Genomic DNA, 70502 nt, shown 5'->3' on the forward strand with positions numbered 1-70502 from the left:
TGCTTTCTACTTGTACTTATTTTTTATTTTATTGTCTACTCACTTTTACTTTTTATCGGTTACATTTTTAGTTGCTTTTTTTCTCATTCTATTTGTCCTCTTTAGGGTTTTGTTTTGTTTGTTAGAAGCATTATATACATTAAGCAGTTAGGCTAAATTTATGAACATGCATATTCAACAAAGTCTAAAGTTTATATCTGAGAAACCTTAGATGCTCCACCCTTTGCTATCAAGCCCTTTCACCATAGATATTTTCTCCTAGTCTTAGAATATTATACATATTTTGTCCTCAAATTAGGCTATAGCACATTTTTTTAATTGAATTAATGTTTGTTCACATGTATTTGCATATTTGTCGGCATCCTTCCTTTGTTTCACATTTTTTCTTGAATCTCAGACCTTCACACAGGTCATTTTCTTTCTGCTGACAGTTTGTTCTTTAGCATATATTTTCTCCTCTGAGGTTCCCTGAGAGACTTAAACTGTAATGCCCTAAGGCATCCATGGTCTGAATGAATTAATTTTCTTAATATGCATCTGTAATATTCAGTAAGAAACTAATCACTAAAAACATTTTCAGTAAGGTGTTGTCTTATGGAACCCCAGTTAAGAAAGGCTACCTCAGAATTCCCTTTAGCACATGGATCTTCTGATGATATAAAATCTTTTTGCACATGTTTGTCTGCAAGTTCTATATTTTGTTTTGCTTTGGTTTTTTTCTTTTTTTTTTTTTTTTTTTTTTTTACTTGCTTTGGTTTTTTTCTTGAAGGACAATGTTGCTGGGTAAAGAGTTCTAAGCTGTAAGCACTTCTCTCTAAGCTCCCAGAAAACATTACATCTGGATAGTATTGTTGCATTCATATTTGTATTCACAAAAAATGACATAGGTATGGAGCTAAGGTATAATAACAGAAGAAGAGGTATAAATCCGTCCTACACACACACACACACACACACACACATCCCAGAAATTTGCCAATCAACATCTACAGTATATTCTCTGGCATACAGAGAGCAGTAATTCTTATTCTCTCTTAAGCCAGAGACTCTTTTCTTCCTCCCAACTGAGTATGAAGAGTCAGATATAAAATTTGTTATTATTTTATTCATATCTCCCTAAAGGCACATTTGATTAGAGAATACAGATATGCTAAAGATTAGGCACTTAACTAGGTAAATCAGCCATTAAAGCTTTTGAAGACTTTTTAAAACCTAAAAATAGGCATCATATTAGATATACTATAATATTCATAACAATTTCTTCGTTGATTTTTTAGGTTATTTTTACATTTATGTTATTGTAGGCAACACTGATATTCTCGACATAAATCTGCCTACTTAAAAAAAAATGCTTGTAGATGAACTCTAACAATCCAAGGAATGTGTTATGACACAGTCTCACAGTACGGGTTCATCTGTAGTTTGGATGTATGAACCACACTTCCTTTTCTCAAACAGGATGATCTAAGGAGAAAAGAAAAGTTGACAGTAAGAAGGAGGGTAAGCCTACTCAGGACAGGATGAGAAGGACACTAGGTTGCATTCTGGGGATGAAGGCAGATCTCAATGTTTATGAAACATGAAAGCAGGGGTAGGGGTGACTTACCTCATTGTCTTCTGGATGAAGCCAAGCACCAGGAAGGTAAAGTGTTCCCTGAGGTCCCATAATTGAATACCGCCCAAGGTTATGTCCATTGATAAACGCAAATCCAGAATTCCAGGTCTGGAAGCAATGAAGTCTTGAGATATAGTAACAGACTCACACTGGCGATGTCTAATCTAAGGCACTTTGGGGAGTGACTGTAAGACTCAATGCTTTGTGGCACTGAAAGCAGCAGAGTTTAGGACGGGATATGTTCTAGAAACTCAGCCAAGCTGGTCTAGGGATGACAGAGAAAAACATGAACCAAACCTTTAATGCTAATGCTACTGTTGTTCCTGCCCCATGATATGTAATGCTGTGGCTTTTTAAAAAGCAGTTGTTCTACTTCCAGAGAGAAGTACCATGTAATAAAGATGAATGCTAATGCTAAGAACAGTTATAAAAGTTACACATTTTTAAAACTCTGCTCACAATACAATGATGAGTGATAGATAGGACCAAGATCTAGGCAAAGAAAACTGAGAGGTAAGAAGACATTGAGACAGTTTTTCCCCTAGAGGCATCTGCTTATTCAGGAAGAGGTGGCTGAGAAGCTTAGCAGAACCTTTTATAGCCTCACAAGTTTAGGGAACACAAATTGGATACCAAGGAAACTTATTAAATAATTTACACCCTGGGCTGTGATCCTGAGGGCCTATACCCAAAGAGAAGAGTAAACTAGAAACAGCTCCGCCATTGGATGAAGCCTGAATCAAATAATTTCCATCCTCATAATTATAGTAAGAGGATTACTAGTGTACCTAAGCCACTCCAGAGGTTGATGTACATTCTCTGACATCATCTTAGGCTTTAAGTTATCTCTAGCGGGGATCCCTGGGTGGCCCAGCGGTTTGGCACCTGCTTCAGCCCAGGGCCTGGTCTTGGAGACCTGGGATCGAGTCCCGCATCGGGCTCCCTGTGTGGAGCCTGTGTCTCTGCCTCTCTCTGTCTCTCTTTGTGTCTCTCATGAATAAATAAACAAAATATTTTTTTAAAAAAGGGCGATCCCTGGGTGGCTCAGCGGTTTGGCGCCTGCTTTCAGACCAGGGTATGATCCTGGGGTCCCGGGATTGAGTCCCACATCGGGCTTCCTGGATGGAGCCTGCTTCTCCTCTGTGTCTCTGCCTCTCTCTCTCTCTCTCTCTCTCTCTCATGAATAAATAAATAAAAATATTTTTAAAAAATTATCTCTAGCATTTTTTATATATAATTTCTGGAACTCAAAAAAATCAAGCAGATGGGGATGGGGAAAACAATATAATAAAAAAAAGTACAAGGAACAATAGACAATAAAAATAGATGCACAGGTGATGCAGATAATGAATTTATAAGTCCCAGGCTTTAAAAGAATTATGCCTATTAAATTAGTATTTAATAGGTATCAAAGACAAGAGCTAGAATTTTGACAGAGAAATGGAAATTATTAATAAGGTTAAAGTTATAGAATGAAAATTCTAAAATGAAAAAACATAGTAGTTTTTTAAAAGATTTTATTTATTTATTGGGAGAGACAGAGAGTAACAGAGGCAGAGACATAGGCAGAGGGAGCAGATCCATGCAGGGAGCCCAATGTGGGACTCGATCCCGGGTCTCCAGGATCACACCCTGGGCTGAAGGCAGCACTAAACTCCTGAGCCACCCAGGCTGCCCGAAAAAATGTAATAATTAAAATTAAGAATTTAACAGATGTTTTGAGTAGCAGATTAGATATAGCTAACTAGAGAATATAGCTAAATATAAACTGACTAATAGGAAATAATAGGATTAATTTAATAGGATTAAATAGGATTAATAAACTGAATAATAGGAAATAAAGTTTTCAAAATTAAGCTCCATGGAAAGAAGAATGAGAAACACACAAGACAGGAAGACACAAAAAGAGATATAACAAAATGATTCTAACATATAAAATTGGAACCTCTGAAATGCTCCAATTAAAAAAATAAAGAGGGATCCCTGGGTGGCGCAGCGGTTTGGCGCCTGCCTTTGGCCCGGGGCGTGATCCTGGAGACCCAGGATCGAATCCCACGTCGGGCTCCCGGTGCATGGAGCCGGCTTCTCCCTCTGCCTGTGTCTCTGTCTCTGTCTCTCTCTCTGTATGTGACTAACATAAATAAATTTTAAAAAATTTAAAAAAATAAAGATTGCTGGAATGCATATTAAATAGAGCATTGAGGGCAGCCCCGGTGGCGCAGTGGTTTAGCGCCGCCTGCAGCCCAGGGCGTGATCCTGGAGACCCTGGATTGAGTCCCACATTGGGCTCCCTGCATGATGGGCTCCCTCTGTATGATGCCTGCTTCTCTCTCTGCCTGTGTCTCTGCCTCTCTCTCTCTCTGTCTCTATGAATAAATAAATAAAATCTTAAAAATAAATACATAAATAAATAAAGCATTGATGTTTATAAGAAAACCATCTAAAATATAAAGGAATTAAAAAAATAAAAGAATAACAGAAAAAATAAAATAGATAAACCTTAAGCAAAAAGAATTTGCTATAGCTCTATTAATATCAGAAAAATTTGACATTAAGAAGCACTATGACAGATAGAAACATCTCCTGATGATAATTTTCTTAATCAACTCTGAGTGATAATGACATATAGAGAAGCTAAAAGTATAGATTCCGAATATATAAGCAAAATTGACAAAATAACAGGAGAAATAAAATTCACGATAATGGAAAATTTTCAAATGTTTCAACAGCTAATAGATAAAGCAAACAGGAATCAGTAAAGACATAAAACATTTAAAATAAGGTGATTAACGAAGTGTAACTAATTGACATATATAGAATATTGATCTGCTACATGCAGAACATACCTATTCTTTCAAGTATACATAATAATCTTTATAACTTTGACCTTATGTTGGACTAAGCAATGTTGTATTTTATTTTTTTTAAGATTTTATTTATCCATTAATGAGAGAGAGAGAGAGAGAGAGAGGCAGAGACACAGGCAAAGGGAGAAGCAGGCCCCATGCAAGAAGCTCGACGTGGGACCTGATCCCGGGTCTCCAGGATCAGGCCCTGGGCCGAAGGCAGCATTAAACTGCTGGGCCACACAGGCTGCCCAATATTTTAAAGTTCTCAGACCACAGTGCAACTAAACAAGAAATTGATAACAAAAAGATTACTATAAAGTATCCCAAAATTTGAAAATTAAACATGTACACTTCTAAATAATGCAGAGGCCAAAGCAAAAATCATGCAGAAAGTTAGAACATATTTGAGCTGATCGGTGATGAAAATAAAACATATAAAGACTTATGGAATATATATCCAGAGTAGGAAATTCCATAAACACAGGGAGAAAATTGTTTGTCAGGAGCGGAGGGGAAGGGAAATTGGGGAAGTAAGTGCTTAATGGGTACAGGGTTTCCTGTAAGAGTCCTAAAAGTGTTTTGGATCTACATAGAAGGAATAGTTGCATTCATTGTAAATGTCCCTAATGCCTCTGGATTGTTCACTTTAAAATGATTAATTTTATGTTAATGTAAATTTCACCTCAATAAATGTTTTAAACTTATGGGATACAACCAAATTCATACTTGAACAAAAAATTGCCTTAACTCATATGTTAAAGAAGAATAAAGCCTACAAGCTACATAAGCACTCATCTCAAGAAATTATAAAAAGAAAGAACATAACTTCTAAGGTTAAAAGTAGATAGACAAAACACGGTATACCTTCAGAATGGCTAGTATCAAAAGAATAAATAAATAAACAAGAAATAGCAAGTGTGGGCAAGGATGTGGATCAAAAGGTATCTGCACTGTTGGTGGGAATGCAAACTGGCACAGCCACTGTGGAAAACAGTATGGAAGTTCCTCAAAAAATTTAAAATAGGATTACCACATGATCCAGTAATTCCACTACTAGGTATTTACTCAAAAGAAAACAAAAACAATTCAAAAAGATATATGCACCTCTATATTTATTACAGTAATATTTTCATTAGCCAATATGGAAGAAACCCAAGTGTCCATGGAGAAGTAAATGGATAAAGATTATATATAATACATAGAATATTACTCAGCCACAAAGAAAAGAATGAAATCTTGCCATTTGCAGCAATATGGATGGAACTAGAGGGTATATTGCTAAGTGAAATAAGTCAGACAGAAAGACAAATACTATACAATTTCAGTCTTTGTGGAATTTAAGAAACAAATCAACAATTAAAAAAAGAGACAAGTGAAAAAACAGACTCTTACATACAGAGAAGAAGCTAGTGGTTGCCAGAGGGGAGTTGGGTGGAGGGATGGGTGAAATAGATAAAGGAGATTCCGAGTACTCTTATCTTTTTTTTTTTTTTTTTTTTTTACCGAGTACTCTTATCTTAATGAGCACTGAGAAATGGATACAATTGCTGAATCACTATATTGTATACCTAAAACTAATATAATACTGGATATTAATTATACTTGAATAAAAAATTTTAGAATGCAAAATAATAGGACTAGGTGATAGAGGAAATTATTAGTATTTAAGAGTTGTGGGGCACCTGGGTGGCTCAGTCGGTTAAGTATCTGCCTTTCGCCCAGGTCATGATCTTGGGATCCTGGGATGGAGCCCCACATCGGGCTCCCTGATCCACAGAGAGTCCGCTTGTCTCTCTCCTCTACCCCTCCACCTCACTTGTGTTTAATTTCTCTGTCTCTCAAATACATAAATAAAATCTTTTTTAAAAAGTTGAACAATTAAAATAATGTGTTAGAAAAATACTAAAATGTCTAATATATTTCATATTTTAAAATAGTTCCAGATCTATTAACAATTTGCAAAGATAGTGCAGGATTTCACAAAAGAACAAAATAAAAATGATAATAATAATAATAAAGAAAATGGGAGAAATGAAACAGAAGATAACTATAAAATATGCTAAAAATTACAGCCAACCATTGATTGTTTGAAAGATTCATACACTGGAAATGTACAAAACGTATCAGGAAAAAAAGAGACGTTATCACAGATGATCTAGACATTAAAAATAAACAATTTAAACATAAAACATTGAAAATTCAGAGGAAATGGGAAAATCTCCCAGAAAAGTAAATTTTATGAAAACTAACTTTTAAAGAAACAAAATCTGACAAGTACTTTAATCTTGAAGAAATTTAATCCACACCTACCAATTTTCCCACAGTGAAAATGTCAGCCCTACACAGCTCCAGAAATCTACCAAACATGTAAGAAGTAATACCAGGCTTACACAGGCTACTTCCCAAATCGTTTATGGGGGTCCTAAAACTTAGGACCAAAACAGGACCAAGATGTCTCAGTCACAAACATAAACACAAAAGAAGTCTTAATATCTATAATAGCCAAACACTGGAAATAATACAAATACCTATCAACAGTAGGCTGTTTAAATATAGTATGGTATTTTATAAAGTGGGACCCCATACAATAGTGAAAATGAATAAATCACAGCCTCACTTAATGGTTGAATCTTAGCAACAAAAGAAACCCCATGGAAAAAGAAGGCACGCTATGCAATTCAATTTACATGTAGTCAAAAGAGGAAGCACTGACTTGGAGCGTTAGAAGCCAAGATAGTGGTTCCCTTTTAGGGACAAGGAGGGACACAGATTGGGAGGGATACTGACAATATTTTATTTTTTTCATCTCAAAATAATTACATGGCATTCACTTGGCGATAATTTATTGCACTGTGCATTTATGTCACTATGTGTGTTCATTCGTACAGAGCTATATATACCAGGTATAGTATTTCTGAAAAAGCAAGTTGCAAAATATAATTTAGGGAGTGAACCCATTAGTGATAAAAGTAATTAGTGCATATGTTTAGGCAAAGTTATATATGAAATCCCACAAACTCTTGGTGTCACCAGTCTGACCCCCTGACCTCAGGAAATTTCTAGTAGAAGCCTCTGTCAATGTTATCCCGTAGGAGCGAAACCAGAGGCTTTTGCCAACTGTTAATTTTAGCTTTTAGAAAGAAACTAACGGATTGCTAGAATAGAAAAAAAAAAAAAAAAAAAAAAACATTTGAGGGCCACACCTGTGCAGATGAACCAGAAAATGTCAGAAGTGACTGTAGCCTCACGACGATTTTAAAATCCCCTTCTGAATATTCACCCCAAGCCCTAGTAAAAAGGTCTGCTTTCCCATTTTCAGGGAGACAGACCTTTGGAAATTATTCCCCACAATCTCCTGGTTTGTACAAATGAGGGAACTCCATTTGGTGTAGTCTGTCTACAATGCACCAAGAAGCGGCCCACTTTGGTCCAATGACACGGGCGGTGTTTAGTTCTGAAAAGTAGAAAGGAACCGGAATGCAGAGTGGGTTGGAAAGAGAAATTCCATCATTTGCTCTCTGTACCTTATTATTTCCGGTTTTCCATTGTGTTTTACTATTTTTAAAATAACGATCAATTAGGAAGATTGAGAAATGTTGGAAGACTTGTTATAAAGAGGATGAGAAAAACAGAGAAAATCAGAAGTATCCCTGCCAGGAACACCATGGGTTTGCTTCCAAACTCTTCTGAAAAGAAGCAGTGATTGGGACACCAGAACTGAGGGGGGCAGCTCACCTACCCGTAGCCTCAAGAAGGTGTCCTTGGGCGACGAGTCCACCTTTAAGGTACCGAGGTAGAAGGCGGGGCCCAAACAGACCTTTGGGACAGGCCTCCAGGTGGCAGAGCGGAGCCTGGAGGAAGAGCAGAGCCTTGAAGAGGAGGAAGACCCTTCCCCAGTCTGCTGCCAACACTGACCCTAGACTCCCCCACTCAGGAATTAAGATTCTGATCCAGGAAGACGTATTAGAGTAGAAGCATCAAAATCAAGAGTCAGGAGATTTGTTCTGGAGTTCTAGTCCTGACCCCAAAGCACTCTATAATCCTGGGTAAATCACTTCAGTTCTCGGAATATGAGCTCTTCATCTGCAAAGTGAAGAGCTTGACCATCTGCAAGCCCCCCGTCCCTCCGAGTGTCTCCCGGGTATAAGAAGGGACGTACCTTTCAAAGAAGCTCATTGTCATCTCCAGAGAATAGATAGCGAAACCCTGCAGGGGCGTGTTATTGATGGTAACTGACCCAGTTAGTCCTGCAGGGAAGGGGTAGGAGAAAGTACGGACAAGGATTGGACACTCTCCAGGGTCCCCTAAGATCATGCAGACTGTAGACGCCTGTGACAAGGAATCAGCCAGGACGGGAGATGCTGGTCTGACCTGCTAGGACCCAAAGTTTCCTACCGTGTGGCTCCATATTGCCAAGAAAGCATCCCACTTAGTATCAGAACTTTCTCTGAAATTCCCAGTGGGGGACTGGGCCCCGCTCCACAATAGGCCAGGGCCCAAACTAAATGTTCTGCTTTAACCTCGGTATCTCACTGCTCAAGGGGTTCATTTGTTCCTCCCAAATGCCACATTGCCCCAACCATAGGATCCAAGTAACCACAAAGAGGGATTACAGTCTGTTTCCCACCTTTCCGTTGGTCTTGAATTTTCCATGAAAAATTGACTCGTCCTTGATTCTCTACCAGGATCCTCAGAAGTTGACATCTCTAAGAACAAACAAACAAGCAAAAGAATTCGGCGTTCCTCCTCGGGATAGACCAGCTCGCAGAGACCACATGGTCTCACAGAGCTTTCACTCTAGAACTCATTCTTTTCTCCAAGTCCCAGATGGACAGACAAGCACAGGGGAGACAAGGGGGCCCCAGAGTCTAGCAGTCCTCCTCTCTCATGAGGACTCTGTGCTCCTGTTCTCAACTCACTCTTCCCTTCCACTTGCTGGTCTGCCTTAGAAAAGGCAGAGAGACTCCGCTGTGGGCCTCTGATCAGGGACCCAGCCAGGGGCTGATGACTGACTCAGGGCCTAACGGGGAGATCCCATTCACACCGAAGCATGTGAGCTACACTCCGCTGCACTGGGGCCTGGGAGATGCAGTTCCGCTTACAGACCTAAGCCCTTGCTGCTGGGACGCCGAGTGGGAAGCAATTAAGGGCAGTGGCAGAGAAAGGAGGTGGTCTACCTCAGAACTGGTCCACGCGTACGTTAGAGTCAGAGGTCTAAGGTAGCGCCCAGACTCTTGGATCACATACCGTCATCGTAGGAACAGTCAGCGTCTTCGCATGATCGTGCAGATGTCCTATATTTACCTCATTCAAAAACACCTGCAAACGAAGAGCCAGCATCAGACTGATCGGCCCACCCACCCGAAGAAAGGAGGCGAGAGGCTCTCACTGAGGAGCAGGTCACCATGACAGAAGAGACCACCCTTGGCGGTCACAGATGCTGGAAGCGGAACAGAGGCCTTCACAGACTTAAGCTGCGGTGAAGCGGAAAGCAAGTCTCTCTGGTTTGACTCTATATTCCCAACGCCTCCCAAATAGCAGGTGCTTGAAAAATGCCACCTAATAGTACAGCTGACCGGTGACTCCCCGCCCCCCGCCCCATAACAGAGTCAGGCTAAATGTTCTCTTACCTCCACAGTCAGCCTGCGGACACCTACCTGTGCTGTATCGTGAACGTCTGCACGCAGAGAACCTCCGGAGCAGATCAAAGTCTCATAAAGCACGAATCCATAGGACTGGCCGTTCCCACCGTTTATAGGGAGGTTCTCCATGTTGACTGGTGTGTTAGACATAACTGGCTATGAGAGACACGGCAGAGACAGGAGCCAGGGTGGCAAGAAGTTGGGATCCTTCTTCCTCAGGCCCTTGGCGTTTTTTGTTGACCCTCCTAAGGGTCCCCAACAGTTCTCTGGATAAGAAATACTAAAACCAGTGCTGTATGATGATGTGCATCATCCCCACATCTCTACTCTCCAGAAAGCTCCAGAGATGGTAGGAACATGGTAGAGAGAACAACTGCTGTTATCATGGGAATCAATGGAATGAACAAGTCTAATTTTAACGTAACTGAAGTTGAACAGGAATTATGCACTAAAGCAAACGTTTAGTTAGCATCTACAACATGCCAATCACTATATTTATCTAAAACAGTGATAGCAGGTGTGAACCTGATGTGAATTCAAGTTAACGTTTTTCCGAACAATTTTATCTCTTCTTCAAAATAAGACAGATAGTCTAATTTGAAAGGGACAGAATGGACCCATAAAAGTTTAGTGATTTGGCCTCTTTGATGGTGAAGAAGAGTCAGAAACTCAGTTTTACGGGTTCCCGATTCTCCGCCTTTTCAGTAGTCCCATCCAAGAGCAATGGTTCATCTGAGCTGAGAAACCAGATCCTCTAACATCCCCCTTCTCCCCCTACGCCGACTCATTCTTCAAGTTCAAACCCTCTTACAGTCTATCCAGAAAGAGTTTGTGGTTTTTGCCTAATCGTTCTAAATTTGGACAAAATCTAAAATATTTATTTTTACATTTCCCAATAAAAAGTCTTTGAAGGCATCTCTACTCTGTGGCCAAAAGCCCTCTCCCCCAGGCCCCCAGGAGCCAACCCCCCATTCCAGCGCCAGGGAGTACTCACTTCATTTAAGTACTGGAGGACATCCCACAGCGGCAAGTAGAGAGAGGGCTTCACAGAAGGATACTCAGCCTTGGGAGTGAGCTCGGGTAAAGGCGGCAGAGGTATTGCTGAAAGAGAACAGGCCATGGGGCAAGAAGTGTCCGAAAGAACTACTGCCCTCTCCCTACCTCCCCACCCCTCCCATGAACTCTCTTACACCAGAGCCAGCAACAGAAGTGGGTCCTATCCTCGCATATGGGTTTACTTCCCCAAGAGTAAGGAGAAACTGGAAATAATGGAGTTGGAACCAGTTTCTAGGCCTGGAGAGCTGACAGATGGAAACCTCTGCAGAGCAGGGCCGGCCATACAGACCCAGGGCTCCCGGGGGCAAGAACTCTGCCTTGGGCCCTCTGGCAACGCCAGCGCTCACCGTCTAGCACACAGTAGATGATTTACTTTATTTAAATAAATAAAACTAAATAGGGTGGCTTTTGCTCTTGGATGTGAGGGTACTACGCCTTCATACTAAGAGGTCTACAAATAGTAACTTATGCAAATCTTCCCAGTCATTACGGGACATGCAGATCACTGTCTTCATCTTTCAGTGAAGAAATGGGCCTCAAGGGCTTGAAATACTCGTGCAAAGCCACTCATCTTTTAAGTAGGAAAACCGAGATTTGAACTTAAGGTTACCCTTGCCATTAAGGCTCCAAGTTTCTGCCCAAAGGGGAACCTTCCCTTTCCTCATCCTTCCACTTTATGAGAAGAGCCATCCCTCAAATGGAAATGACTGCTGAGTACCTGAGACAGATCCAAAGAGTCTTCGAAGCTTGAAATATTTTTCTGTGTAATCCCCGGCCTCTGTGAGCACAGCATCATAGTCTGCAAGACACCAGGGTATTGTTGCCGGCCAGGCAGTCGTCCACAACAGACCTTGTTGCAGCACTGCTGACATGACACAGGCCAGGGCTACCAGAGGCAATGGGAAGACACATCTTCCCCACCCCTCTGACTAGGCCATCCAAGGCTGAGGGTGTGCATGTGTGCAGGGGGTCATGCCACCCTGGGAACACTCCCCACAACCCTTCCTAGGGGTCTGAGGCTGCCAAGATACTGGATTCATCCTCTGTCTTACTTTCTAATGGACTCCTCTTCTCCCCTGGATTGCCCGGATGTGTCAATCAAGCAATCACCATTGTGTATCTTAGAAAGTTCAAGTCAAGGGCTCAGTATATATGATGAATGAAGCAGGACTCTAGGTCTGAGGTGCCCCATCTGCTGCGATGGCAGCCTGTCTGGGGGCGTTAGGAACATCACAGAAGAAAGCAAAAATAGGTAGGAATACCCTGAAAGCTCAGCACACACTGTAGGTCAAGAATCCAGTGATGCTCAGAACATGCTTTTGGAGCCTCCTCTGTAAAGCTCCGTAGCACTTCTGCTGCGGGGTAACCGTACCAGCAAGTACTTGCCATAGCTAGTGACAACACCTTGGTGTATCCCAAAATCTGTGGCCCCATTCATGAAACCGAAGTTGGTTCCACCGTGGAACATATATACATTGAAGGAGATCTCAGATGCAATAAATTTGGTCACAGTCTCCTCAACATCTGTAGGTGAGGAAGACAAGAACACAGGGAAAATTAAAAAGACAGAAGTCTCTGGTGAAATCTTATTCTCAACCCCACCTGTGATCAACTTAACTGTTCTTTCAACCCCCACTACGATTCTAACCAGAAAATAGGTGAAATTGGCCACAACTCCTCCAGGAAACCAAGTCTTATCAATTCCAAGTGCCTGTTTAAAAATTGTTTTTCCTGGAGCATGGACGTAATTTGGCTCCATGTTATACCTATTAAATAATAGCCTAAGAACCCTTATGTCACTTAAATATCTAATGTTCATTGAATTTTTTTGAAATTGTACAAATAATTAGTATAATCTCATTACTCCCTTCTACGGTAAGATCTCTTTGGACACTAGTTTAAAACCACTGCAGTAGTCCACAGTAGCACAGTCCCAATCTTTAGCCACAGGAACTCTTATCTTATCACCATGATTTACCAGGTGTGAGCAACCTCCTCCTGGCATCATAGGGAGTTAGTTAAAAGGTAGTTACGTGTGGGAGTCCACCCTGGCTGTGCTCTTTACTACTTGCACTGACTTGGAGAGCCCATTTTTCTCTTAGAGCCTCTGCTTCTTTATCTGCTAAATGAAAGTCCTAACTCCTACTACCTCATTGGGTTGATGAGAGAACATATGTAAGAAACATGCCATCATTGTGCCCGACGTGAAGGCGATCAGAAAACTTGTTTGTTAGTAGTGGGTTTTGTTTTGTTTTGTTTCAGCTTGAGCAGACTTTCCTCAGTTACCTGGAATTTTTCATTGGTTTATTTCTGGTACAAGTAAGCTTGGTTTTGTTTTTTGTTTTTTTGTTTTTTAAGTGAGCTTGTTTTCATAATATCAATGGCAAAATATCTTTAGTAGCAAAATACTTCTATTAAGTCAACCTCTGTCAGGCACTGTTCTGAGTCGTTTATCACATTTAATCCTTACAACAACCCTACGAGGCAGGTTACATGATAATTCCTGTTTTAGGTGAGGACACAGGCTTAGCAAACAAGGAAAGCTAGTCCTTGGGCAGAGCTGAGATTGAAATCCTGATCTCTTCAGCACCAGGATCCACGCTGTCAACCATCATTGCATGTTGCCTCCTGATAACCACTACCACTTTGTTGACGTTGCTATAGCAATGGCCTGCACATTTAGCAGAGATTATTCAGACTTTTAGCAAATGCATTCCCTTCTTCAGAGATGTTGCCTTTCAAGACCCTTTCCATGACCACCTTGCCTTACCTCTGCAGGCCTGCCCCTGTCTCTTCTATCACTGCACCTGCTTCTTTGCTTCAAAGCACTTGTCAGATATGGAACCCTTGATTTAGTTAATTATCTGTCAATTCTACTAAGTAACAAGCTCTAGGAACCAAGTCGTTTTTATTCATCAGTGCACTCTCAAGCTTAGCCAAGTCCTTGCACATACAGGTGTAGAATGAATAGTTATGGTTGAGTGAGCTAATTAATTAGCAAAGAAATGTGTGAATGATCCATGACTCAGGCCCACCTCTATTTGGGGTCAAACACTGCAAAACACTTACCCTTAGGATTTTTAACCTTATGTTCACTTCCCCATGTGTCAAACCAGCCGACCCAGAATTCCATGACCATAATGGGCTTATTGCTCTAGAAACAAATCAAATCAAATACCAAGTCTGAGAAAATGTAAAAAGAAAATAAAAAAAAACTAAGCACAACTGATGAGAATTTAAGGAACTCATGCTGTTCACGTTTTCAAAATTCAGCATTTTATTCTCCCTCCTTTCCCATCACCCATTAGACCTTTGCCATCATCCATAGCTTTGGTTCTCCACACCCCCCCAAAACATTCACATTCCTTATGCTTTATGTGCCTTCCTGCTGTACTTGGATAGCATCACCAATGATTCCAACTTTGTCATAAGTGAGGCTGGTTTTGAAAGAACTGGCTTTGGACCAAGGACCTGACTGAAATTCCTGACACGGAAACTGAGGCTCACATATACCAAAGGCCCATGGCTAATATCATCCTGAGGGCTTTTCCTCTATGGTGAGGAACAAGACAGGAATGTCCATTCTCACCATTACTATTTAATAGAGTACTGGAAGTCTTAGCCTCAGGAATCACACAACAAAAATAAACAAAAGTCAGTCAGATTGGCAAGGAAGAAGCCATACTTTCATTATTTGCAGACATGATACTCTATGTAGAAAATCCAAAAGACTCCACCAAAAAATTGCTAGAACTAATATATGAATTCAGCAAAGTCACAGGGTGTAAAATCAACATACAGAAAGCTGTTGCATTTCTATATACCAATAATGAAGCAGCTGGAAGAAATATTAAAGAATCGGTCTAATTTATAATTGCACCAAAAATCATAAGACACCCAGGGATAAACCTAAACAAAGAAGTAAGAGATCTGTATGTCAAAACTATAGAATACCTATGAAAGAAATTGAAGAGGAAAAAGAAATGGAAAAACATTCCATGCTCATGGAGTAGAAGAACAAACATTGTTAAAATCTCCATACTACCCAAAGTAATCTACATATTCAATGCAATCCCTATCAAAATACCACCAGCATTTTTCACAGAGCTAGAAAAAACAATCCTAAAACTTGTATAGAACCACAAAAGACCCCAAACAGCCAAAAACAATCCTAAAAAAGAAAATTAAGATGGGAGGCATCATAATTCCAGATTTCAAGCTCTATTATAAACCTATAATCATCAAGACAGTATGATATGGCACAAAAACAGACACATAGATCAATGGAAGAAAAGAAGAGACCCAGAATGGACCTACTAATAATCTTTGACAAAGCAAGAAAGAATATCCAACGGAAAAAGGACAGTCTCTTCATCAGGTGGTGTTGGGAAAACTGGACAGCCACAAGCAGAAGAATAAACTGGACCACTTTCTTACACCATACACAAAAATTAATTCAACATGGAGAAACACCTAGATGTGAGATAGGAAATCAAAATCCTAGAGGAGAACACAGGCAACAACCTCTTTGACCTCCGCTGCTATAACTTCTTACTAGACACATTGCCAGAGGCAAGGGAAACAAAAGCAAAAATGAACTATTGGCACTTCATCAAGATAAAAAGCTTCTATACAGCAAAGGAAACAACCAACAAAACTAAAATGCAGTCTACAGCCTGGAAGAGGATATTTGCAATTATCTGATAAAGGTTTAGTATCCAAAATACATAAAGAATTTACCAAACTCAACACCCAAAAACCAAATAATCCACTTAAGAAATGGGGAGAAGACAAAAATAGATATTTTTCCAAAGAAGACATCCAGATGGCCAACAGACACATGAAAAGATGTTCAGGGGATCCCTGTGTGGCTCAGCGGTTTAGCGCCTGCCTTCAGCCCAGGGCGTGATCCGAGAGTCCTGGGATCGAGTCCCACATCGGGCTTCCGGCATGGAACCTGCTTCTCCCTCTGCCTTGTGTCTCTGTGTCTCTCATGAATATATAAATAAAATATATAAAAAAAAAGATGTTCAGCATCACTCATCATCAGAGAAATGCAAATCAAAACTACAATGAGATCCCCCCTCACATCTACCAGAATGGCTAAAATTAACAAGTCAGGAAACAACAGATGTTAGTGAGGATGTGGAGAAAGCTAAACCGTCTTATACTGTTGATGGGAATGCAAACTGGAGCAGCCACTCTGGAAAAGCGCAGAAGTTCCTCAAAAGATAAAAATAGAATTACCCTATGATCCAACAATTGCATTACTAGGTATTCATCCAAAGGATACAAAAGTAAATATTCCAAGGGATATGTGCACCATGATGTTTATAGCAGAATGATCAACAATAGCCAAATTATGGAAACCCAAATGTCCATCAACTGATGAATGGATAAAGATGTGGTGTGTAAATACACACACACACACACAGGAATATTACTCAGCCATCAAAAATAATGAAATCTTGCTATTTGCAACAATGTGGATGGAGCTAGAGTTTGTTATGTTAAGCGAAATAAGTCAGAAAAAGACAAATACCATATGATTTCAGTCATACATGGGATTTGAAAAACAAAACAGATGACCATATGGGAGGGGAAAGAGGCAGGGAAGCAAATCATCAGACTCTTAAAGAACAAAATGTGGGTTGATGGAGGGAAGTGGGTGGGGGTAGGCTAAAACAGGTGATGGGTATCAAGGAGGGCACTTGTTATGATGAGCTCTGGGTATTATATGTAAGTGATGAGTCACTAAATTCTACTCTTGAAACCAAGATAACATTATATCTTAACTAACTAGAATTTTTTTAAAAGATTTCATTTATTTATTCATGAGAGACAGAGAGAGAGAGAGAGGCAGAAACACAGGCAGAGGGAGAAGCAGGCTCCATGCAGGAGCCTGATGTGGGACTTGATCCCGGGACCCCAGGATCATGCCCCAGGCTGAAGGTGATGCTAAACCGCTGAGCCACTGGGGCTGCCCAACTAACTAGAATTTAAATAAAAATCTGAAAAAAAAAACAAACAGAATTTCAGTGGTCACATTGCTGGTTAAGGGTAGAGCTATACCTCAAATCCAGGTCTAAGCCAAACTATCAGCTACTAAGTTATATTACCTAATAAATATTTCATTCCTTCTCTCCCTATCTTTATTTAAATTTTAGCCTACCTCATCTGGGTTGAAGGATCCATGTAATTCTGATGACTACTATTCAAAGTACTTGACTTACTTTGTTCTGCGTAACAAACTATAAGGTAGATATTAGGAGTCTTTATTTTACAAATAAAGAAAATGAGGTTAGATAACCCATCCACGTTCACTCAGCTAGGAAGTGCTACGACCTGGACTTGAACTCAGCTAGACTAGCTCCAGACTCCACACTCTTAACCATTTACACCATACTGCATCTGGAATGTAAACGACTTATCACCTAGACCTGGAGGATATAACCAAAGCTATTCCAATTCTCAAAACTTCTGAATGACTCTTGCATAAAAGCACAGGCATCTCTTTGAACATTCGTATTACGGGCGACCTAAACTGTCCAATGCTATAGGCTTTTAGTCTGATACCTGCATTCCACTTCCAGCCTAAACTTTTCAATGCTGCTGAATAATGCAGGTTCTTTTTTAAAAAGCTGATATCTTCACCACAGCAGGACTGACAGTTGCTGTCCCTATAAATTACCAAAGAAAATTACGGTGGGCCCCTCTTGGGAAATATGCCAGACATTCATAGTATGCATTCTCAGTTTTACTCCTGCTGGCCTCCAGCCTCTTGCCATGACCAAAAACGGTCACACTGTAAGCCCAAAGACCTGTCCTTCAAGGCCTTTTCTTCGCTGATCCCTGGAGTTGAAGATGATGTTTTCTGGATCCTGTGTGTTCTTCTGTCTTGGTTTAATCCCTTATTTCTCCATCCTTCAAACATTTCCATAAAAAGGGTGAATAGAAAACAGGTAACCTGAGCCCTTAAATATCTGAAAAGATCTTTTTTTAAAAGATTTTATTTATTTATTCATGAGAGACATAGAGAGAGGCAGAGACACAGGCAGAGGGAGGAGAAGCAGGCTTCCATTAAGGAGCCCGATGTGGGACTCAATCCAGCAATTTCAGAGGCAAAGGCAGATGCTCAACCACTGAGCCACACAGGCATCTCTGAAAATATCTTTATTTTGCAATACACTTCCTTCATAGTTACACTGAGTATAAAATTCGAGGTGAAATTCATTTATCCTTAGAATTCTAAAAGTATATTTCATTGCTTTGTATCATCCAATGTCAATACTTTAAAATCCTGATTCTTATCTTATTCTCGTTGATCGGTATGTAGTAAGCCTATGGTTTTTCTCTCTGACAAATGTTAATTTTACAATGCGGGTCTTTTTTTAAATCATTTATTGTGTTGAACACTTGAGGGGCATTTTTCAATCTAGAGATACATACTCTTCAGCTAAAGGAAGTTTTCTTACATTAGTTATTTGTAATTTCCTTTTCTCTGTGTTCTTTGTCCTCTTTTCATAACTTCTAGTAGTTAGGGGTTGGGCCTCCTAAATTGATCTTATGAAACATTTATGTTGTCTCATATTTTATATCCTGTTGACTAGTACTATTTCTAGGAAATTTCTTCAACTTTACCTCCAACTCATATTTAACTTCTAATTTAAATTTTAGATTTTAGGGACACTTGGGTGGCTCAGTTAGTTGAGTCTGCCTTTGGCTCAGGTCATGATCCCAAGGTCCTGGGATGGAGCAGAAATCTGCTTCTTCCACTCTCTCTGCCCACTCATGCTCATTCTCTTTCAAATAAATAATATAATCTTTTAAAAATAAATAAATATTAGATTTTAATGCCCAAGAGTTCTTTTGGTTCTCTGAGTATCCATATACAAAACATTCCATCCAAGAGCAATAGAATATGCATCCTTCTCAAGTGTAAGTGGAACATTCTCAGGATAGATCAGGGCATAAAATAAGTCTTAATAAATTAAGAAGATTGAAATCACATCAAGCTCTTTTTCAACTATAATAGTATAAAACTAGAAATAAACTACAGGAAGACAACTGGAAGATTCAAAGATTAAACATGCTACTGAACAATCAATGGGTCAAAAAAGAAATCTAAAAGAAAATTAAGGAATCTTGAAACAAATGAAAATAGTACGACATACCAAACGTAAGGGATGCAGCAAAAGCTGTTCTAAAAAAGTAAGTTCATGTGATAAATGCCTACATTAAAAAACAAGAAAGATCTCAAATAACCTAACTTTACACCTCAAGGAACTAAAAAAAAGAACAAAGACCAAAGTTAATAGAAGAAAGGAAATAATAAAGGTCAGAGTAGAAATACATGAGAGACTAAAAATACAATAGAAAAGATCAATGAAACTAAGAGCAGATTTTTTGAAAAGATAAACAAAATAAAGAAACCTTTGTCCAAACTTAACAGGAAAAAGAAGACTCACAGAAATAAAATCAGAAATGAAAGAGGATATATTACAATTGATATCACATTAATATACAGAAAGTAAGAGACTGCAATGAACAATTATATGCTAAAATACTGGACAACCAAGATGAAATACATAAATTTCTAGAAACTTACAATCTGCCAAGACAGAATCATGAAAATATACAGAATCAAAAAATCCCAATAAATGAAAGTCCAGGTCCAGATGGATTAACTGGTGAATTCTGTCAAATATTTAAAGAATTAATGCCAATGCCTTTCAAACTCTTCCAAAAAATAGGAGGAACTATTTCTAAACTCATTTTCCAATGCCAACATTACCCTCATACCAAAACCAGCCCAAGCATACTGCTTGCAGCATAAAAGCATAGAAAATATCAGACCAATATACTTGATGAACGTACATGCAAAAATCTTCAACAAAATATTAGCAAACTGAGTTCAACAATACAATAAAAGAATCATTCACCATGAACAAGTGGGATTTATCCTGGTAATGCAAGAGTGGTTTAACATCCACAAATCAAACAATGTACAACAGAACTGAAAGCCCAGAAATAAACCCACATGTATATGGTCAATTAATTTACAAAAAGGAGCCAAGAATATAAAAAGTGGAAAGGACAGACCCTTCAATAAATGGTGTTAGAAAAACAGGGACAGCGACGTGTGAAACAATGAAACTGAACCCCCATCTTTTACTTTACATAAAGATTAATTCATGGGGCACCCGGGTGGCTCAGCAGTTGAGTGTCTGCCTTTAGCCCAGGCTATGACCTCAGGGTCCCAGGATCGAGTCCCACACCTGGCTCCCTTCATGGAGCCTGCTTCTCCTTCTGCCTATGTCTCTGCCTCTCTCTGTGTTTCTTGTGAATAAATAAACAAAATCTTTTTTTAAAAAATTAACTCATAATAAATGAAATACTTGAATGTAAGATCTGAAACCATAGAATCCCTAAAGGAAACATAGGCAGTAAGCTTCTTGATATTGGTCTTGAGTCTACAGCCATACCACCCTGAACGCGCCCAATCTCGTCTGATATTGGTCTTGGCAATGATTTTTTAATCTGACATCAAAAGCAAAGTCAACAAAAAAGAAAAACAACAAACAAACAAACAAACAAAAACAAAAAAAAATTTTTTTAAGCAAAAAAAACAAAGAAAAAAAACAAAAAAAAGCAAAGGCAAAAAACACAAAAATAAACAGTTGGAAAAAAATAAAAAATAAAAAATAAAAAAAAATAAAATAAAATAAAATAAACAGTTGGGACTACATCAAACTAAAAAGGTTCTGTTCAGCAAAAGAAATCATCAAAATGGAAAGGCTACCTACTGAATATTTGCATATTATCTGATAACCAGTTAATATCCAAAGTACATAAAGAACTCATACAACTCAGTAGCAAAAAACAAAAACAAAAACACCAAAATAACCTGATTAAAAAATGGGCAGAAGATCTGAATAGTTTTCTAAAGAAGAAATACCAATAGCCAACCCGTACATAAAAAGATGTTCAACATTACTAATAATTCAAGGAAATGTGAATTAAAACCACAATGGCATATAACCTCACACTTTTGTAAGAATGGCTCTTACCAAAAGGAGAAGAAACAAGTGTTGGTGAGAATGTAGAGAGAAAGGAACCCATTGCTGGAAATGTAAATTTGTGGAACCACTATGCAGAACAGTACAGAGGCTCCTCAAACGGTAATAAGAGAAATACCATATGATCCAGCAATTCCACATGTGGGTATTTACACGAAAAAAATTAAAGCACTAACTCAAAAAGACATACACACCTCCGTGTTCACTGCAGCATTACACAATAGCCAACGTATGAAATCAAACCAAGTGTTCATAGATGGATGAATGGATGAAAAAGATGTGATATATATAAGAGAAATGAAATATTTCAGCCATAAAGAAAAATGAAATATTGGCATTTGTGACAACATGAATGGACCTGTGGACATTACAAAAAGTGAAATAAATCAGAGATAGATAAATACCACATAGTCTCACTTGTATGTGGAATCTTAAAAAAAAAAAAAAAAGGTTAATAATTAACAAAAGTTAGACCTTGGAGAATCAGAGAACAGACTGCTGGTTGCCAGACGGAGGAGAGAAGGGAAGAAGCAGGTACTGGATGAAATGGGTGAAAGAGGTCAAAAGGCACAAACTTCTAGTTATAAAACAAGTAAGTCACGGGGATGTAATGCACAGCATGGGGACTATAGTTAATAACACTGTATTCAAATTTGACCACTGCTGAGAGTAGATCTTAAAAGTGCTCATCACAAGAAAAATAATTTTTATTACGTGTGGTGATGGTTGTTAACTAAATTTATTGCAGGGATTATTTCACAACATATACAAATGTCAAATCATTATGTTATATGCTTGGAACTAATATAATGCTTTATGTCAATTATACCTCAGTAAAAAAATAAAAATCATAAAGAAAAAAAAGCCTTAGAAAAAAAGAAGGGTAGAGGAATCTACTGAACCCGCCTAAATGAGTGAATCCGAAACAGTTATAAACGATAGTCTTATCCTGAGTGTGGGTTATTCTCTTATCTTCCTTCATTTCTCTTCATTAAAGATGTGGGAAAGAGCACATAGGAAGACACATGGGGCGAGTGGGGGATGTGGGAATGGGAATTCCCCTGCAGCCCGGGTGTGCTGGCTCTTACACCTGTGTGCAGACTTTACTTCCACAAATCCCACCACATGTCCTGTGGAAAGACTGGGGTGAGTCCTCAGTAACTTTCTGTTCCGAGTGACTTGGGTCCCCTTCCTCAAAAAAATCATATATTGAGGTCCTAACTCCCAGGACCTCAGAATGTGACTATATTTGGAGATAGGGCCACCAAAATGAGTGGTGCCCTTCTAAAAAGACGAAATTTGAATGTAGACAAGCATGGAGGGAAGACCATGTGAAGACAGGGGGAGGAGATGGCCGTCTACAGGCCAAGGAGAGAACCTCCAATTACAAGCGCCCTGTTGATACCTTGATCTTGGACTCTACGCCTCTAAAATCGTGAGAAGATAAATGTCTGCTGTAAGTACCCCGTCCGCGGTGTTCTGTTATGGCAGCCTAAGAAAACTAATACATTCATTTGGGGAATATAAATCATTGTGAAAGGGAATAGAAGGGAAGGGAGAAGAAATGGGTAGGAAATATCAGAGAGGGAGACAGAACATGAGGACTCCTAACTCCGGGAAACGAACTAGGGGTGGTGGAAGGGGAGGAGGGCGGGGGGTGGGGGTGACTGGGCGACGGGCACTGAAGGGGGCACTTGACGGGATGAGCACTGGGTGTTATTCTGTATGTTGGTAAATTGAACACCAATAAAAAATAAATTTATTATTAAAAAATAAAAAATAAAACTAATACAGACTTTGGTGCCAAGAAGCAGGGTCCTGGGGTGATTTATTATTTGTTAACAAATACCTAAACGTGGAAGTGGCTTTGGAACGGGGTAATGGGGGGAGGCTAGATGAACCATGAAGTCCTTGCTAAAAATAAGCCCACATTTCCTTGAGGGCACTGTTAATAGAAATACAGGATTAAAGGCAATTCTAGTGAGAGCTCTGAAAAAGAGGAGAAGCTGGAGAGACAGCTTGTATCATCTTAGAGAATACAAACGTCATCATAAACATTGCTGTTAGAAATATCAATGTCAAAGGTGCTTCTGATGAGATGTCAGGTAGAAATCAGTAAATGTGGGCGCCTGGGTGGCTCAGTGGTGGAGCATCTACCCTAGGCCCAGGATGTGATTCTGGGGTCCAGGGATCGAGTCCCACATCGGGCTCCCTGCATGGACCCTGCTTCTCCCTCTGCTTGTGTCTCTGCCTCTCTCTCTGTCTATAATGAATGAATAAATAAAATCTCTTTTTTTTAAAAAAAAAAAAAAGAAAAATAGTAAATGTTATTGGAAACTGAAAGGGGAAGTTGATCCTTGTAAAATGGAAAATTTTTCCTTTTTGTGGAAAGCAGAACTTGGAACTGATGAACTTCAATATTTAGATGAGGGGATTCCTAAGAAAATGTTGAAGCATGGTCTGGTTCTCCTTGTTCCTTATAGTGAAATATAAGAGGAAAGAGATAAATTGAACAAAGAATTGTTAAGCAAAAAAGAACTTGTAGATTTGTAAAATTCTCAGCCTGTCTATATTGTAAAAAATAAGAAAAATGAGAAAGCATGTTTAGAGAGTATCCAAGATGTGGCGGGGCAATCATTTGCTAGAGGTTGTTGGTGTGACTTATGGTTCCATTCAGCCATCTCAGCAGAGGCCAGGAATAGAGATTGGGCTATCTAGGAAAGATGTAAGGAGGACCCCCTTGTCTAATGGTGTGGGCTCCCATGAATTATATGGGAGGCCAATAGGTTTTTTACACATTTCATACTAGCAGAAATGCTACCGGCTCGTACTGAAGGAGACAGAGCTGAGACAAAATGAAGGAAAGCTATCTGAGCGCTGGGATTCTAGGGGATGGGCCAACAGAGCTCTCTGGCTGCAAACATGCATTATCCCTCAACAAAGAAGGATGACTCTGAAGATGGTTGAGAGGTCAGCAGCTGCCGCTACTACTGTGGGCACAAAGGCCCAGTGGACGGGGCTGTCTTGTCTTTTTCTTGGTTCTAGGGGAGTCAGAGCCAATGCCCGGGGCTGAGGGCATGGGGCTATCACCCTGGTGAGTCTGGCAGGGAGGCCCACCCTGGTAGACACAGAGAATAGAGATTTATTATTAAGCCTTAAAATCTAAGTATTATTCTGAAGCTTGAAATTTAATGGAATTTGCCCTACGAGATTCTGGACTTGCTTCCCATTGACAAACACTTTCTTTCTTTTGAATTTCTCCCTTTTTGAATGAGATTGTTTATCCTGTGCCTAGCCTATGTCGTATTTTGGAAGCAGATAACTTATTGCCTCGTTTAACAGGTTCATAGCTAGAGAAGCATTTTGCCTAGGATGAATCATACCTGGGTCTCATGTCTACCTGTACTAGATGGGGTTTTGGATTCAAAGTTGATGCTGGAATTAAAAGAAAAAAAAGTTGGACTTTGAGGCTGCAGGCATGGGGCTAATATAGTTTGCATGCAAGAAAGACATAAATTTGGGTGGAAAGCTATGGGCTGAAATATGCCCCCCCCCCCACATTTAAACTGAAGTCCTAACCTCCGGTATCTCAAGAATATGACTATATTTTGGGAAAGGGTATTTAAGCAGTTAATTAACGTTAAATGAGATTACTTGGGTGGACCCTAATCCAATAGCACTAGTATCCTTATAAGAAGAGGTTAGGACACACACACACACACACACACACACACACACAGAGGGAAAACCTTGTGAAGATGCCCAGAGAAGTCAGCCACCTACAGGCGAAAGAGAGGAGCCTCGGAAGGAACAACCCTTTTTGACTCCTCGATCTCAGATTCTAGCCTCCAGAACTGAGAAGAGAAGTACTGTTTAAGCCAACAAGCCCGCAGACACTCTGGCTTCCTTCCTAAAACTGGCTGGGGAAGGAAAGCTGCAGCCATGGCCAAATCTCCCCTACCCTTCTTTTTTTTTACTAAGTATTTTTTAAAATATGAAATATTATTTATTTATTTATTTATTTATTTATTTTTATTGGAGTTCAATATGCCAACATATGGCATATCATCCAGTGCTCATCCGTCAAGTGCCCCCCCTCAATGCTCGTCACCCCAACCCCCCGCCCATCTCCCTTTCCATTACCCCTTGTCCCCTACCCTTCTCCTCTGGGGAACAAAAGACTTAACCTACAGAGATAAGAGCAACAAAAGCTGTCACTTTAAGGGCACAGGTGAAAACCTGAGATTGGAGCAGGGAAAAAAACAACAAAACAAAACACTCCAGTTAGGAGAGGAGCAAGAACCTGTGCTAGGCCTGGAACTAGAGCGAGGGGAGAAGCAGGAGCACTTGGAAAGGCCATACCCCTCAGACCCAGGCACATAGTGCCTGCTGGAGACTGAGGCTTAACTGGAGCATCAGGAGGTGCATTTCCTGCCTCACCATCAGGCTAACCAGGACAGCAGAGCTGGGGAGAGCAGGAAGAGACAGACCTTCTCTGAGGTGCAATGCAAAGGGAAGAACCAAAGCCAAGGGAAAATACCTCTGACAAACTAGCCCTCACACCAGACAAGAGATGTTACTAGAGGACTTTGAAGCCTATGATTCAAGAAGGATAACCTTAGCAACAAGAAACCTCAAATTCAGCCCAACTCCTTACTTGATTAACACAAAACCCCCATATTAAAAGCCTAGCAGAAAGAAAGATGTGCTTATCTCTAAGGTAGTATCTATGTCCCACACTGGATGTTCAGTTCTCATTAAAAACAACAGCAACAAAAACAACTATGAGCCCTACAAAAAGGCAAGGAAAAAAACACACTTTGAAGAGACACAGCAATAATCAAGAAACAGTCTCAGATACGACAGATATAATTAAACACAGAATTTAAAATAACTATGATTAATACAATAAAGGTTGTAATAGAAAAGGTGGACACCATGCAAAATCAGATGGGTAGTTTTAGCTGAGAGATGGAAGCTATAGGAATTGCATGGGAAAACTAGAAATCAAAAAACACGGGAGTAGAAATGAAGAAGTCCTTCATGGAGCTCACCAGTAGACTCAATGGAGGAGAGGAATGAATCACTATACTTAAAGAGAAGCCAGTAGAAATTAACCAAACTGAACTGAAAAATAAAAAGAGTAGAAATAAAAACAGCATCTAAGCAATGTGAGACAATATCAAATGATCTTATGTACATATAATTGGACCTGCAGAAGAAGAGAGAAGAGAGGAAATATTTGAATAAGAAATGGCTGAGAATTTTCTAAAATTAATTACAGACACCAAACCACAGATCCAATCTGTAAGAACATCAAGCAAGATAAACTCTAAGAAACAAACCACACCTAAGTATGTTATACTCAAGCTTCTGAAAACCAAAGACAATGAAAAAATTCTGAAGCCAGTCGGAGAAAAAAAGACAAATCACCTACAAAAGCCACAGATAAGAATTAATATGGACTCTTCATCAGAAACGATGAAGGCGAGAAAACAAAACAAAAACCTCCCACAGTAGAATGGTATCTTTAAAATGAGGACTTAGGAATATTCTGTTATAAGATATTTAACACTATATGTGAAGCAGTTCAGTATTTGAAAGTACATTCAGATTAATTTAACATGTATATTATAAAAATTTGGGCAAAAGCTAAAACTTTAAAACCTGAGAAAAGTAGTCCATAGATGAAATAAAATGTAATCACAAAAATAATTAATTCAAGAAGAGAGGAAGAGAAAAAAAGAAACATAAAAAGTAGAACAAATAGAAAAGAATTAGCAAGATGCTAGATTTTACTCCAACTGTATCAATAAGCATTTTAATTTGAATTATCTAACCACATCAGTTAAGAGACAAAACTGTCATACTGAATCTTTAAAAAAGTAAAAAACAATTATATAGGCTGTATACAAGAAATCCATTTTAAATATAAATACTTTTTAAGGTTATTTATTTATTTATTTATTTATTTGAGAGAGAGTGAGAATGCACTAGTGGAGGAGGGAGGCAGAGACAGGGAGAAGCAGGCTCCCCACTGAACAGGGGGCCTGACGTGGGGCTCCATCCCAGGACCCTGATATCATGACCTAAGCTGAAGGCAGACACTTAAGCGATTGAGCCACCAGGCACCCCTTAAATATAAATACTTAAAGAAAGGTAAAAAGTACGGTGCCTGATAGCTCAGTTGGTTACGTGTGTGCTTTCAGCTCAGGTCAGAACCCCAGCGTCAGGCTGAGCAGGAAGCCTGCTTCTCCCTCTTTCTCTGACCATCCACCCCAACTTGTGCTTTCTCTCTCTCTCTCTCTCAAATAAATAAATAAAATATCTTTTATTTTTTTAATAAATTAATTTTTATTGGTGTTTAATTTACCAACATACAGAATAACACCCAGTGCTCATCCCGTCAAGTGTCCCCCTCAGTGCCCGTCACCCATTCCCCCCCACCCCCCTCCTCCTCCCCTTCCACCACCCCTAGTTCGTTTCCCAGAGTTAGGAGTCTTTATGTTCTGTCTCCCTTCCTGATATTTCCCACACATTTCTTCTTCCTTCCTTTATATGCCCTTTCACTATTATTTATATTCCCCAAATGAATGAGAACATACACTGTTTGTCCTTCTCCGATTGACTTACTGCACTCCGCATAATACCCTCCAGTTCCATCCACGTCGAAGCAAATGGTGGGTATTTGTCGTTTCTAATGGCTGAGGAATATTCCATTGTATACATAGACCACATCTTCTCTATCCATCATCTTTCGATGGACACCGAGGCTCCTTCCACAGTTTGGCTATTGTGGACATTGCTGCTAGAAACATCGGGGTTCAGGTGTCCCAGCGTTTCATTGCATCTGAATCTTTGGGGTAAATCCCCAACAGTGCAATTGCTGGGTCGTAGGGCAGGTCTATTTTTAACTCTTTGAGGAACCTCCACACAGTTTTCCAGAGTGGCTGCACCAGTTCACATTCCCACCAACAGTGCAAGAGGGTTCCCTTTTCTCCGCATCTTCTCCAACATTTGTGGTTTCCTGCCTTGTTAATTTTCCCCATTCTCACTGGTGTGAGGTGGTATCTCATTGTGGTTTTGATTTGTATTTCCCTGATGGCAAGTGATGCGGAGCATTTTCTCATGTGCATGTTGGCCATGTCCATGTCTTCCTCTGTGAGATTTCTCTTCATGTCTTTTGCCCATTTCATGATTGGATTGTTTGTTTCTTTGGTGTTGAGTTTAATAAGTTCTTCATAGATTTTGGAAACTAGCCCTTTATCTGATACGTCATTTGCAAAGATCTTCTCCCATTCTGTAGGTTGTCTTTTAGTTTTGTTGACTGTATCCTTTGCTGTGCAAAAGCTTCTTATCTTGATGAAGTCCCAATAGTTCATTTTTGCTTTTGTTTCTTTTGCCTTTGTGGATGTATCTTGCAAGAAGTTACTGTGGCCAAGTTCAAAATATCTTTTAAAAGGTAAAAAGTAAAAGGATAAAGAAAAATACATCATGCAAACCACTAACCAAAAGAAAGCTGGAGTGGCTCTATTTATATCAAAGTAGACTTCAAAACAAGGAAGATGATCATTACATAATGATAAAGGGATGAATTCTCCAAGAAAATATAACCATTCTAAATGTGTATATACCTAAAAACAGAGCTTCAAAACATGCAAGACAAAAATGGATAGATCTGAAAGGACAAGTAAATAAATCCACAATTATATTTCAAGATAATCAACACTCAGCTCTTAATAGTTGATACGAGAAGTAGGTAGAAAATTAGTAAGAATAGAGATTACCTGAATAGTATCATCAATCAATGTAAGCTAACGGAAATTCACAAACAAATGCAAAATACACTTTCTTCTCAAGAGTACATGGAACATTCACCAAAATGAGCATATTATGAACATTAGACAAATCATAACAAATGTAAAAGAACAGAAATCATACAAACTATATTCTTGGATTTTAACAGTATTAAACTAGAAATCAACAACAGAATAGTACCTAGAAAATCCCCAAGGACTCAAAAATTAAGCAACATACTTCTGATACATAGAATAAAGATGAAGTCTCAAGGGAAATTTTTTAATGTTTTGAAACATTTTTGAAAGTGAAAATACAGGATATTAAACAGTGCACTCAGGGAAACTTGCAGCCATAAATGCTTGTATTAGATAAGAACGTTTCAAATCAGTAATCTAAGTTTACACACACACACACACACACACACACACACACACACCAGAAAAAGTAGAGATGATTCAGTCCAAAGGAAGCAAAATGGAAAATGCTAAAGATCAGAGAAGAAATCAATGAAACAGAAAACAGGAAGACTATGAAAAAAAGCCAAAAGCTAGTTCTCTGAAAAGATCGATGCAGCTGATAAACTCCTAGTCACACTGACTGAGAAAAAGAGAGAAGACACAAACTTACCAGTATCAGGAATGAGAGAAGGGCCACTCCCCACTGACAACAAGGATATCGAGAGAATCTTACCAACAACTCTGTGCCTATGAATTCATAAACTTAGGTGAAATAGAAATAAATCCTTAAAAGACACAAACTACTAAAACTTGCTCAAGAAGAAATAACCTAAATTATGCTACACTATTAGAGAATGAAATTTCTAGTTAAAAGTTTTTTTTTTTTAAAAAGAAACTTCAGGTCCCGATGGTTTCATTGGTGAATTTTACCAAACATTAAGTGAGAAATCCTATGGATTCTATACATCCTCTTCCAGAAAATAGAAAATGAGGGAGTATTTCCAAACTCATTTTATGAGACCAACATTACCCTGATTCTAAAATAAAGACATTTCAAGAAAAGAAAACCAAAGATCAATATCCCTCATGACCATGGAAGCAAAACTTCTCAGTATAGACATGTACAAATTGAAATCCACAGCATATAAAACAACAACACATCACAATCAGGTGGGATTAATCCCAGGAATACGAGACTGCATCAACTTTCAAACCCATGTTAACCATCCTGGTGTAGGAAAGAAGAAGGACATCTGAGGAGAACCTGCATGATCCTTGGCTTGGGCTATGACTTTAGACATAGGACACAAGGACACGGTCCACCCGGCTCTCAGAAGGAAGGAAGTACTGATCCCAGCTAGAGTACAGAGGAACCTCAAAAACATCAAGCTGCATGAAAGAAACCAGACACAAAAGACTAGATACTGTATGATTCCATTTATATGAAATGTCTAGAAAATACACATTTATGGAGATGGAAAGCAGATCAGTGTCTGCCTAGGGCTGGAGATGGGAGCAGGAGATTCACCACAATTGAGCATGGGGAAACTCTTTAGATTGTGGAGATGGTTGTAAAACTCTACATATTGAATTGTTTACTTCTAATTGGTGAGTTTAATCATGTATGAATTACACTTCAACAAAGCTTCTTTAAAAAAAAAAAAGTGAGAAGAGAAAAAAAGAACCAATACTAAAAAAAGACAGAGACTTTCAGCCATTAAAAACTAGATAGCCATGGATCCAGCCCCCACAGACTCCCTTCCGTTTCCTAGGCCAGAAGATGTGCAAAAATTAGTGAGAAGAGGAAATAAGACTAATTTATTCTTTAAAACTCTGTGTAGAAGGGTGTAAGGCCCTGGGAGAAGCGCCCCGCGAGGCTCGGGCCAGCGAGCAGTGAGCCCCGTACTTTGCAGGGCTGAAGGCAGCCTCCGGGCCTCCAGGAGAGGAGCAGGGTGGGCCGCGCCGGGAAGGAGTACCGCGTCGGATCCCAGCCCAGGCACGGGGGGCCCCACAGAGGGTGTTAAGCAGAGGAAAGCTTAATGACATTGGGTCTGTAAGACCCCAATCCAGCTGTTCTGTGAAGAAAGGATATACCCCCAGAGCACGGACTCCGGTTTGTCCATCTTTGAAACTATCACAGGGACCCCCGATGGGGAGGAGACAGGAGCTACTCAATCCACGGTCGTCAGTGAATCATGTACAACAGCTATTCACGCCCATGCTTTGCAGAGTCTGGGTAAATAGGCCGACTCGGCGCAGCGAGGTAGGGGCCCTCAGCGAGGCATGGGCCCTCAGCGAGGTAGGGGCCCTCAGCGAGGTAGGGGCCCTCTTCAGCAACAGCTACGGCCCATTTCTGAGCGCTGGCCTCTCGGAGGAAAATGAACCTCATCTGCCTTTGATGTACCTTGGAAAACCCTCTCACCTTCCCTCTAATCACTTCCAGGAGGTGCTTCGCCGACTGCCGTGATAGGAGGCAGGACTTCCTTCTCTCTCCCCATGACAAAAGGCAAAGACTCCCCACATTGCTTTGGAACTCGGCTGAGGCCCTAGGTGGGCGGTGGCAGGGGGACGGGGTGTTCTTGCCAAGCCCGTTCTCACAGCCCCACAGCGAGGGAGGCTGGGGCAGGCAAAGGAGCAAAGACTCCTCACCTCTGAGACATCCTTACCTGCACGTAGGAAAGCAGCTTGAAATCTCTCTTCTGAAAACTGTTCATGTTGATGGTGGCCAGAACTATAGAGAGAAGACACAGGCGCTGCGTGAGGCGCCATGGCAGTGCCACCGGGGTGGGTGGGGGCCACACCTTGCACACAGAAGGAAGGGGTGCCAGGTAGTGAGGATGAGGAGGCGCTACTCATATTCCACTCCGCAAAGTACAAAGAGCTGCCACACGTGTCCTCACGTCACTGGACACTTGCGAGGACAATGCAAGATAAGAAGGGCAGTTAAAATTAACCAACTTTTGTAGAGAAGCTGAACAGGCCAGGATCACACAACAGGCCAGGATCACACAACTTGCCCCAAGTTCAGCACACTTCCGGCTGCAGCACTGTGGGGAGGAGCCACATTATACATGCAAGTCCTTGAACTCAGGACAGATGCTCCCTGGACTCAAAGGGCTGCGGACGACACCTTGGTCCTTTCCCTCACTCTCATCGCCTCAGGATCTGGTCTCAGCTGCCCTGTTACTTCACTCTCTAGAATGAACTCTACTCGGAGTCCGCAGGAGCCTCCCGCTGCAAGATCCCAGGACCGGAACTTGGCCTCGGCCGGCCTCCTGACGCGTGGCTCTCCACACGGGTGGGGAGACCTGCCTTCTAAGCCCCGCCCGGCACCAATCCAGAGTCTTAGCCCACGGGAAAATTATGCAGGATGCAAAAGTATACTGAGGTCAGAAGAGCTCAAGCACAGTTCTGTTTACAGACAACATGAGTGAGGGAAGGAGACGGGGTTGGCGGAGTCCTCGTCAACATACATGGGAAAGAAAGACAGCAGAGACATACTTGGTTCAAGACTCAGAGTGGCTGGTGAAAAGCTTCAGTTCTTCCTTAAAATAAGTCTAAATCTGTACCTCCTTTTATGTGGCCTTTCAGCAAATTTTCTGCATCATCTGAGGTCATGAGCAGTTCCACGATCCCTCTTTCCAGCAGAGCCTGTTGAGCAAACTGGACAAAATGAACCCACTTCCCTTGCTCCCATGAGAAGAAGAAAATACAAGGAAATTAGGGGGAAAAACAGAGCTTGGGCTCACTTGGGCATCATGGGAGCTAGAGAGAAAGGTTTGGATTTAGAGTCTGACCATCTGCAATTCAGTACATCAGGGGAACACCGGTCTCTGCTGCAGGCTGGTCATTCCCAGGGTGACCCCGGAGCAGCTGAGTAGGGGCTCACAGCCTCGAGGGGGAAAAACACGAGGCTGAGTGTTACGAGGAGGCACTTGGGGGAGGCTCTAAATGCAAGGGAAAGAGAGAAGGCCTCGGAGTACTTTGTGCTTGACGGGAAGAGGCCACGGCTGTGGGGACCCCAGAAAAACTCCATGAAACCTGGGTCCTGCCTGGACACCCAAAGGAAGCAAGGAAGCCTGCCTTGGCTTCAGGGGGAAGGGGGTATCTAATTTGCAAATTGTCTTTACTCAGGGCTGAGGAGCAGAAAGACGGCCAGGGGGTGAGTGGACCTGGTCCGTGGGTCTTATTTGTTCACTGAGCCATGGCTGGGCCTGGCAAGGGAGCCAAGTAGTAAATTCTGAAAATCAAGGGAAAACAAGGCTACCCAAATGAGATTGATTTGAGGGTGTCTGACGTGATGTGCCTGAGAAAAGTTAGAGAGGGGCGACCCTACAGACCTTGTCCAGGCCCAGAGGCCACAGCTGTAAGGCAGGAGGCGGGAGGTCCACAGAGCCCAGCCCTGCCCTTTCTCCCCCTCCTGTCACCACCACCCCCTTCCCTACCCAGCCAGCAGCTCCTCCCCACTGCCTTCCAAGTCATGCCACCCAGGCGTCTGTGTGGGGACAGAGCTAACGTGACCCCTGTGTCCCGCTTAGCAGCCTGTGCAGGCGGTCAGTTCACCCTGGACCTCATCAGCTCCTTCGCTGCGGGGAAGCAGGGACGGGAAGGGGCCTGACCCGTCAGCAGGGCCACTAGGCAGGCCTGCAGTTGCTCCCTGGCCTGAGACCTCCCCCGACCCCCCGCACCCCCCTCCCCACGGAGCAGCCAAGCAATGAAGGAAAGAGCATTAACACTACGGGTCAGAAAGCTGCAGGATGCAGGCCACTGTCATCAAGCTCGTGTACCATCGCGGGCTGCGGCCCTAAAGTCAGCAGCCCCCAGGTTTAAGGGCAAGCGCGGGTCACAGTCCCGGCAACCGAGAGGAATGATCTTCCCGCGGCACGTTTCATCTCCCAATAGAGTGACCTGAGCGCCTCCCGACCACTCCACTGCGCCTTCGGAGGCGCTGCCCTGCGACTCGCGGATTCCCCCGCCCGCAGCACCTGCCGCAGGGCCCCGGGCAGCAGGCGCGGGAAGTGACATCGACGCCCCAAGCAGGTACCCACGCCGCAAGGCCAGCGCCTCCTACCTTTTGAAGGTAAGGCATGTAGCTTCTGTCCTTGGCGAACGAGCCGTACTCATTCTCCACCTGCACCGCGATGATGGGGCCTCCCCTGCGGTACTGAGACAAGCACACGGAGGGTGAGTGGAGGCCGGGGAGTGGAGGCCGGAGAGTGGAGGCTAGGCGAGTGGAGGCCGGGCAAGTGGAGGCCGGGGAGAGGAGGCCGGGGAGTGGAGGCCAGGCGAGTGGAGGCCAGGGAGTGGAGGCCCGGCCTGCGGCCACCACACACCCAGCGCCAGCTGTAGTATGGGCAGTGCCCCATGCACCCCATGTTCCCCGTGCACTCCGTGCTCCTTGTGCACCACGTGCTCCCCATGCGCTCCATGCTCCCTGTGCTCCCGTGCTGCCCGTGCACCCCATGCTCCTCGTGCCCCGGTGCGCCCCATATCCCCGTGCTCCTGTGCACCCCGTGCACCACGTGCTCCCGTGCGCCCCCTCCTCCCGGCCCCACTCACCTCCTCCAGGGCCCGGGCGCTCATACAGAGTCACCCATTGGGCAGCCCTCCACTGTCTCCCTGCCGTCTCTCATACTAATAATCTGCTCACGGGCTGTCGCCAACCATCGGGCTCCCTCTGTGCCGGGCCACCATGTCCAGCAGACAGAGGCACCCCGTCCTCCCGCCGCAGCATGCCTCGCCACCGCCCTGTCCCCTCCACCTCCTGTACTTCAGCCTGACCTTTCAGGCCACCTGACGTCCACAGAGACCCGTTGGGAACCGTGGCATCAGGGAGGGGGGCATACACGGCAGGACTGCTGCCCTCCCAGCCTCGGGGGCTCCTGCCCAGCAGCCCTGTCCCCTGGTGCACGGCCACTGTCCCCTGCCCTCTCTGCTGCTCTGTCTGCTTGTTTTGCTTTGTCACGCTGGCCCTGCCGCTCAGCCCCGCAGTGGTCCCCCAGCGCCCAGCCGCCACCGTCCCTAACGGCCATCTCGCGGGACGCACAGAGCCCTAAGTGTCCAGCTTGATCCTCCAGTGTCCTCCCGCGAAGGCACAGCGGCCCAGGGCAGCCCCACCACTTCACCGCCCACCCAACACGGGCTCCCATGACCTATAGAGCAAGGGCCCACGTGGGTCAGGGCAAGGTACCTCCTCGGACACGGGGACAGAAGAGCACCACGGTGGGTTTTCCTCCCCAGCCTCCCCGCCTCTTTCCCACCTCACGTCTATGCTCCACACGGAGCTGAGCTACTTCGAGCTCTTCAAGTGCCTCATCCTACCCCTGCTCTCTGGTCCCCACCCACAGACTCCCGGCCATTGCTAGTGCCCACCCACCCTTCACCTCACTGTTCCGGTTACTTTTTCTAGAAAGCCAGGCCCTGAACCTCCCTTTCTCCCTGGCCGCTACCCCTAGGAAGGGTGCCCTGCACTTGGTACACTGCAGCAGATGTTCCTTATACTGTAAGTGGTCATCTGTCCCCCTGGGGAGGGACCACGTCTGTCCTTCTCACCATGGGAAGCTTAGCGCCCACCCAGCACCTGGCACACAGCAGGTGCTCAAAAATTACTTGTTGAATTTCATTTGCACTTATAATTCCTTGCTTCTTTTTTTTTTTAAGATTTTATTTGTTCATGCATGAGAGAGAGAGAGAGAGAGAGAGAGAGAGGGAGAGACACAGGCAGAGAGAGAAGCAGGCTCCATGCAAACAGCCCGATGTGGGACTCGATCTTGGGTCTCCAGGATCACGCCCTGGGCTGAAGGTGGCGCTAAACTGCTGAGCCACCCGGGCTGCCCTAATTCCTTGCTTCTTAAAAAATTCCTAGGATTTCCTATCTCATGATTTCAGTAGATGCCTATAAATTCGCTTTGCTTGCTGCACCTGTACGAGTGATACGTGGCATTTGTACTCATGCCTGAACTCCCAGCCAAACATTCAAAGTCTTTCTAGTTTTAAGGCTCAGAGATTTTTGCTCCCACATCTGGTCCCACTTAGCTGGCAGAAATGCAGCCAGAAATAAATGGTTTTCAGGCCTTCTTATGAAGGATGCACCTCGATTCCACCTAACAGACCCACAATTTAATCCTAAAGGTGATGCCCTCTTCCCCTCAGCATTGTTCATTTCTCCTAAAGCTGTACTGCCGAGACCTTACTCCTAATCTGTCTTCCCCTTTATCTCCACTCCTAATCTCCAGTTTCCTTTCTTTAAAAATTAGTCTAGGAGTAACTCAAACTCACAGTTCATAATTGAGAATTAGTTATAAAGGGCTAGATCTGCATCATATTTCCCCCTCCCCCAAAAAAGAGTCTAAGATAATAAGCTATTGGTCTACTGCCTAAGAATGGTTTTTTTCCCCCTCTCAAGTTTCACCAAGAGATATGCTCTTAATATAAGATTTATTTTTTTAAGATTTTATTTTACTTAGTTATTAGAGACAGAGACAGAGACAGAGACAGAGAGGCAGAGACCCAGGCAGAGGGTGAAGCAGGCTCCATGCAAAGAGCCCAACATGGGACTCAATCCCGGGTCTCCAGGATCAGGGTCTGGGCCGAAGGCGGCACTAAAGCGCTGAGCCACTGGGGCTGCCCCATAAGATTTATTTTTATTTAAATAATGACCATGTGCCTCCTCTTGTTTGGAAGAGAGGTGTATTTTAAAAATCAAACATAATAATCAAATAATTGCTGCCTTGTAGACTGTAGGGTGTAATGTTCTTTTTCATCATAGACTGGTCTGTGCGCTATGGGTACCCTGCCTAAGATCTGGAGACTCCATGAAGAAAGAAAAATGCATGGTGTCTGTGCTCTGTGCATTTATGAAACTAAAACAAACTGGAATGTAAGCAATAGGAAATATACTCACACAGGTACAAAATGACATGTGAACCAAGCTATGCAACATAGCATAAACTTGAAAAATCAAATGTCCATGATGAGATATTAGTTACATTAGTTATGATATATCTGTATTGTGGAATACTATGCAGCCACAAAAAAGAATGGGCTTCAAAAATATTTTTTTTTAAGTGACAAAAAAAGCCCAGTGGGAATTGTGTATTTTTTATTAAAAAGTATGCATAGACATACATACACATGCGTGAATAATTTGCTTCTATATGTGTAGAAAATCTCTGGAAAGACACACAAAAAATCTGGCAAAATTGTTTATCTTCTGAAAAGGCATTTGAATGGCTTTAGCTCAGGGTAAGAGGGGAGACTTACTTCACCAAAAACCCCTTTGTCCTCTTTTAGGTTTTATCACCAAGGGCTTATGTTAACTATTTAAAACAACAAAGACAATTTAAGAGTAAAAATAAGCAGTATGAACATCAGTGAGTTTAATGAACGCTGAGGACATTGAGAACAATGATGACCACAGATAAATACCCTTTGTCATCCTTAGTATGATGTGTGTCTTTCTAGAAACCCTGGGGTAAAGGCCGCACTTAATACGAGGACCTAGAATTGCAAATTGCAAGAATGTCAGCTTCAATCCTCATAAAGACTGAGCACAGCCTGTTCTGTGAACAAGATGGAATAACTATTTTCCTAAAGCAAAGATAAGAAAGAAGGAACAAGGGGATCCCTGGGTGGCGCGGCGGTTTAGCGCCTGCCTTTGGCCCAGGGCGCGATCCTGGAGACCCGGGATCGAATCCCACGTCGGGCTTCCGGTGCATGGGGCTTGCTTCTCCCTCTGCCTGTGTCTCTGCCTCTCTCTCTCTCTCTGTGTGTGTGTTTGTGTGTGTGTGTGTGTGACTATCATAAATAAATAAAAAATAAATAAAAAAAAATGAAGATGGATGTGTAACTTTAAAAAAAAAAAAAAGAAGGAACAGGAAATTTGCTTTACCTGGAGAGGAACAACTCTGGAAATCAGGTGGTCAAAATACTTATCCACTGCTTCGACAAAGCCGCTGTAGGTCGTTCTCAACACCATCTTGGGGTCTTGCAGCAGCCAGCTGGGGGCGGAGAGGGACAAGCTCAGTGCCCGAGGTGGGAGGGCGCAGGTGAGGGTAGGCCAGGGCGGGGCTGGACACGACCGCCTGCCCCTTCCCCGAGGCCTCTTGGGCAGCTCCACACCCTTTGATCTCACGTCCATGGTCCTGGAGCACCAGGGGTCCTGAAGGAATGTGCCCAGGTCAGCCTTTCCGATCTTTCTCACAGATTTAGAAGAAAAAACACCAATTCCATTGACATGACACTTTACAATGTACTATCGGGGCTTGTACTCCCACATCTTAACCTTTCATGGAATACTCTCCTCTATTCTTGTTCAGTTCATTTAAAGCATTTTAAAGTAAGCTGTGTCATGAGCTGCTTCTCTAAAGCACCGTCTTCCTGCAAGGTCAGGTAATTTCTGCTCCTGAGCTGGAAGGGGAGAACAGGCTCATCTTGGTGAAAAGCAATGCCTTTACCTGACAAAGGGGAGTAGACGTGCTCCCCTGGAGGCAGAGCCCTGGACTAAACGGGCAGTCCTGCCAGCTTGCGACAATAAGGGAAACGCATTCTTGACGTCTCACCCTGATCCTTAGGTGTTTGGATTGAGTACAAGCATCACAGATGAGAGCACAGACAAAGAAAAATGGAAGGGTAGGGAAGGGATCTGAGGGTGCTTAGAACTTGGTCTTCCACTGAGCAAATAAGAAAAATCCGGCATCGTCAGAACAAGCCCACCCTCCACTGCCTGAAACTTCCCTTCCCGTTCTTCCCACCAGAGGACACAGCTGGGCACAGGTACCTCCAGTGGGGGGAGAAGATATTATCATCCTGACGCTTCCTCTCTCCCAGCACACTCTTGGCCTCACGCCCAGAGCACCAGGAACACGTCTCATCTATAAACCGGGGACCACAGGAGCATCCACACCTCAACGTATTACAGAAACCACGGCCTGACACGACGTGTATAAAGCACATACCAGTGCAAGACCCAGAGGATGTGCTCGTTTGTTATTAGACTGAAGCTTTACGTTTAATAAAAGTCAATGACTTTACTACAACCACAACTCTGGCCTCACGGCCCGGCTCACCTGGGCAAGCCCCCGAGGTCGATCTCGCTGCAGATGTAGGGGCCTGGACGCAGGATCACCCACAGCCCCATCTCCGCAGCCAGCAGCACGAAGGCCCTGGGGAGGTCAGTGTCAGCAGCTCTCAGGACGTCAGGGGGGTGCAGCACAAGGTGGTGGGGCCGCCCAGCCCCTCTCCCCCCTCCCTCCCTCCCTCCACAGGCCCTGGGAGCTGGGTGCCCACTCTCCCCTAGCCCACGACCTTCTGCAAGCCCCACCGGGGGGCATGAGGCCCAAGGCCATCAGACAGGGGGCAAGGGGCCCTACAGTGAACCTCACTCCCACGGCCCAGCTACCCTAGAGGGCCAAGCCCTGTGCCAGCCCAGGTAGCCGGACTGCACTGCAGAGCGGAGCCGACCCTGGGGATTGGGCCCCTCTGGGGTGCGGTGAAGAGACCTGGGCTCAGGACGCAGACCCCGACCCCGCGAGCAACAGGGTCACAGCTGCCCGCCCCTGGTCCTGAGGACGAGGCTCCTGAGCCCAGCCTCTCTCTGTTCCTCCAAGCAGAACCACGACGGCCCCGTGGTCGTCATCAACCTCAAGGAGCCACCGCTCTGCCTCCCCACCCCGGGCGAGGCCGAGAAGCACCAAGAGCACTTACTCCATGTCCAGGTTCCCGGAGAAGTCGAATTTGCCTCTTTCTGGCTCGTGCAGGTTCCATGGAACGTAACTGTAATCGGGAAGGGGGAAACACAAGAAACATCTTCTGATTTCTGCCCCTAAATTCCTATATCAACTCCAAAATCATGCCAACACCTGAGATAGCTCTATTTTGAAACAAACTGAAGTGGCTTAGCGCTGCCTTCAGCCCAGGGCCTGATCTTAGAGACCCGAGATCGAGTCCCACGTCGGGCTCCCTGCAGGGACCCTGCTTCTCCCTCTGCCTGTGTCTCTGCCTCTCTCTCTTTCTGTGTCTCCCATGAATAAATAAATAAAAACTTTTTTAAAAATAAAAGACATAGAGAATATTAATAAGGCTACAAGGTAGCTCTTTGAAAAGACTCAACATTTAGGTAAGAAAATAAAGGTTAAATACACAATATGATGTACAAGTTCCAAGAAAGAATTTTTCAAAGTCCTGTCCATCCAAAAGAAGAAAGAAAAGGAAAAAAGATCTACCGAATAAAAATTATCTATACTCTAGAAGAAAAAGCAATGAGCATTCAAGAAAGTCACACTGTCCCCAAATCTTCACCTCCCAACCACCGCCGACGGTAGTGACAGGGCTTTTCCAGGTGACTTTAGCAAACACTCTGAGTTAAGAGGATTCTACTGCAAGACAGTTTCAGAGAGCAGGAAAACATTTATAGTCACTTGATACCAAAACTGGACAAGACAGTAACAGAAATACAGTTTTATTCTTTTTAAGATATTATATATTTATTCATGAGACAGAAAGACAAAGAGAGAGAGAGAGAAAGAGAGAGAGAGTCAGAGGGGGAGGGAGAAGCAGGCTCCTGATGGATCAGGGGCCCGATGCAGGACTCGATCCCAGGACCCCAGGATCACGACCGGAGGGAAGGCAGACGCTCAACCACTGAGCTCCCCGGAGGCCCAGAAATACAATTTTAAATCAATCCCAGTTAAGATCATAAACATCTGTATCTGAACTAAGACACTAGTAAATCAAGTCCAGTGATCTATGGCGTGAGAGTGTGTGTGTGTGTGTGTGTGTGTGTGTGTGTGTGTGTTCACGCGCCTTCCCGCATGCAGGCCTTGGAGCCCAGCCGATTTATCCCAGAGCCCTGCATTTATCGAACATCAGAAAAACCATCAGTAGGATTTCCTACTTTCCTAGAGGGGCGAGGAAGAACCCTGTCATTTCCTCCAGAAGTGGAGTAGGAAAGGCTCTCCTCTTGACTCTGGGATTATTTATCATGAAATTCTTCATAGCGTGGGTGAGCCGGGGGTAGTGGGGAGTGACTGCCTCCAGCCTCAAGTACTGGCCCTGGAAGCACCTGTCCCCGAGGGCTGATCCATGGGGGGGGGGGGGGACTCGGGGGCTGTGCTAACCCATGGGAGGACGGGGTGGTGGCCTCTGAGTCCAGGGAAGGTTTGCACGACTCAGGTCTGGGCCCCAGGAGGTTAGGGCCTGTTGTGAGTACCAGGGCGCCTCAGGACGGGGGCGCAATTCCCCCAGAGGCGAACTCAGCTACTTTTGAATTAACGTTGTTTACTAACCCGTGTAAACTTTATACTAGACGGGGATCCCTGGGTGGCTCAGCGGTTTAGTGCCTGCCTTTGGCCCAGGGCGGGATCCTGGAGACCCGGGATCGAATCCCCCCACATCAGGCTCCCTGCATGGAGCCTGCTTCTCCCTCTGCCTGTGTCTCTGCCTCTCACTCTCTCTCTCTCTGTGACTTTCATAAATAAAAAAATTAAAAAAAAAAAAAGAAACTTTACATTAGACGCCCCAGGGTGGGAGGCCTGCGGGGCTCAGGGGTTGGGTGCCTGCCTTCAGCTCAGGGTGAGACCCCGGGGTCCCGGGATCGAGTCCCGCCTGGGGCCCCGCAGGGAGCCTGCTGCTCCCTCTCCCTGCCTTTCTGCCTCTCTCTCTGGGTCTCCCATGGATGAATAAATAAAATCTTAAATAGAAAACCAAGCCAGCATGTAATTATCTGTAAATATATCTGGGGCCTTTGTCATTGAACTGAGAGCTCCTAAGGACCCAAGGACTCTCCCATTAGAGAGGTTGGCTTTTTTTGTTTTTGTTTTTGTTTTTTAAGATTTTATTTATTCATCCACGAGAGACACACAGAGTGAGGAGAGACCCAGGCCGACGGACCCGCCGCGGGCCTCGATCCCGGGACCGGGGTCACGGCCTGAGCCCCGGCGGCCCCTGAAGCAGCCAGCCGCCGGGGGCCGGGTTGGCGCCGTCCTGCGGCTCGCTGGGCTCTGGGTTCGCGTCCCGAGCCGGGCCCCGCGGGCTCGCGGTGAGGACGGCGGCCCGGCCTGCGGGGGGTGGGGGGGGGACCCCAGGGCAGAGGTCGGAGCGCTGGCCGCACTCGCACTCACGTGGTGACCGTGTTGAAGCCGCAGGCCTTCAGCTTCCGCAGGCGGTCCCCCCAGTAGGCCCGGGGCACTCGGAAGTAGTGGATGGAGCCCCCGAAGACCTGGAACTTGCGCCCCCCCAGCGTGAAGCACGGCTTGCGGCCGCCGGGGCTCTGCGGCTCCAGGCCCGCGGCTCGGTCCTCCAGCTCCAGGGGCGTCAGGTGGGACCAGTTGAAGAGGCTGCGGACGGCGAGGGGGCCCGCTGCAGGCTCGGGGGCAGGCCTGGGGGAGCCCGGGGAGCCCCCCGGGAGCCCCCCGCCCCGGGCCCACCTGGACGGCGCGGGCCGCGGCTGCGCACTGGCGCCCGGGAGACCCAGCTTCTGTCTCGGTCGGGGCGCGAACCCCGAGAGGATGAGCGGCAGGAACGCGACGGCCAGGGCTCTGGTCCAGCTGCGGCGCGGGCTGCGGGGGGCGCGGTGAGCGGGCGGGGCGGGGCGGGGCGGGGCCTCGGGATGGGGGCAGACCCTGCGGGGTGGCTCCGGGATGGGGGGAGACCCTGGGGGCCCCGGGATGGGGGCAGACCCTGCGGGATGGCTCCGGGATGGGGGGAGACCCCGGGGGGGCCTCCGGGATGGGGGCAGACCCTGGGGGCTCCGGGATGGGGACAGACCCTGGGGGCTGCGGGATGGGGACAGACCCTGGGGGGCTCCGGGATGCGGGGAGACCCTGGGGGCTCCGGGATGGGGTCAGACCCTGGGGGCTCCGGGATGGGGGGAGACCCTGGGGGCCCCAGGATGGGGGCAGACCCTGCGGGATGGCTCCGGGATGGGGGGAGACCCCGGGATGGGGGCAGACCCTGGGGGCTCCGGGATGGGGACAGACCCTGGGGGCTCCGGGATGGGGACAGACCCTGGGGGGCTCCGGGATGCGGGGAGACCCTGGGGGCTCCGGGATGGGGGGAGACCCTGGGGGCTCCGGGATGGGGACAGACCCTGGGGGGCTCTGGGATGGGGACAGACCCTGGGGGGCTCTGGGATGGGGACAGACCCTGGGGGGCTCTGGGATGGGGACAGACCCTGGGGGCCTCCGGGATGGGGGCAGACCCTGCGGGGTGGCTCCGGGATGGGGGGAGACCCTAGGGGGCTCCGGGATGAGGGTCAGACCCTGGGGGCTCCGGGATGCGGACAGACCCTGGGGCCTCCGGGATGGGGGGAGACCTTGGGGGGCTCCGGGGTGAGGGGCACACCCTGGGGGCTCCGGGATGGGGACAGACCCTGGGGGCTCCGGGATGGGGGCAGACCCTAGGGGCTCGGGGATGGGGGCAGACCCTGGGGGCTCGGGGATGGGGGCAGACCCTGGGGGCTCCGGGATGGGGTCAGACCCTGGGGGCTCCGGGATGGGGTCAGACCCTGGGGGCTCCGGGATGGGGTCAGACCCTGGGGGCTCGGGGATGGGGCCCCGGGTTGGCGCGCTCGGGCCACCCGGCAGCCGGGCCTGGCGGGGCGGGGTTGGGGCTCCTGGCCGCGGCGGCCGGCTGCGGGGTGGCGCCCCGCGACCTCACCTGCTGCGCGCCCGGGGACCCATGGTTGGCGCCCGCTGCCGCCGGGGTCCCGCGCCGAGGTGTCGGGGGCGCCGGCCGAGTCCAGCCGCCGCGGGCGCAGGTCCTTGGAGCCCTTCGGGGAGTCACGTGGGAGGGTGTGGCGCGGCGGCCGCGACCTGGGTGTCACCGGCCCGACGGGACCCGGGCGGCGCGGCCTGTCCGGGGGAGACGCGGGCCCCTGCGGACGGCGGGCGGGGTGCGGGGTGCGGGGCGAGCGGAGGGGGCTCGGGTCGGTGCAGCCGCGGGGTGGCAGGGGCAGGCCCTGGAGAGGGGCGGGCGGGCGGCGAGATGCGACACCGCGGGGCCAGCGCCCCCAGCCGGTGAGCCCAGGACGCGGGCCGCGATGCCACAGCCGCTCGCGGCGGGGCAAAGGGCCTGTGGACTCTGGCGTTGGGGCAGGGAAAGCCGGTAGCTCCCGGCGACCGCCCGCGGGGGCAGATGCTACAGGAAGAGCCTGAATGACGCGGGTCCAGCCCAGGCGACTGCAGGCCGCGCGAGGAACCTGCAGGGTTGGAACCCCCAGGGATGAAGGCAGCTCCTCCCGGTTTTCCCCTTCAAAGCCTCTGCCTCTTCTCTCCCATTTGTAAGAACAGAGCGTGTGGCATCAGGTTGAAATCAGGACCATAGTTTACAGGAAACATTAGGGGTTTCCTTCTCTTGGCTCACTCAGGGCAGGTGTACTTTTGTCAGCAACTTTGCAGGTTATCCGTCTTTTTTCTCATTCTCACGACGGAAGCGATGGGCTTTGGGACTTTCCACACCTTACGCAGAAGCAGGGTGTGCTTCTAACCTCTTTGTGCTGTTTAACTTCTTTGAATATATATACCCTATTTTATAAATTTGGTTTAAACACCTACAGACCTTGGGATCCCCGGGTGGCTCAGAGGTTTAGCACCTGCCTTTGGCCCAGGGTGTGATCCTGGAGACCTGGGATCCAGTCCCACGTCCTAGGTCCCATGTCGGGCTCCCTGCAGGGAGCCTGCTTCTCCCTCCTCCTGAAACTCTGCCTCTCTCTCTCTCTCTCTCTCTTTCTCTCTCTCTCTCTATATAATATAAATAAATAAATAAATAAATAAATAAATAAATAAATCTTAAAAAAATAAAATAAAAAATAAACACCTACAGACTTGGGATCCCCAGGGTAGCTCAGCAGTTTAGCGCCTGCCTTTGGCCCAGGGGCGATCCTGGGGTCCCGGGATCGAATCCCACATCAGGCTCCTGGCATGGAGCCTGCTTCTCCCTCCTCCTGTGTCTCTTCCTCTCTCTCTCTCTGTCCATCATAAATAAATAAATAAATAAATAAATAAATAAATAAATAAATCTTTAAAAAAATAAACACCTACAGACCTTTATTCTTTGTCAAGATTTTAAAAACTATTCTATGGCTCGCACCTTTCTATATAAAATGTACAGCAGGCTTGTCTCTTTCCACAAAAAGCCATGCTAAAAGTCTGGATAAGAATTGCAGTCGGCCCACAGATCCAAGTGTGCAGAGCTGACATCTTGACTATGTCGAGTCCTCAAATCCATGCACACACTATGTATCTCCATTTCTTTTGGTCTTCTTCCACTTTTTTTTTTTTCTTCCACTTTTTTATATCAGATTGTTGCGATATTTTTTTCCCCACACAGATATTACGCATGTTTTGTCAGCTTTATACCTCACCGTTGCAATTTCTTTTGAGTGATTTTAAATGGTATTATATTTTTAAGTTTGGTATCAGCATATTTAGTCTTAGCATTTAGAGATGCCATTCAGTTTCTTGTATTGATGCTGGATTCTGTGAGCTTGGTAAACTCACTTAATTCTAAGAGGTTGTTGTAGGAATTGAAAATCCAATTCCTTGAGATCTTCTACAGAGGCAATCTTGTCGTCTACAAATACAGTTTTATTTCTTTCTTTATGTCTTTTATTTCTTTTTCTTATCTTATTGTGGCAGCTAAAATTTCTAGTGCTATATTGAATAAGAGTGGTAAGAGCTGACATCCTTACTTTGTTCCTACACTTAGGTAAAAAGATATTCAGTCTTTCACCATGAAGTATGATGTTGGATGTAGGGCTTGTATATATGTTGTCAAGTTGACGTAGTTCTCTGTACTCCTAATTTGCTGAAAGTTATTTTATTTATTTATTTATTTTTATTTATTTATTATTTTTAAAATATATTTTATTTGTTCATGGGAGACACAGAGAGAGAGAGAGGCAGAGACACAGGCAGAGGGAGAAGCAGGCTCCAGGCTGGGAGCCCGACGTGGGACTCGATCCCGGGACTCCAAGATCATGCCCTGGGCCGAAGGCAGGCACTAAACCACTGAGCCACTCAGGGATCCCCAGAAATTAAAAAGTATTTACACTAAGATATAAGCAAGGATAAATTAAAAATATTTAAAGCCGTAACTGCTAGAACAGGTCATATCGGGTGATGCCTCAAAATTGAAATTCATGTATTTGATTGAAGAAAAGAAAGTAGATTTTTTTAGCTTTTTTGGATTGTATTCAAAAGGAAAACTTGTCAGATGGAAGGAATAAAATGCTATAATGACCTTAAGAAATAAGAAATGGAAATAATCTGTAATAGCAAATGTGTCAGATGCCTTTATATTACTGGGAAAATATTAGGACAGAATAACTGTAATGCATCTAGGTTATAGTTCTCTCACTATTCTTCTAATACCTTCAAGAAAAAAGTTTAAATTAAGAATCGTGGTATTTGTTTTTGTGGGTAAAAATACACTAGGTGAAGCATCAAAATCATAGGCAAGAAATTATATTACATTATATATGTTATATTGATTATGTTGATCTTGTAATTCTTATTTAATTGTTAAGATTTGGGATCCCTGGGTGGCGCAGCGGTTTGGCGCCTGCCTTTGGCCCAGGGCGCGATCCTGGAGACCCGGGATCGAATCCCACATCGGGCTCCCGGTTCATGGAGCCTGCTTCTCCCTCTGCCTGTGTCTCTGCCTCTCTCTCTCTCTCTGTCTATCATAAATAAATGAATGAATAAATAAATAAATAAATCTTTTAAAAAATAGTTCAGATTTAGTACTTAAGATTCTTAAAAAATCAGGCTTCTTGCCTGGCTCTCATATTTATACATTTTTTTCCAATTTTTGAAAATTCTTATAAATTAATCCAGCACTCTTAATTATCCCTACCATAGCAAACTGTTTATAATTCAGTTTCTCATATTTATCATTCAGTAAATTTAGCCATTTAAATAAGATGAAAATTACAGCAGTTTTCATAGTCTTAAAATCTAGAGCTTGATCCAATCAAGATGTAATGTGTAACATCTAAAAAAATGGAACATATTTATACTTTTGCATAAACAGCTTGAAAACAGACTAGACAAAAATATTTAAAACCGTATTTTTCGGACATTGGACAGAAGGCAGCACAGGACTGTGATCCTTGAGATAAGGGATGCCACCCAGACAAGCCCTATGATTGCATGAGTCTATGGCTTGCGAGCAGGTTCCAGGTGCCGCCCAGGGAGAGGAATCCAAACAGAGGCCAGCATTCTTGCCAAATTGAGGAGACAGAGATGGGAATCAGGAGGAGGAAGTCAGCTAAATTGTACTGAAGCAGCTACTTTGTAGAACAAAGTACCCAAGAGAAATCTGCACAGGAAGCTTCTGAGATCTTCAGAGAGGCTCCCAGGAGTCTTTGGCTGAGTTCTGAACTGGGCCTGCATGTGAGATAACTACCAAGGCCAGGGAAAGAACAACTAAAAAGGATTTTAAGCAGAAAAAAACCCTCAGGGCTCACACAGAGTAAGGAGGAGACCGTGAGGAGACAATCCCCCAATGCCTGGAGAACCCAGTAGAGTCCAAATAAGGATACTGCAATATACACTCCCTCTAACAAAGCTGCAGACAATCCCCGAAATGATCAAATTAATTCCAAGTGACAGTGACAACCCAGAGCAAAACCCAAAAATATATAAAGAATGACGGCAAATCCAGCAAACCACATAATATTCGCGATGTCCAGGATGCAATAAAAAGTTACCAGGGAGGGGAGCCTGAGTGACTCAGTCAGTTGAACACCCGATTCGTGATTTCAGCTCAGGTCATGATCCCGGGGTCCTGCGATAGAGCCCTGCATCAGGCTCTGTGCTCGGTGGGGAGTCTACTTGAGGATTCCCTCTCCCTCCCCCACTACCCCTTCCCTGCTCATTCTCTCTCTCTCTCTCTTCCAAATAAATCTTTTTAAAAAATTACAAGGTAAGTTATGATGCATAACCTGGAGAAAATTTAATCCATAGAAACATACAAGTGAAGGAACTAGCAGAAAAGAATGTTAAAAATAGCTCATGCTCCACGTGGTCAAGAAGGTTGAGGAAAACATAAGCATGATAAAGAGAAAACTGAAGATTTTGAATATTTCTGAATGTAACGTTCAGCAATCAGAAACACAAGGCACTGTCCTAAGTACGACACATTCATTATGGCTTAACCCTCACAATCTTGTAAAGCAAGTGCCAGCGTGGTCCCTGGTTCATCAGTGAGGAAGCTGGGCACAGAGGTGTCAGCGACCTGTATAATGTCACCCAGCAGGCTGGGGACAGAACTGGGGTTCAGACGGCCTTTGGGGGGGTCTGCTTCCGTGCTGCCCGGGTGCCCACAGTGCAGAGCCGGCCAGCCGCATGGGCTCAGCAGGTGCCAGGAAGAGCTGGAGGGAGTCACCCACAGGGAGTATGCGCATGGTTACCAGGAGAGTCTGGTTATGGGACTAGGGAAAGGGGCAGTGGAGTGGTTATGGGACTAGGGAAAGGGGCAGTGGAGTGGTTATGGGAGTATGGAAAGGGCAGTGGAGTGGTTATGGGACTAGGGAAAGAGCAGTGGAGTGGTTATGGGACTAGGGAAAGGGGCAGTGGAGTGGTTATGGGACTAGGGAAAGGGCAGTGGAGTGGTTATGGGACTAGGGAAAGGGCAGTGGAGTGGTTATGGGACTAGGGAAAGGGCAGTGGAGTGATTATGGGATTAGGGAAAGGGGCAGTGGAGTGATTATGGGATTAGGGAAAGGGGCAGTGGAGTGATTATGGGATTAGGGAAAGGGGCAGTGGAGTGGTTATGGGATTAGGGAAAGGGGCAGTGGAGTGCTCCTAACTAGCAGACCTTCAGGACCCGTCACTGCAAATCTGGAAAGCTCTGTTAGCAAATGAGAGGCCTTGGAAGTTTCCCGCCTCCTTCCCTGGGCTCACCCTACTGCTCCCCTGGGCTCACCCTACTCCTTCCCTGGGCTCACCCTACTGCTCCCCTAGGCTCACCCTACTGCCGGCAGGAGGCAGTTGCAAGAGCTGATAACGGGAGAGCGGGAGAGCGTTTAAAGAACCCTACTTGGTCGCCGTGCGGTTAGCAGGCCTGTCTCGGGCGCCACCTGAACTGGCTGTGGTCGGTCCTGTTTCTGCCGCCACGGGAGACCTGCGCGCCCCCAGCGCGTGGTAGGCCCCGGGCACACGGCAGTTCTTCAGTAAGAGGTCGTTGACCAGCATGTAACGTTTTGTTTCTGGGCGAAGCTGGAAAATGCCAGAAACCAGCTCCAAGCATTCTGGTGTTGTGCAGTAGGCACCGCTTCCTTGCCCGCCATGGACCCCGTTTGGGAACTTTCTCAGAAAACAAAATTCAAAAAAAAAAAAAAAAAAAAAAAGAAAACAAAATTCAGGGTGCTTGTGGCAGTGAGTGTTCAGTAACGGGGTGTATTCAGCCACAGTCTCACCGAGTATCCTTGACGGGGAGGGAACCAGCAGAGAGATCAACAGAACCCGCGGCCCTAACCGTCCCTCCCCGTCCCTCGCCCCCTCGCCCGCCTGCCCGTTCTTGCCTGCAGTCACCTGCACACTCAGGTTGTCACCCTTGCCCGCTTATCACACCTGCTGGCTGCTTAGCCCCCAACCCCCCTCCCCAGCCCTCCTCAAACTCCCCTTGGCCGCGGTGGCCGAGGCCTCCGCATTGCTCCTGATTACCAGCGTCTGTGGGTCTCGCTGAGCGAGAAGAAATCAAAGGGCTTCGTCACCTGGCACGTAGGACCCTCTAAATCCAAGCTCAAGATAGCCTCAGCCTTGCCTCTCCTGCCCACAGGCTCCCCGGCCACGGGCAGCTGGAGAGTGAGCGGCCCCCTCGAACACAAGCTGCCCCCCACCGGCCACCCTGCGTGTGGGGAGGTGTCGCCTGAATCCATGCCCCCGTGTGAATCCTTTCCTTCCAGGTTCCTCCGGTCTGAAACGCTTTCTCCCTTTAACACGGGTTAATCACGAACTAACATTGCAGCTCAACGTCTTATAATTTCCCTATTCAATTATCAGCCTTTCGAAGGCCGAAAACATGTTCTAAATCTGCCTTTTATCCTGTCCCCTTCCAGCACCTGAGTTCCTTAAATGGAGAATTCGCTCAAAATAAGACTTAGTGTAGTTAAAAAGCCAATTTTGATGTCCAAGTGCTCCTATGCGATACCACCCAAAAGATGCTCATTTTTATGAATGAAATTGTTCAGAAAGAGGTTTCTCATGGTCTCTCCCAAGAACTTGCCAAAGGCTTAAGTCAATCTAAATGATAAAAGAAAAGAACGATTGCAGAGATTGGATTAACATATAAAATAAGGGGAATTTGCATTGTTTAAATGATAGAGCAAAGGCTGTGCTTTCCCCTTCTCCCCTTGCAAATAACCCCAAATGACAAGAAAATGAAGGCAAAAAAAGAATGCAAATTTGCATGTTCTTTGAAACTAAAATATATCAAACAGACAACAGGCCCAAAATGGAGGCACTTAAGCCAAGCCTCATGTCACCAAACTGAGACTTAATTATAGTTTCAGCTTCAGCTCTTCCAGAATTGGAGTCTTAAACCACTCAATGACCCCAATCCCAACCCCTGTGGTTATGTGTAATCCCAACCCCTTCGCTCAATGAGGAATCAGGGACCAGCAGTGAGATGGTCTCTAGGATACGCCTTTCCCTAAAGGAAAGAAACTTTGCATAAAGCAACCCAGCCTTTTGCCAGAATAATTTCCTTAAACGCCCTCCTTTCGGCCTGTTAACAGTCTTTTATTTTGTGCGGCTCCTCAGAGCTGCTTTCTATCTGCAAGACTGGGATGCTACCCAATTCGAACTTTTGCTCAAATAAGCAAAAAATGTTTAATATGACTCAGTTTATCCATTAACATCCTATGTCATGGTTCATGAAGTAGGACATACGGGAGAGACGCTGCCAACGACTGCACTGCTGTCTCCACGGGGACCTGGGCCTGATAGGATTCTAGGCTGTGAACAAGCAACACCCCATATCCCTTCCCGAGGTAGGGAGCCCAAGACCCCCTTTAGCTTATACTCCCCCAGGAGCTCACACCTTCTCCTTATGGCGGTGGCCAAATCCGCCTCATTTTAGTGTTAAATCTCCAGCCCACAGTGAACACCTGGAGTGTTACGTATGTGCTTGTTCAGTGCCCTGCTCCATCTTCCCTTGTGAATAATCCTAAATTTCCCTGCCCTTTCATCAATATGTGTGTAATCTCACCCCCTGTGGTTATTAAGACCTGGCTCTCCCCTCAGCTGAGGAGCTAGGTTCAAGCTAGTCTCCGTCCCCTCCTTCGGGTGCCACTAGCAGAGCCTTTCCTTGCTGCACGCTCTGCCTCGGCGCGTGGCGCTGCTGCGCACCGGACGAACTTGGGTTTGGTTCCATAACTATCACCTGAAATGCTGTGTCCTAAAATCCCAAAGTTACGTTTGGCCAAAAATATGGTTTAGAAGGTGTTTTGAGATACGGTCTCCAAAGTCACTGTCCTGCTGCCACTCCCCTCTGCCCACCCCGACGTGGACAGTTCTTCGGTGCAGCTCATGTCCTATTATCCTGTTCTTTTACATTGTATTTTTAGCCACAGCATTTACTTTGCATTTTTCCAATAATTTTGTATTTTGGGTTTACATCAAGACTCATATATAAAGCCGCTCAGACTCACCAGCCTGACCGTTATTTTGCTTTTAACATAAATACAAAGCCAATTTTTCTGAGTGTCACTGAATACGGGAACGTTTATACGTTTTGATTGTGTTCTTTTCTCTTTGTAATCAGAAGTAGCAAGTTTCAAGGCCACTGATGATTTTAACTAAAGCTGTTACATGAAAAGTGTGGGTAGCGGAGGCCCGTGAAACAAGTACAAATAAGTAAACATTAGCTGCTCTAATAAGATAATGTTCAAAAAGTGGCCCCAAAGTCCCACGGAGGAGAAATTCACTGGGTATCCATTGTTTGTAAGCTGGCTCTGGACAGCATCCTCCTCCGGGGAGCACCTCGCCGTCTCTGATAAGTCAAGGACTGACTCTGTGAATTTTATTACATGCGCTTTGGTAGACAACCAACTGATTTCTTCAGCCCCAAAAGAGGAGGAGGACTGGTGACAAATAACAATCTCCCTTTTCTGTTGAATATTAAAATTTGTAGAGAATAAATTCTCTGATCTAAATTCTGTGAGTAGAAAATCAAATCTGTTTAAGCCGTTAATAAAATCGAACAATAATTTTTAAAACTCTAAATTTTACCGCATCAGAGTTTGGATTGAAGTTAGAAAATATCATTTCAGTTGTTTCAGAGACTAGCATTTTACTGTATCTTAAAATGGCTTTCGAGAAAGAATGACGTAGCCTGGTAAGGTGTGTGATACACCTCGACTGTATCTTAATGCTAGAAATTTCATATTCCTTGCTACTCGTGGTGTGAAGACGTTTAAGTGAGACCAGTAAACATATGGTCCCATCCAACTCAGCTGGATGGAGGTAGACTTTGAGTATATATAGTCACAAAGGGCAGCTGGAGAAATATGAATATGCCAAAATTATTTAGCCTCCAATTTAAATTATATTAGTTTACTAGTACTACTAGATAATCATAACTTTCCTTAGTTAGACATAGTGCCGACTAAATTCAGGAATATGTCATCTACAGTGCCCACATTGGTTTAGAATACAGGATTTTAAGATCCTCCAACATCATGCTAAAATATTTTAATAAAATCATGCTCTCTATCTCTTAAAAAAAAAAAAAGATACTCAATTCTCACTGTCAAAAAACAAAATTCAACTGGATAAATTTCAAGATCCAATGGTCTTATTCAATGATTCGTGACTCAGGCAGCCTCCCATCTAGCAGATAGAAAGGAGTCCAAAGAATCGAACACAACCAGTGACTTTTATAGACATGAGCGGGGAAGGACAAGGTAAGAGCAGATCAGCTCATCTTTCTTTTGGGACTGGAAGGAATTTGTCAGATAAATTAAGTCAATAATGCTGACCAGAAAGCTCCATATTTACTGGTTTAAGATTACCTTCCGGGGAGGTTGAAGCTGCAGTTAGTTCAGATACTCAGTTTTGGTTTGGCTACATGGGCTTAGCACAAGCGACTCCATTTGGGATCTGTTGTCTCTTTTTTAACACCACAAATTTCTGCTCTATGGGGGCAGAGACTGAGTGTCCAGTTCACTCTTGGATCCTAGCACCTAAAAAAACATCCTGGCATATGAAAAACCTCCCACAAGTGCTTGTTGACGACATAAATGATTTAAGCAACTTCAGGAGGAGGGTTGGATCCTCCTAATATGAAGGAAATGCCAGCCTGAGGTGTGATGCACAGGCTCAGAGGGAGGGAAGCCTCTTGAGTCTGGGGAATGAGTTTTGGTGGCAAGAAGCAGAGAGCACAGGACTGGCCATCCTTTGAGATAAAAAGACAAGTTACTGGTCTTTGTGAAACTAGTTAACTTAGGCCAACTAGGAAAAAAAATGTATGACTTAATAGGAATACTATCAGAACCGAGTTATCAGAGTTGTCTTGCCTTTCCAAGAGTATTTCCACACCAAAATGAATGTGCACTCTAATTTTACTAGGGAGGGTAACATTAATGAAAAAAATCTATAAAACAAAGAACTGTAGTTCACGTGTCTCCATAACTAATTCTGTGATCTGAAGTTAGTGCATTTTAAAATCCAAACTTAACTTAGTGGGAGCCAGTCTACACCTGCAGCATCCCACAAAGGAGACTGGCATCCACAAAGGAGACTGGCATCCATATTACCAGGAGTGGGGGTGTAGCCCAGTGAAACCCATAAAAGAGTTTGTGGCGAGGGTGAGAACAGGTTTCAGGAACAGATGCTGAGTGCATTATTTTTATTTTTTTTAATTTTTATTTATTTATGATAGTCACATAGAGAGAGAAAGAGAGAGAGAGAGGCAGAGACATAGGCAAAGGGAGAAGCAGGCTCCATGCACTGGGAGCCCGATGTGGAATTGGATCCCAGGTCTCCAGGATCATGCCCTGGGCCAAAGGCAGGCGCCAAACCGCTGCGCCACCCAGGGATCCCCTGAGTGCATATTTTTAAAGCATGACCCATAAAGTGGCTTCCCAATGGGGAGAAAATGAGTGAAAATAGCAGTGAGGGTGACAGAACATGAGAGACTCCTAACTCTGGGAAACAAACAAGGGGTAGTGGAAGGGCAGGTGGGCGGATAGATGGGGTGACTGGGTGATGGGCATTGAGGGGGTGACTTGGCAGGATGAGCACTGGGTGTTATGCTATATGTTGGCAAATTGAACTCCAATATAAGAGAGAGAGAGAGAGAGAGAGAGAGAGAGAGAAAGTGGCTTTCCGGTTGTAAGAAGGAGACACCCCAAGTTAAGAAAACATCCAATGGCTGTCCTCAAAGAAGCAGTTTCCTGCTCGGTCACTCTAAGAAAGAGTGTCCAACTACAGTAGATTGGGAAACCATTCTAGCTAGAGACAAATCACTCCAATCCAAGGAAGAACCTAAACAATAAGGACTGATAAATGAAAAAAAGTAGCTTGATTTTCCACTAAGGCATCTTTCAAGTAGAACGGCTCTAGGATTGGGGTCTAAGAAGTTCCCTTTGGTTAAAAAAAAAAAAGTGAGGGTTGCCTGGGTGGCTCAGTTGGTTAAGCATCTGACCTTTGGTTTCGGCTCCAATTGTGATTTCAGGATCGTGAGGTTGAGCTCTGGTCTGCCCTCAACCGGGGGTCTGCTTGAGATTCTCTCCCTCCCTCTCCCTCTGCTCCTGCCCTGGCTCGTGCTCACTCTCTCTCTAAGATAAATAAATTTTAAAAAATCCTTTTTAAAAGTGATAAAGGATATAGCCAAGAGGCAAAATAAGCCAGAGGGTGAGGATATATAGAAGTAAAAATGATCTCAGGTATCAGTGAGGTCAGGTGGGGGCAGATCCGGGACACACGCAGGGAGATCCTGGAGGTGTGTGCAGGTGAAATCAAAGGGAGGGAATAGGAAAAGCCCTGGGGATGGTGACCAAGGGGGCCCGAGCACAAGCTCGTGGCCCGAAGGAAGGCAGACAGTGAGGACGGCCATCCTTTCACTCCCCCACCTCCTCGTTTAAATATATCCGGGGAAGACAAGGAAGGACAAACCACAGGGAATTCATATCCTCTATTTTCTTCGCAGGCAACCCGGGAACCTGCAGAGCAGCCCTGACCACACGGAAGTCAGACTCGGTGCTGAGAATGAGTCCAATGGAAGACTCTCTAGACCGTGTGGCAAGTTTGCTGTGGCTGCTTTTTCTAATTACTGAGCACGTACAGAGATGTCACCAAAGCCCCTCGATACGACTGTAACAACTCAGCCCCAGCAAGCAACCTGACCCCAGAGAAATGTATCTTGACTACAAAGAGGACACAAAGTCCCTTTGATACTAAAAGTTATGTGAGGACACATAAAGACCTGGGACCTCTAGGCGACGGAGGAGAAGCCATCAACTGGTCCGCGCAGAGCTGAGGCCGCAGAAAGGATATTTGCAAAGAGAAGAAAAGGTGTGTCCCCAGAATGTGAGACCGGACACACTCACAGCCTCAGCTCGCCTGCCTCACGCACGACCTTAATTCTCTGAGGTGCTTCTCCTCGTGGTTAAATTTGGTCTTATTTGCTACCTCCCCACTGTCTGCTGTGTCTGCTTGTCTATTATTACTATAATAGGGATGGGACAAGGAGGGATCCACAACATTGCCTTTAACCACAAGACATAGATATGTTTCCAAAAAGTCACCTTACTTCCTGAAATTTAGAATTAGAGAAGTACCTGCAACGTAGAGAAATAATCAGATTCTTTTATTTGTTCAGAAATAGGGGTGTCACCTGGATGATGCTGTGTGCTAGACTCAAAGGCCAATGATACGTTTCCTACCCTCAGGTTGTTTGAGCCTTGATGAGGTGATAATAAAATAAAGAGGAGTCCAGGGCAGCCCTGGGGGAGGGGGTGGCGCTCAGCGGTTTAGCACTGCCTTCGACCCAGGGCGTGATCCTGGAGACCCAGGATCGAGTCCCACGTCGGGCTCCCTGCATGGAGCCTGCTTCTCCCTCTGCCTGTGTCTCTGCCTCTCTCTCTCTCTCATGAATAAATAAATAAAATCATTAAAAAAAAAAAAAAAAAGGAGTCCAAGTCTCAGGGCAATATGTCAAGCTCCTCGATGGAGAGGGGCCCTGCACAAGGCCTTATGAGTGGAAAGGGATTCACGGAAAGGGTTTATTCACTTGAACAGGCTCCTGAAAAGTGAGAAATTCTCCAGGTGTATAAGAGCGGAAGGACTTCTAGGCCATAACAAAATGTGTAAAAATAGAATACCGAGAAATTACAAGGAATTTTCCAGAAGTAGAGAAATACAGGTCCTTGGAATTCCTAAAGCAGAACATAAAAGGTGATGGGCTTGGCAGCTGAGGTTAGAGGCAGAAGGTTCAGCCTCAACACTCAGGAAAGAGAAGGAGGCGGGGGATGGCGCTGGGGTGGGGGTATTGGAACAGAGAGACGTGCTCAAATTCCTTCCAGCCAGCACCTCCGGGTGGTAGCAGAGGGAATGCAATCGTGGGGTCCGCAGAGATTATAGCATAAAACCATTAAAACACAAAGATCAAACTAATGACATGGAAGCCAGGTCACAATAGTATTTGATTTAAAAAGCAAGTGACAGGACAGTCTGCGTGGCACTGTCCCTCGAACGTGAGTTGCTTGCTGAAAAGATCATTGTAATGGTAAGAGCTTCTCAGTTTTGAGAGCTCAGTGTGCTTCGAGCATTGTGCTGAAAAATAGACAAAATATGCTGTTATCTCATTTTTGCCTCACAGTGACCGACCGACACTGGTGCACTTTCCATCTGCAGAAGGACTGGACTGCTTTGTCTGAACAACTTGCCCAGAGAGGGAGGGCCTGGAACTGGATCCACAAAGCACCAGGGGTCCCCGCTCAACTCCTGCACTTGCACCAAACTGAAATCATAGAAAAGGGATATTTTAACAGAATAAATCTGTAGAAATTGTAGAAAATATATGAATATTTCTGTAGTGAAACATCTGAACATTCATATTAAGGATGATAAATAAAGATAATTAAAAAGTGTAAGGTCAGTTCATAACAGGTTTTGTTGATTAATTTTGTTATTTTCATCAAACTCACACTTGGGTCAAGATTTGCTGCCAGATGATTTGGGCGGAAAAAAACACAAAGCTTCACAAAATTTTGTAAATGTCAGAATTATGGATGAGGGATTACAAAACTTGAAAATTTTGACATTATCATTGACATAGAGTTCCAGTTTCGAGTTAGCTAAGTGAATATATCTGTAGTCTTCCTCCCTTGCACCAAGTGGAAACGATCAAGAAGACAGACTTTATTTTCAATAAGTGAATAATAAGTAAACTCAAAAGCAAGGGGGGAATATAGCTCAGAGGTCCAGAAAACAGGAATCCCATAGAAACAGAAAGCAAATGGGATTTTACAAGGGAGCATAGCCACTCAGGATGGCCGTGATGAGGGCCCAGCCCCAAAAAGACGGGAGGAACCTACGGGAGCCCCAGGGCTACAGAGGTGAGGTCCAGCTGCTGCCAGAGGCCAACAGATGGAAGGTTTCTACCCAACTGCAGACCTCCCAGCCCTGGGAGCAGCTCACGCACTCCAGCCCTCAGGCCTATAGGTGCAAGTGGCTCCTTCTCCTGCTGGTGCAAGCCCCAAGGTGCTCCCCTATCCCCTACTGGCTTTATCTTCACCCCTAACAATGCTCACCTCAATCACACCCCTTCTGAGTGCACTCCTCTTCCCTCGGATAATAAACCCTTAAAACGAGTTTTCAGAACTAGGTTACAAAGATGTTTAATAAACACACAGACAACCTTCTTGGTAGAGGGCAATGGGACGTCTTTGGTGTTGGTGGATGGCATGACTACTCTAATGGTCACCGTGGCAGGCACGGGGTGGAGAGCAGCTGGAAGGCAGGCCTGGGAGATCAAGCGGCTGGGCACTGGCTCCCATGGCAACAAAGACTGTGAACTAGGCAGGGTGTGTACATGGCCCGGGAAAAGTGGAGAAAAGACAACTTAAAAGCTTTGAATGCCCAGCTCAGGAATGGGGAAGAGGATCAGAAAGTCTTTGATGGAGGCTGGCACAGTAAGAGTGGACTCAGTCACAGCAGCAGCAGACACAGCGGAGCTGAGAACACATCCCTCCGACCTCCCCTTACATCAGCCGTCCTCCCCTCACCACGACCCACTAGCAGAGTGCAAGGCCTGGTCTGGGAGAGAAGGGTCTATAGACAGAGTGTTGGGGTTTTACTGATTGGTATTAATAGGAGTCTGGGGATCATGTATGGGGTTTGGTTCTCCGTGTGTTAAGCCAGGCCTAGGGAGACGAAAATATAAAATTAGAGCACAGGGATCCCTGGGTGGCTCAGTGGTTGAGCGTCTGCCTTTGGCCCAGGGCCTGATCCAGGGGTCCCAGGATCGAGTCCCACATCGGGCTCCCTGCATGGAGCCTGCTTCTCCCTCTGCCTGTGTCTCTGCCTCTCTCTCTCTCTCGCTGTCTCTCATGAATAAATCAATAAAAATCTTTTAAAAAATTTTTAAATTAAAAAATAAATAAAATTAGAGCGCACAGAATTCACTGAAAGGATTTGAAAAAATATACAGATAGATATAGATGACAATTGGTATAGTAACACTCAATAAATGACAAAATAGGGCTTAAGGCAAAAGGATTTGATAGCATTACGGAATGCTAGTGCCTAAGTGAGGAAAAGGAAATCTGCAAAGAAAACCTAACAATCCCGATCATGTGTAAATGTAACCATGTAACCGCAAAATACATAGCAGGCAACACACACATAGAATTAAAAATAATACTTTGAGAAAACTAGAAGTAGAGTGGAAATTCTCCTACATAATAAGGTGCTACATCGGTATAGAAGGGTTTTATTCAGTCGTCTTATAATAATATTTTTTTCTCTAAACAAGAAATTGGGATGAGAAGGACCCTCGGATCAGGTATTTCAAGGACACACTCACCTTCTCAGCCTTTCTCGTGTTTTCCACTGCCCTTTGGGACGTGGACTGTCCAAGCAGGACCCACTGAGGCCGGGGGCTGCAGCGGCTTCAGGCATCGAGCACAGGCTCGGCCACGCTGGCGTGGACATCTGTTTGTGTTTCTCTTTTTAAAAGTGAGAAGGGGGATCCCTGGGTGGCTCAGCGGTTTAGCTCCTGCCTTCGATGCTGGAGTCCCGGGATCGAGTCCCACATCGGGCTCCCTGCATGGAGCCTGCTCCTCCTTCCTCCTGTGTCTCTGCCTCTCTCTCTCTCTCTCTCTCTCTCTCTCTCTATCGTAAATAAATAGATCTTTAAAAAAAAAAAATAAAAGTGAGTAGGTTTTCGGGCAGAACCTCCCTGACGTCTCCCGGCTCCTGAAGGCGCGTCGCCTGTCCCCAGAGCTGTGGCTGGCGGCACAACGGGGTCACCGCAGCTGGCTTCCAGCATCAAGACGGAGTTTTCATGGCAGCGCTATATTAGATGGCAGCTTAGAAACGGACAGTTTAATAGAGAAATAAGCTTTGGACAGCCTCCTGATCAGAAGAGAGCCTTTCTTGGAGTGAAAGGCCATTATGGAGGCTAAGGGCGCCAAGTAGGGAGGGAACAGCATGGGAGATGGTACCAGGAGTGCCTGTGCTCAGCAGGTACTGGCAGAACCTGGAGTGATGAGTGGAGTGGCTTTCTCAGGTAAGGGGCTGTGCTTCTGATTGTATTTGCATTTGCATTTTCCACTCAGGGCTATCAAGATTCCAGCGATGCACAGGAGCCCTCCAAAAATCATCCCGCCCAGCTGCAGGCTTTCCCAGTCATAGTAGAAGGGACTGCCTTTATCAACCAAGTCATTGGCTTCCAAGGCAGGCAGGCCTGCCAGTGTGAGGAGCAGGCCCTGGGTCATTCTCTTCATGGTACGGCTGCAGAGGGGAGCTGGGCGGAGGCGGGAAACCACCACACCCTGCAGATAAGGGATGTTCTCTGGTGCAAGAAGTGACCTTAGAAAACTCTGCGGGGGACGCCAGCCCATGGCCGCCCGTGGCCGTCGGTGAAGCCACCTGAGGCGTGTCGGGCCAGCTTTCTGCTAAGCTAACGAGCCGCTAGGAGAACAGGAGCTCCAGGGCACTCAAATCGACCGCCTCTAAACCCACCGCCGCGTCCTCATTAAATAGAGTTACTATCTGTGCCGTTTGTCACTGATGCGGAGCACACTGCTTCCCGCAGCTCCGCCCAGGAGTGAGACACCGATGGCCCCACGCTCTGCGACCGACCGCTGGACATACCCAGCACGAGTGTCCTCATGATGAGTTAGTGCCCGCCACGGGGGCGAAGGCTGCGTGCAGCTCTTAGTCCCATTTCTGCAATAGGAAAAGAGAGAGTTTCTCACTCCACCTTTGTCCCAGCCCACCTTTCGAGCTCTGACGTACATATGGCCAACCAACTAAAGTTTATCGTCCCCTCTTTTTTTTTAAGATTATTTATTTATTTATTCATGAGAGACACAGGGAGAGAGAGAGGCAGAGACACAGGAGGAGGGAGAAGCAGGCTCCCTGCCGGGAGCCGGACGTCAGACTGGATCCCGGGACTTCAGGGTCAGGCCCTGGGCCAAAGGAGGCGCTAAACTGCTGAGCCCCCTGGGCTGCCCTTATCATCCCCTCTTAAAAATAAGCCAGTCCTTTTGTCCAGAGCAATAAGTTCCACCATTGTCCTGCTGTTAGTACAAGTGACCGAAGAAGCCAAAGCAGGTGGCCAGAGGACAACCTGAGGCAGTCAATGTCCGGGTTCAAGTTTTTCCAGGCAGGTCTCAGTTCTGACCGATATGAGCTGTCAGATCATCCACTGACATCAAAGAAAGCACAGTGTGATCTGTATCCGTCTGTCTGCTGAGACTGAACAGGCACAAAGGAAAAAAAAAAAAAGTGGGTACTTTGCTATAAAAAAAGGAAGAGAAATGTTCTGTTCCTTCTCAAATTCTCATTATCCCCCAGCTCCTGAGTTCTGGGCCCCTGGGAGCTGAGCCAAGGAGGGTGCTATGGCTACATGTGACACCTACATGACTGATGAGGCCCAGGCGAGCTTACTCCATGGGGCTGCCCTTGGAGAGAACAGCGTAGCTCCCACACGGGTCAAAAGAACTGTCTTGAGGGCTCTCAGTCTTCTGCGGCAGTTTCATAATAGACATGATGGTTGTACACGTTTGGCTTTGTCAGTCCAGACACCTTTTTTTTTTTTTTTTTTTAGTCTCAGAGGTAGAATTTAGTGATTCATCAGTTGCGTCTGACACCCAATGCTCCATCACATTCCCTCCTTACTGCCTGTTACCCAATAGTCACTTCCCCCCAGCGACCTCCTCTTCAGCAACCCTACTTGTTTCCTGGAGTTCAGTGTCTCTTATGGTTTGCCTCCCGCTCAATTTTCATTTTATTTTTCCTTCCCTTCCCCTATGTTCACCTGTTTTGTTTCTTAAATTCCACACAGGAGTGAGATCATATGGTCTTTGTCTTTCTCTGACTGACTTATTCTGCTTAGCCTAATACCCTCTAGCTCTGTCCACATCATTGCAAATAGCAAGATCTCTTCATTCTTTTTGATGGCTGAGTAATGTTCCATTGTGTGTATATAGATCACATCTTCTTTGTCCATTCATCTGTCGATGGACATCTGCATTCTTTCCATATTTGGGCCATTGTGGACATTGCTTCTATAAACATTGGGGTGCATGTGCCCCTTCAAATCACAAGATACCTTTCTTTTTTTTTTTTTTTAAGATACCTTTCTTTAGATGAAATTGCTTCATGCACACGTGCATTGTTGTATGCACACGTCACATAAAGACAGTACCTAGTGAACTGCATCTGTTTCCATAGGGAGGTCTTTCATAATCCAGCCCTAGATGACAGCTAAGATATTATTATTGGTCCACTGTTCTGTGTAGAGGTCTTCAGCCTTTGCTCCGAGGCAAGAACACCATTTGAAAAATCAGTCCACTGTGAAAGTAAGGAAAGTATAGGAAGGGAGAGATAGGGGGCTCCTGCCTAGGCTCTGAAACTATTATTCCTGGCAGGCAGAAGCACTAAGACAGACCCAACATGAGATAAGGGAATAGACCAGGCCACCTGGCCCTGGCTGTTAGGGAGTGTTTTTCTTTGGTGGCTACACTGTAATCACAGAAAATACCAGACCTCAAAGAAGTAAGTCATGAAGGGTGTTATCAATGGTCGTTGCTCAAACCAAGACGGCACAAGAATCTCAAGGCCACAAGCTTCTTGGTCAAGTTTTCTTTTTTTTTTCTTTCTTTCTTTCTTTTCTGTTTTTTTTTTTTGGGGGGGGCGGTCAAGTTTTCAATAAAAGGCCTAAGAACCCTCAGTGGCAACTCATTCAGGACCCCTCTCACTCTAGAGAGCTTTTACTTTCCTTTCTGTTCTCACTTTCACTTAATAAACTTTCACTTCACGCTTTTGTGTCTGTGAGATTCGTTCTCCTACCCCGTGAGATAAGAACCCTGCAATCCTGCAACAGGAGCATCCAGTGCTGTGGGGGTATTAGCTACTCATCACCTCTAGGTTAGATGGTTGCAAATTCTTTTTTTTTTTTTTATATTTTATTTATTCATGAGAGACACAGAGAGAGGGGCAGAGACACAGGCAGAGGGAGAAGCAGGCTCCCTGTGGGAAGCCCAATGCGGAACTCGATCCCAGGACCCCAGGAGCATGCAAAGCATTTCACCTGTGAACCAGGCTGTCTTTTCAGGTGTTAAATCTTTTTTTTTTTTTTTAATTTTTATTTATTTATGATAGTCACAGAGAGAGAGAGAGAGAGAGGCAGAGACATAGGCAGAGGGAGAAGCAGGCTCCATGCACCAGGAGCCTGATGTGGGATTCGATCCCGGGTCTCCAGGATCGCGCCCCGGGCCAAAGGCAAGCGCCAAACCACTGCGCCACCCAGGGATCCCTCAGGTGTTAAATCTTATAGACAAGATCCCGATCCAGTAATAAGCAAGGGTAGCTTGGGTTGAGGAGAGACCTCTGTATAGTAAGGTGATGCTGCTCTTTGAGGGCAAGGGTAGCTCATAATAGGATGTATGAATTTCATATCACAGTGGAACTTTTTTAATTTATTTTTTACCGGGTGGAAATGTAGTTGTAAGAGGACCATTTTCTTTTTCTTTTTTTTTTTTTGGACCATTTTCTTTTTAAAGAAAATATTTTATTTATTTATTGAGAAATAGAGATGGGGCGCAGGGGGAGGGGGTAGAGACAGAGGGAGAAGCAGCCTTCCCACTGAGCAGGGACCCCTATGCAGGACTCAGTGTCAGGACCCAGAGATCATGGCCTGAGCCAAAGGCAGACACGTAACTGTCGGAGCCACCCAGGTGCCCCATGAGAGGCCATCTTCATGATGTAAGCGCTGGGTCAGATATTCCTGACTGTTCCACAGCTTCTCAGAAAAAGGAAGAAGTCCTCAAGCCCAAAAGCGCAGAGACCAATAATGCCAGTGGAGCCTTATTCCAAGATTCCCATCGACCCTGAGGTGGCCACAAATGCCTGTGATTCTGCGGAGTCGGAGAAGAGGCGATCGGGGCAGGGATGGATTTACTCTCTCCTCGACTGCTTACAAGGCTCTTGGCTGTAGGGCGTCCCAGTGAATTTGGCTGTCTAGTGACTGACAATAGTTCATTAGCAAAATCCCCTAGTGTGAGATGTATTGTCTAGAATTTTTCAGAGGTCAATCAGGTGCTAGGCTTTTTCCTCTATAGTTAGTGGCTAAAGGACCAGCTATATAAGTGGTTGTATAAAGTGTCTTCAGGCTGCAGCCCAGGGATTTTTCCTAAGATGGTCACTTAGGAAATTGGGTCTTGGATTTTGTCCTCATTCAATGCCCGTCCTTTCTCAATCAGCTGTGCTTGGGGACCACGTAATGTTTCTGGAGTGCCCAAAGAAGGATGCTTTCTTAAGGATCGGAAATAAAAAGCCTATCTGTAGCCCCGACTCCCTCAGTGGCCACTGCCCTGAATGGGCAAGTCTGAGAGACTCCATTCATTTACCTTACTTGCCTGTACGTGCTGTCATCTACAGTGCAGCTTCCTTCTCTTCTCTGATGATCTGTTCCTTTTTTTTTTTTTTTAAAAGATTTTATTTATTTATTTATTCATGAGAGAGAGAGAGCGAGAGAGGCAGAGATAGAGGCAGAGGAAGAAGCAGGCTCCACGCAGGGAGCCCGACGTGGGACTCGATCCGGGGTCTCCAGGGTCCTGCCCTGGGCCGAAGGCAGCGCTAAACCGCTGAGCTACTGGGGCTGCCCCTCTGATGATCTGTTCTGAGAAATGTCACCCAATGGATGATGTCAGTCATTAGGTCAACATGATGCAGTTTTAAGGCCCAGGGTGCACTGGAGGGGGTGCTGGGCTTGCAGTAAAACAAGTCCGTCTGAGTCCGCTCAGACCAGTTTCACATGATCCTGACTCTGGTTCTTTAATACTTGGGTAGTGTTTGTTCCAGGGTCGGCGCTTACGACAGGCTTGGATGCCTCTGCGCTCCGAGCTCTGAAAGCAGAATGGATGCGTTTCCATTTTAAGATTAAAATAACAGCAGCTCACTCAAAATCTGAACCAGTAGAAGAAGGTTCTTCACCTTCACTTTCTGCCTTTTAAATAATGTCCGGGATTCCCTGATGCTCTACAAAGCTTTTTGAAGAAATAGAATGAACGCCAGAAATTTCAATCTAACCAGAAGCATGTGCCAAGTAACAACTCTTCCATTTGTGGGGTTTGGGGGCTTTTCAGTATTTGTTGTCTCTAGGATTTTTCGTAAATAAAATTTCTCCTTAGCATAATAAGAATTAAAACTCTAGCGTAAATTTTGCCACATCAGCATGTCTGCGAGGTGTTCTATTCCTTTCCTTTCCCGGGAGTCTCTCATGTTATGTCTTGGGGAGCAGAAGGAAACATTGATTACCTGTTTACCAGGAGCTAAATACAGTAAATTATTTATTTTGGAATTGCAACAACCCCAGAGTCTTCTCTTTCCTAATATTTTGTTTTTCTCACATGTAGACAGAATCGTTAATTGCAATGTCTTTTGCATATGCATTAAGCATTGAAAGAATTTTTTGTGCATACTTTTAAAAATTATTAAAATAGAGAAAAATACAGCAGTTCTGTCTCCTGTTGCCTGACAAGATCTATACTAGCAAGTTTCCCAGCCCAACCCACAAAGTATGCAAAGAAGTAATGACCACGTTAGCTGACCTGGTGTGGAAGGAAACAGCAGCCCAGTGATGGAGGGCAGGTATCAGGATTTAAGGGTGGAGTGGGGAGTGGGGAGTGGGGCCAAGGAGGCTACGGAGAAATGTCTTTACGAAGCGTGTAAAAAGTCTGGTGGCTCCTTAAGATGTTCAACATAGAGTTACTATATGACCCAGCAGCTCTGCTCCCAGGAGGAATGAAAATACGTGTCCACACAAAAAAACTCACACGTGAGTGTCCAAAGCAGCACTATTCACAATAGCCCAAGAGTGGAAACAACCTAAGTGTCTACCAACTGATGGAAGGATGAACAAAATGTGGTCTATCCATACAATAGAATATTCTTCAGCCAAAATAATCAATGAAATTCATTTTTAAAAAAATGATTTTGGGCAGCCCGGATGGCCCAGAGCTTCAGCGCTGCCTTCAGCCCAGGGTGTGATCCTAGAGACCCCGGATCAAGTCCTGCATTGGGCTCCTTGCATGGAGCCTGCTTCTCCCTCTGCCTGTGTCTCTGCCTCTCTCTGTGTCTCTCTCTGTGTGTCTCTCATGAATAAATACATAAAATTTAAAAAAATAAAAAATAAAAAAATAAAAAATAAAAAATACATAAAATCTTAAAAAAAAAAAAAGAGTCAGATGCTTAACTGCACCACCAATGTGCCCCATGAACGAAATTCTGATACTTGCTACAACATGGATGAACCTTGAAAACATGATAGTAAGTGAAAGAAATCAATCACAAAGACCACATAGTGTAGGATTCTATTTACATGAAACATCCAGAATAGGCAAATCCATGGAGATAGACAGCAGACTAGTGGTGGCCAGGGGCTGGGAGGAGGAGGACACGGGAGGTGACACTATGGGTATGGAGGCTATGAACACGCTCTAGAGTTAGATGGTAGTGGTGGCAACACAACTCTCAATATACTAAAAGCCACTCAATTTTACATTTTAAAAGGATTAATTTTATGTTATGTAAATTATGTCTCAATAAAACTTTTATTTAAAAAGAGAGAATATGGGCAGCCCGGGTGACAGCGGTTTAGCCCCGCCTTCGGTTCAGGGAGTGATCCTGGAGACCCGGGATCGAGTCCCACGTCGGGCTCCCTGCATGGAGCCTACTTCTCCCTCTGCCTGTGTCTGTGCCTCTCTCTCTGTGTCTCTCATGAATAAATAAATAAAATTAAAAAAAATAAAAAGAGAGAAAAAAGAATGAAGTGAAGCTGTCACTTGAAGGATAACAACTGACGGTAAAAATTAGTATTTTGGAAAACTTGTGTCCACCACCAGTACCTTGACAGCTCCTCAGATCTTGAAAGACATCTGTGACGTTGGTGATGATATTAACAACTGTGGGTTTTTTCTATTTGATGCTGAAATGTGCCAATATTTTGAAGATTGGAATAATTCAGCGAACCAACGCATGATGTTACTAGATCATTCTTGAGTGAAAGGTCCGTGCCAAGTAGACCAGTGGATCTTAATGTAACTGAGCTCAAGAAGTTTATGTGATTTTAGATTCCACATTTCTACTAATCATTAAGAAACTACTTCTTGTAAAATTTTGGTGTAATACCAAAGAACATCCATGATAGTTGCCTGGTAAGGCTATTAAAATACTCTTCCTTTTGCAAGTTACAGATGGCTGGATTTTCTTCATATGCTTCAATCAAAACAACGTATCACAACAGATTGAATCTAGAAGCCGATCTGAGAATCCAACTTTCACCCAATCCAGCCAAGATGTAAAACAATGATATATTTCTCACTGAACTTTTTAAGAGTACACTTTAATTTTTTTTTCATAAAACAGTGAGAGCTTATTGATTTTATTAAGTGAATTAATAATTAAATATTGTTTTAACTCAATATCTGCACTATACTTGCAGAGTATAGTGATATGCAGAGATAGTGTATATTTGATAGGTATACATACCTACCAAATCCTCTGGAGATGGGACCTAAACATCATTTTTATAACACTTCCCCAGAGGGTCTCAATGTGCAGCCAAGTTTAGAACTAGTACCTTAGTGCCTTAAAGCAATGTTCTCAAATTTCAGTTTATCAGCATCACCTGGGGAATGCGGTAAGACTACGAAGCGTAGGCCCCATGCTGCTTCAGTAAGCCTGGACTGCTGTTTTTCAGCAGCTGCCCAGGTGAGCTGATATACACCCAAACTGAAGAACTACTGTCTTACACAGGTCAAGAGCATTAAGCTCCTTTCTTAAGTCTGTCCGGATCGTGGACCTATCTAGGATCTTCTAATCTTTAATCTCTTCTTTCCAGGAGATGTGGGTTCACTCTTCTTTTTCATGGGTTTCAGTAAGCAAAATATCAAAAGGAAATGCCCTGCTTTTATTGGAAGGAGTCTTACTGCAAGTAGTGAAATCAAGCAGAGATGCAACCCATCTGGGGGCACCACTGCCTGTCCTGCCTTCCTGAGGAGCCTCCCTTCCGGTCTGTGCTACACAGTCCTGGGGGTCTGCCCCCTGGTCCAGGGGCAATAGCTCCTAAAGTGACTTCAGAGGGCGGTGCTCTGATGGGTAGGTGACAAGTGAATCCACCTCTCCTGTTTCCAGAAGACAAGGGCCTCTGTTGGGTTGGTGTTGTTGTATCTTCAGAGTATGGAGGGCTGCCACTCGGGATTCTCCTGGTCAGTCCGAACTCGTGAGACATTTGCTCATCCAAATATTAGTAAGCTGAGGACGAGAAGTCAGTTATCAGCTCGACTTCAGGTGGAGGGTGGGGGGGTTGGGGAGTGGGGAGGGTTGGGACTGGCTGCAGGTATGTCCCAGGATAGCGTTACCTTGGCACAGCCATGGAGAGCAAGGTATCACCTGCGGGGACAGCAAGGTTCCAGAGGACAACAAATATAAAGACCTTCCAGGTTCCCAGATTGATTAACTTTCTCTCCTTCCATGCATTTGTCAAAAACTGAGCAGAGCTTGTGTTTTCTGTATAAATTTGGATTGCTTAAAAAGAGAGGGCAGGGGGAGGACTTCTGGAAACCAGCTAAGCTTTTAGCAGATTACAGGATGGTTTCAGATTCTCCACTCCTTTCCCAGTAACAAATTTGTGTTCCTAACAGGAAGCTTATGGACTGAAATATTGCCTACTCTGCAAAGACATCTGTATGATACAGGAGAGGACAGACCTTTGTCCATCCCCAACCTCTTCAACCTGCCCCTTAGAAGAACAGAACAGGCATTGAGTTACTCCCCCTTTTTGACTATTGGTGCAAATACTCAAAATCCCTAAATTTTGCATGAGTGTCTCTGTGTCTAACACTGATCGACTCTAGGGATCCCTGGGTGGCGCAGCGGTTTGGCGCCTGCCTTTGGCCCAGGGCGCGATCCTGGAGACCCGGGATCGAATCCCACATTGGGCTCCCGGTGCATGGAGCCTGCTTCTTCCTCCGCCTGTGTCTCTGCCTCTCTCTCTCTCTGTGACTATCATAAATAAATAAAAATTAAAAAGGGATCCCTGGGTGGCGCAGCGGTTTAGCGCCTGCCTTTGGCCCAGGGCGCGATCCTGGAGACCCGGGATCGAATCCCACATCGGGCTCCCGGTGCATGGAGCCTGCTTCTTCCTCCGCCTGTGTCTCTGCCTCTCTCTCTCTCTGTGACTATCATAAATAAATAAAAATTAAAAAAAAAAAAAAAAAAAAAAAAAAAAAAAAAAACACTGATCGACTCTAAAGACACAACAATTAAAGAAGGATAAATATTTACACCGCAACTCACCTGGGTAGAGAAATTGCAGTTAGGCTATTAGGTAACCTGGTATTTTACCCAAGGCACTAACACATCTGGTTGGTGGGGCGGATTACATCACCCTTAAAGCTTCTTCCAGTAGGATAGCATGGATTCGGAGAGACGATGTCTACATTAGCTGGACCCTGCGGCATCATGGAGACCAGACACCAGTCATGAGCTGTACCTTTCACAGCATCACATCATACTGTGCTTGTTTGTTTATAAACATAAGGGGACTAGTATTTGTAGAAACGTAATGGGATTTTTCTTTTCAGACAATCCCATATAGGATTTTAACCCCAGTTTACCCTAGGAATCCATTTTCCTTTTAAAAGTAGTACAAAAAAGAAAGAATAATCTGTTTAGCATTCAGAACTAGGATTATGAAGAAGAAAAACAGAGTCATAGACAGACTATGGTCTTGAAAGAGGATTTCCCCAATTCGGTCATCTTTGCCTTTTATTCATACAGAGTTGATCCCCGAGGCCCCTAACTCTGGCGGTTTCCTGTGGGGTGGGGAAGGCATCGCTTCCAAATGGGAGAACCCGATTCGCTTGGTGGCATTTCTCACCGGGAGGGATTTTGCCCCCAGGGGACACCGCACACATTCCAGCCGTCCCAACTAGGGGTTGTGCTACCAGGATGTAGTGCCCAGAGCCCAGGGATGCTGTTCAACACCCCGCAGTATCAGGCTGCCCCCCGCCAGAATGATCTGGCCCAAAAGAGTAATAGTGTTGAGATGGGTTGAGATTCTGCTAACAGAGGTGCTCAGAGTGTGGTCCCGAACTAGCATCAAATGGGAACTCGGTAGAAATGCAAATCCTCAGGCCCCACTTCACATCTACTGAACCAGAAATTCTGGGCAGGGAGCCCAGCAATCCATGTTTTTTTTTTTTTTAAGATTTATTTATTTATTTATTCATGATAGATATATAGAGAGAAAGAGAGAGGCAGAGACACAGGAGGAGGGAGAAGCAGGTTTCATGCCAGGAGCCCAATGCGGGACTCAATCCCGGTTCTCCAGGATCACGCCCCAGGCCAAAGGCAGGCGCCAAACCGCTGAGCCACCCGGGGAGCCCAGCAATCCATGTTTTAACAGGCCCTCCTGGTGATGTCCACATGAAGGCTTATGCTCCCTGGAAGCCCGAGGCTAACCTGGGGGACCACTGATACTCCCCAGGTAATGTGGGAGGGGAAGCGAGAGACAGCAGAAAGGAGCCCTGCTGCCCGCCTGCTGTGTCCCCCTGGCAGCTTTGGCCTGAGACGTGCGGCAGTGGAGTAGACGCTGAAGGGAGAACCAAGCAGGGAGATCCTGTTCCGTGACCTCCTGGGGCTGCAGGAGTCCTGGCCCACATGGGTGCTGCTGGGCCCCTGGCATTTGCAGACGAAAGAGTGGACTCAGGTCCTGACCCTGGGAAGACCGCAGCCTCTTATGTGACTGGCCTGAGGTCTGAC

At 45.0% G+C, this 70502-nt stretch overlaps 2 protein-coding genes across 3 annotated transcripts; both read right to left on the reverse strand.

Annotated features, from left to right (window-relative positions):
- Positions 1-1121: 1121 nt before the first annotated feature.
- GLB1L3 (galactosidase beta 1 like 3) lies at positions 1122-43783 on the reverse strand. Of its 2 annotated transcripts, XM_041771902.1 has the most exons (20): positions 43654-43747; positions 42423-42554; positions 42117-42332; positions 39703-39771; positions 39066-39161; positions 37889-37997; positions 34070-34162; positions 32568-32649; positions 31665-31729; positions 14232-14316; positions 12549-12686; positions 11881-11961; positions 11101-11207; positions 10122-10262; positions 9712-9783; positions 9092-9170; positions 8624-8711; positions 8204-8315; positions 1607-1723; positions 1122-1464 (listed from the first exon to the last, which is right to left on the reverse strand). In XM_041771902.1, exons 1-20 carry the CDS (start codon positions 43674-43676, stop codon positions 1399-1401), a joined length of 1971 nt encoding a protein of 656 aa, XP_041627836.1. In that variant the 5' UTR covers positions 43677-43747; the 3' UTR covers positions 1122-1398. The 2 variants fall into 2 exon arrangements, with proteins under 2 accessions (XP_041627836.1, XP_041627837.1); XM_041771903.1 differs by lacking the exon at positions 42423-42554 and having other exon boundaries at positions 43654-43783.
- A 15819-nt stretch (positions 43784-59602) lies between these two features.
- Positions 59603-59977, reverse strand: LOC121500690 (FXYD domain-containing ion transport regulator 4-like). The gene has a single exon (XM_041772634.1). The coding sequence runs from the start codon at positions 59951-59953 to the stop codon at positions 59687-59689; it is 267 nt and encodes an 88-aa protein (XP_041628568.1). The 5' UTR covers positions 59954-59977; the 3' UTR covers positions 59603-59686.
- Positions 59978-70502: the final 10525 nt, after the last annotated feature.

Source organism: Vulpes lagopus, chromosome 10, assembly GCF_018345385.1.
Source record: "Vulpes lagopus strain Blue_001 chromosome 10, ASM1834538v1, whole genome shotgun sequence".
NCBI classification, from domain to species: domain Eukaryota; kingdom Metazoa; phylum Chordata; class Mammalia; order Carnivora; family Canidae; genus Vulpes; species Vulpes lagopus.

Coding starts and splice junctions, on each gene's coding strand:
- GLB1L3 (XM_041771902.1), bottom strand. CDS start 43,676: ATGGGTCCCCGGGCGCGCAGCAG. Junction 9,784..10,121: donor ACGTTCACGATACAGCACAG/GTAGGTGTCCGC, acceptor CTTCGTTTGCAG/GTGTTTTTGAATGAGGTAAA. Junction 9,171..9,711: donor TGACTGTTCCTACGATGACG/GTATGTGATCCA, acceptor GTTTGTTCTTAG/AGATGTCAACTTCTGAGGAT.
- LOC121500690 (XM_041772634.1), bottom strand. CDS start 59,953: ATGAAGAGAATGACCCAGGGCCTGCTCCTCACACTGGCAGGCCTGCCT.